General features: G+C 41.0%; 2 protein-coding genes across 4 annotated transcripts in view; one reads left to right on the top strand and one right to left on the bottom strand.

The window, feature by feature from the left end:
- LOC306769714 (transcription initiation factor TFIID subunit 4) overlaps positions 1-20,108 on the top strand; it is a gene marked incomplete at both ends in the record, with an annotated part of 95,984 nt that extends 75,876 nt beyond the window's left edge. The window contains one exon of the mRNA XM_079258409.1: positions 19,935-20,108. Within this exon, the coding sequence (XP_079114535.1) occupies positions 19,935-20,108 (174 nt within the window). The remainder of the gene's footprint in view (positions 1-19,934) is intronic.
- A 6,498-nt stretch (positions 20,109-26,606) lies between these two features.
- Positions 26,607-50,119, bottom strand: kctd15b (potassium channel tetramerization domain containing 15b; the record flags this gene model as incomplete). Of its 3 annotated transcripts, none has more annotated exons than XM_079246415.1 (5): positions 26,607-26,765; positions 35,390-35,695; positions 40,503-40,647; positions 46,511-46,686; positions 50,069-50,119. In XM_079246415.1, 5 exons carry the CDS (start codon positions 50,117-50,119, stop codon positions 26,607-26,609), a joined length of 837 nt encoding a protein of 278 aa, XP_079102541.1. The 3 variants fall into 3 exon arrangements, with proteins under 3 accessions (XP_079102541.1, XP_079102543.1, XP_079102542.1); XM_079246417.1 differs by lacking the exon at positions 50,069-50,119 and adding an exon at positions 49,038-49,103; XM_079246416.1 differs by lacking the exon at positions 50,069-50,119 and having other exon boundaries at positions 46,511-46,713.
- Positions 50,120-72,089: the final 21,970 nt, after the last annotated feature.

The following is a 72,089-nucleotide window of genomic DNA, read 5'->3' as shown; positions in this document are numbered from 1 at the left end:
TGAAAAAGACAGCTAACTAAACCATCTTCATTTAGTTGTTCATCAACATGTGGAGCTGTTAACCATATGGAGGCTCCTGTAAAATCCACTGGGTAAACTAATTCTTGATTAGCTGTTGCTTATATGTATTTATTTAACCATTAATCTGGATTAATTCAGGATAGGATCCAAAGTATGACTTTACAATGGCAGGATGTAATGAAGAATTAAAACCGCAAGCGGTGATATAGGCCCTCGCACCATGGCGCCGCTCGGCATAATGCCACCGCCTCCCCTGGCAACATCCTTCCCATGCCTCTCTCAACCTGAAGTGCAGCCAGACTGCACCTCAGGCCATTTAGGCCTTATGAAGAGTCAATTCCTGTCACCAAGGGGCGGGGCTAACTTATAATCTATTTATTGCCATGCACAAATGTGAAGGATATGACTGGCATCATCTGTAGCAAATTTGGTGCAGGTTGGTTGTTTTTTGTGGGAGTTATGTCAGTTTTCCTTTTCGTTGCATCACATCTGCTTTGCTGCCCCGCCTCTCCTAAATGATATCCCCTATTAAAAGAAATAGCACAACTTTTAATCACACATGTCTCTTGAGCATCCTGACTCATTTGGGTTAAAGTTAGATAAAATTCTTAGAAGGAACTTCTCAAAATGCATGACAAAGAAAATGACAGAAATGACCCCAAAAATGGCACCTTTTTCAAAATGGCCGACTTCCTGTTTTATTTAGCCCATATGTCCAAGAGACTTTTTTGAAGGAGCTGGAAGGGTCTACAAGTGTGCTGAATTTTATCCATGTCAGACAATGTAGTGGGCGGGGCTGATTGCATTGTAGATTTTGTTCATCATGGGACTGGCATCAAATGTGTCGATTCCTGTGCTGATATGTTGTTTTATGTGGGAGTTTTAGCAATAAGTCTTTGTTAATGAGACATAAAACTTTGAGGGCCCGCCCCTCCTAAACTAAATCTTCTATTAGAAGAAATAACACAACTTTAAATCAGACATGCCTCCTGAGCATCCTGTGCAAGTTGGGTGTCAGTTGGACAATATCCCTAGGAGGAGTTGTTTAAAATGTATGGCAAAGAAATGACCCCAAAAATGTCATCTTTTTCAAAATGGCCGACTTCCTGTATGATTTAGCCCATATGTCCAAGAGACTTTTTTGAAGGTACTGGCAGGTTCTCCAACTGTGCTGAATTTTATCCATGTCGGTCCATGTAGTGGGCGGGGCTGATTGATTGAAATTTTGTAGGGGGCGCTATGGAGACATGCTCCATTTATTCCATAACCTTTCAATGGGGCTTAGTTCAGGGCCTTACTGTCATCAGTCATGGCAAGTTTGGTGGCGGTCCAAGGTTCCATGGCTTGGTCACAGGTACTTCCTGTTTCATGGCGTTGGACCGCCATTCGCCATGTCCCGTTTAGCGTAGCGACTTGAGGTTTTTATTGTGGCATCATGAAAGGGTTTGACATGTTTTGGAGGAGTCTCAAGTGTTTGGGACAATTTGCTTAGAAGCATGACCCTCAAATGTGGAAAAAAACACTTCCTGTTGTAAGTGGGCGGGGCTTAGGTCTAGACCAGCAATGGTCACATTAATCTGTTCAGGACTGATCCCTTATTAATCCCTATAAGTTTTAGGGTGATCAGATCAAAATTGACAATTTTATAGTGATTTATGATGTCACGCCGCCGCATGGAACTTCGCCATGGCGTCACGGGCACGCCGTGCAGCGTAGAGTAACGTCCTTTACCAGATCTCTTCACCAACATGGGCCATGTGGTGTCCACCAAGCCAGAGTTATGGGTGTGTGAGCAAAAAACAACACTTTTGACCTCCAGGGGGCGTGGCTATTTCATAATCAAAATATTGACATATAGAACTCTGTAGGAGGGGACTGCCATCATATCTAGCAAATTTGGTGCAGAAATGTTGCTTTATGTGGGAGTTATATCCGTTTAATTTTTCATGGCGAGACATCAAACTTTGAGGCCCCGCCCCTCGTAAACTAAGTCTCCTATTAGAAGAAATAACACAACATTTAATCACACATGCCTCCTGAACATCCTGAGCAATTTGTGGCTCAGTGGGATAAAAGCTCTAGGACGAGTTCGTTAAAATGCGAGGTGCTAAAATGCCAAAATATTGACTTTGACCTAAAATGGCCGCCTTCCTGTCGACATTTCACCATGACATTAGGAGGATTTTTTCTTCGCCCTAGCATGTAGATCATGTGTATAAATTTTCATAAAGATTAACGACATGCAGTGGCGGGGCACCTAAAATAGGTGGCGCTCTCCTTCAGTTTCGCCCAAACATTCTGGAGCACCTCAAAATATCAAATTTTTCGTATTCCCTTGGGGGGGTACGCAAAATTTGGTGAGTTTTCGAGCACGTTCAGGCCTCCAAAAAAGCACGCGAAGTGTCCGGATAAAAATAATAATAATAAGAAACGCTGCAATTACAATAGGCCTTCGCACCGCCAAGGTGCTCGGGCCTAATAAACGCTGCAATTACAATAGGCCTTCGCACCGCCAAGGTGCTCGGGCCTAATAATAAACGCTGCAATTACAATAGGCCTTCGCACCGCCAAGGTGCTCGGGCCTAATAATAAACGCTGCAATTACAATAGGCCTTCGCACCGCCAAGGTGCTCGGGCCTAATAAGGATTTGTGTGTGTTGCCCTTCTCTACATGCTACATAAATGTGATTAAAGAGGGCACAGAAATGCTGCTATTGGTTCATAATGTCAAGAAGATTGTTCTGTTAGTTTGGCTTTACATCTCAAGGCAATTCAGTCAATCCAGTGAGGACACAAAGGAGTTAGAGTTGAATCTTCACAATGGTTACAGGGGTTCCTTGGCTGGTTGCCATAAGTTCTTAGAGCTTTAACACCGTGCACTTTGCCAGTTTTCCTTTCCCTAATAGAATACAGAGTGCTATTGTGCTCAGTGGTGGTTTATACTCTCTGCACTATAGGTTAAAGCATTTAAAATTGATTTATAGCATTAACATGAAGTAATAGATACGTTTGTTTATTTTTCACACAACAATTTTTTCCACTTTCCTCCTAACAGTGGAACGCCTTGTTCATGTATACGTCATTAATTTTGAAGATGAATATGTGATCCAAGATGTTGGAAAATGACACATTTTACTTAAAATCTGTTCAAACAAAATATGACATGCTGACACTAATGATTAAATGAGGATAATCAAAATGTGCACTTGAATTAGTTTAGTCATCGTTACTTGATTATCATTTCCAAGCTCTGCCTGATAGACCACTGAGGTAAAACCTGGAAAGAGTTTTTAAAGTTTTGAGAAGCCTACATGTTAGATATAATTACCGTAAAGTAAATCATGGAGAAAACTGCAAGTAACATCAGCTTGTTTATGGCAAGTAACTCTTTGGAGCTGCGGTTGGGCGTAGCAAATATATGCGTGTGCAATGCTACCATTAGCTTAACCCTTTCAACATTAGCAAGCTAACGTGTAGATGGTGACAGCTTTAGCTTGGCGAATGATTAAAGATTTCACCACCTTGGTTTTAAATAGTTAGCGTGCTGAAATAGCTAATTAGCAAATAAACACAGATAAAAGAAGTTAGCCTGTATTGGGTATTAGACCTTAAAAAAAATATTGCAGGCTTAGTAGTCAATAAGACAATGTAGCTAAAATGAAGTTATTGATTTGCTCCAATGATTTGGCTAGCAGCATTATTTTTCCTTTTTAAACCTTTTAACCTTCTACATTATAGTTGATAATGATGTCTTGGATATGAAAAAATAGAACTGCAAAAAATAATATAAGTTATGACTTGATTTAGGAGGGTTTCGGGATAGCTGGATGGTCTTTGTTCTCTGAGAGCAGGCGTGTGGCCGTCTTATTCAAACACCCTAATCTTCAATACAATTCAATGAAAACTCTGTTTGGTTCATGTGAAAATAACACACCACCTCTTTTCCACCGTGAACCCCCGACTGAGAATAATCAGAAATGATCACATAGCCTACATGTCTCTGTTTTTGATTAGCTGGTTTACGGTTTGGCCTTATCGGCTCATTACTCCAGTTATCTATAGCTGTTAAAGTTGTGTGAAGACTAGAAAGAAGCAGAAAACAATTATCTACAAGAATATACCTTCAGCCAATGATTTTACATGAATATGATACATCGTTTTAGCGACCCTTCGTTTCACATTGATTCCTCAAAATGACTTTACATTTATACATATGCATTAATATCCACAGGAATGTTAACACTGTAATCTTATTTAGATAAGAAGTGCCTATATATCCATATTCATGTTAAAGTAGTGATTCCCCTCATTTCTGCCTGTAAAACTTTGCCCTAAAATAATGGTTAAATATACAGTTTTGACAACAAAGTTGAGCCTCGGGCACTTAATAGATACTCATCTTAAAGAAATTAATTACCTCCCTTGTTAATCTTGATATAATTAAATTTCTGAAGAATGAAATTTGCTGCATTTTTTCCCCCCTCTGCTTTGCTGCTATGGAGGCGTAGCAATAATGGCAGGCTCTCTAGCTAGCCTGCTGGCCAGGGACGTGGGGACAGCCCAACATTGTGGGCCCCGTGCTGTACTATGCCGCACTGTGCAAACCCACTCTCCTCATCCTACGCCTTTCTCATAGGGGATAGGCAGAGAAGATGCCTCAATTGCTGCTCCTCCGTTCTGTAACTGCTTGTGTTTTTTCCATCCTGGAGGAGATGGATACATCGCCCCCCAATCTTTGATTCTTAGTGTGCGATAATGTTATCAAACGATTTGAGAATCTTGGAACGTAAAAAACTTCTAATGAAGTTGTCAACATGGAGCTTCTGAAACTTACAAGGTGAAACCCTGGAGAGACCAGAGACTTCTGTGTGTTATGGCTCACTTAAAAATCTCCCGTACCTATCTGTTGTTATTTATAGGAGCTCCTATGACGCTGGTGCACTTAACCCTTAATTGTCTTGTGTGGCACAGAACTGGTGGTACATGGCAGCTTTTCTTTGTTGCTGTGTATTTTAAGTTGGCTCTCCTTTGACTTTAACTTTTCTGTCAGCTTCATTGTCAGCTGTCAAGGTTTGATCCTGGGGGAAGAAAGAAGAAAAAGCTTGAAAAGATCTTAACATTAGAAGCTGGTAGGTAGGGGGGGGGGGGGCGGGGGGGGGGGGGGGGGGGGGGCGGGGGGGGGGGCAGAGGAATGCCAAGGATAGAGGAGGAGCAGTGGTAATATGTATGGAGTAGGCAAAATACTCCAGCTAGATGGCAGAAGTGCCAACATAGAGGGAAGTTTGAGCTTTGCAGAGTCTGATTCAGGACTTTTTGTCATGTAAGTATACATCCTGCATCCCGTAAGCAGCTCCTCAGTATTTAAAACTCAGCACTAAATAATTGAGCATCATTTTTACATTCACTGTCTTGTATCTGATTGCTACAATTAGTTATAAATAGATTTTATAGCCTTTTCAGTGTGCGTGATTCCCAGCTGCCATCATGCCACAGAAGCTGGAGATGAAGGGCCCGGTAAAAAAGCACATTAATTGTATGTTACTAAAGTCTTTTCATCCTCCATCTTCCCCACAGATATTCACTGAATATTTGAACTGTGATTTCTCCACAACTGCTCATCAGAATAACAGCATAGTTGACGGGTGTAGATTTAACTTCCAAGGAAGCCATTTACAAAAACAAAAACAAACAACAACAAAATCTTTTTATTTAATTTGTAGATAGTGTGGTTTTGTTGGAATACAACAAATATTATTATTAACAACCTAGTTTAATACTTGTAAATGAGATGAAATTGTAGTGAAATTGCTTCTCTGTGGTCTTTTTGGTTCTTTTGAGGTTAAACTGCGACGTGAGACATCATTGTTACTGTTGATCAGCAACCAGCGACAACAAATCGTATAGTTGATATCTGTAACTCCTAAAAGCTACTGCTGTTAAATGCCTCTATTATTGGACTCTGAGAGCTTTCCATTACAAACCCCAGAAGCTTCTTTTTTCTCTTAGTCTCCCATTGAGAGGGACCTTGTTTTTAGCTCTCTGTCACACAAGTTGCCCCAAAATCTGGACCAACCACCAGCTACTTAACATGACAGAGATGGCCTATGTAAATAAATACTGTATTTTATTCTGAGGGTCATTTATCTCTTTTTGTCTAAAATTTGTTGTGATATAGTTACCTCTATTTTTTCATACAACCAAAAAACAGAATATTGGAAATTAACTTAGAAATAGTGAGAGAGAACAAACAAGGCGATCCATTAGTGAGGATGGGTTATTGGCTGACTTGCCTCTTCTCATGGCGGCCCATTAAAAGTGGTAATGTCTGCCTGCAGCAGTGCCTGGGGAAGAAGAAGGAGGCCATGGAAGGCATATTTCACATGCATCAGACACTGGAATTAAATAGACCAATGTTCCCTAAAAAGACTGAAGTACATCTCTTTCTGATGTGCGTCCCGGGCAAAAATTCATTGATCTTAGAATGTCCCTTGGCAATTATAAAATATTAAATCCAAGTCGCACTTTTCGGCTCAGCTTAATTTTTTTTTCCTCGCTTTTCTCTGCTTTCCATTTGACCAATTTAGAAAAAAAAGTTAGAAATGTATGGCCATGGAAAAAAAAAAAAAAAGCTGATAATAAAGACTGTGCCCACTTTCAGATATCTTTTGTTATGTTTCCGTATTGTTTTTACAGAGCATCTCACATCATTAAATGAAACGAGGTCCCAGAAAAGCTGAGAGTGCTTGAAACAAGTCTTGTTACACCATCACAGCCATGTTAACCAGGACTGCTAAATTGAAGCACACGGGGGAGTGATATTGCCGTGACATCTTTATTTCTGAGTACAAAGTCTTCTGAGCTGCTGATGCCTGTTTCGGCACTCTGGGGATGACAAATATTTGTCAGCTGCTTTCCATTAGGTCTGTGGCCCCAGTGCTTGCCTCCCTGGCCCCTTGTCCCTCAGAGATTACAGAGGGGGTCTAACAGTTAATTGCTCAAATCATTAAATTTAACATATATCTCAATAAATATAATCAACCAGCTGTTTGACAAGGTACACAGTTCATTAAGTCCTCTTGCTTGTTTGTCGTTTCCCTAATTAAGATTTAGAATCGATCATTGAGTGTGTAATGTACGGTGTAGCTCAGCCTGCATAGGGAGTCTCTCTTCTCAAACGAAAAAGGAAAGCCATCCGCTTGCTAAAGCTTTACCATTTAGCACACTGACTGCAATGGGAATTAGACATCCTGTGCTAATTAGGGAGGCCAATTAACTGTGAAATTCAGGCGTTTTTGACAAATAATCTCAACAGAATTCAGACATCACCATACACACGGATGCTATCAGTTCTGAATGACGAGAGGATAAAAGCTGCAGCTCCTGTGCTGCTTTACATGCATGCCCGTTTAGCTGGAAATGTTGAGCGCTTCCTTCGGTGCTTTCTTTGTTACCATTGGCAAAGCAGTCTTACCTATTGTCTCTCAAAATAGGTTCGACAAAGAACCGGCAACACCAGGAAAACTCCATGTTTCTGTGGCTCTCATTCCTAATTTGATTCATGATCACATGTATTTTTTAGACTGCATAAATTATGTATTTGTTGGACTAATGAACGCCCTCCACTGATAGAACTTTGAGGGAGTTATGAATAGCAGGATGTGGCCTTTATCACCCGAATCCAGTGTTCTGATTGCATGTCATACTGGAGTTTTTCTGGCAGTTTAGAGCAACTTTTTAAGAACAGACCAAATGAAAACTTACACCTACTGTAGGGTGGCTGCTTTGCTGTGTGTTTGCGGATGCATTTATATCTTGGTGTGTGCTGTTATGCCTGTTGTCTGACTTGTAGACAAGCATAAAACAAGCCCCAGCTGTCTTTATTACCTGTTCGATCCATCCCAACTGCTTTGTTCCTGCAGTACATAGAAACACATTTACCCGCTCTTGCGTTGCCATTTTCTCTTCAGCTCGAATCTAATAGAAAGGCGCCATTACACCATGGAAGGTAATGGCTCTGGGTGTATGCTGAAGCTGTTTGGATATGAGGCAGCGCCAGAGGTGTGTTTGCAGGGCGCCGATGGGCAATATCCTGCAGCTGCCCGCCTCAGGTGCAGGAAGAATTGAGTACTTCCTTTTACAAGATGTGTAATTATTGTGGCAGACAATGGTGTAGATTTAAACCAAGTCAATATGTAGATAAGCACTTTATACACACACAGCTGCTTGGAAAAGGATGCTGTTGTATGTGGTATATTAAAGCAGGTTGCCAAATTGCTGTGCAGGTAGGAAAAAAGCCTTGTGGGTCCATGGAAAAGGAATCTGATGGGAGAAATGAGGCCTCTAGGAAGGTGCCAGCAAACATATAATGAGGAACTCTTTAACTGAATCCAAGTTTTGCTATACTGCCTGCCATTTTAACCCCCCCCCACAAACCATCCAGATTGATAATTGATGGCTTTTCAAATGACTTTTAGTTTGACATTAAACTGGCAATGAGCTCCGCTTATAATCAGAACTAGCAGAAGTCAGTATAACTGGGGCATTTAGATTAATTTTGCATTAAAATCATGAATGCCCAGACACTTGCAGACAGTTGTTTCTGAATAGCTGTGAATTTCATCCTTGCATCTTGGATGAAAAACAATGACACTGGGGGGTCACAAAATGTTCAGAAACTCCATTAGTCTTTTTTCGTGGGGTCTTTCTGGGCCATCTATATAAAACATGAAACTCTACCCTTTCCCCTGAAGAGCATAGATTTTAATCAGAACTGCTATTCAGGCAGCCTTGTTCCTGCCTCTCGTACTTAGCAGGCGCCACATTAGGTGCTCAGGGACCGGTGTCAGCGGCACTGGAACTGAGTCTGTGATGGCTAAATGATGTCAAAAACGGCCCCATTAACGTCAATTTCAGATCAAGGGCCAATACATAGTGTGAACCTCTGCAATAAATGCGCTTTCTAATCTCTCCGCCTGCGTGTCTACTGTGGCCCCGTGGTGCGTTCTTTTTCTTGTAAGTGAAATGTGTCACTGCTCATATGAGGATTTATGCAAAGACTGACAGCTCAGAATAGAGCGCATGTCTGCAGAGCAGTGGGATCCATCGTGCTGTCTGTTGGTGCCTTATCTCATCCTCAAGTCAGCGTTTGTTACTTTGCATGAGCCCAGTGCCATAGTATTTTACCAGCCCACTCTTTTCCCTAATTAGGCCATTAGCAGGATGCGTTCTCCTCATTGTGGTCATTTATGTTCGATTCCAGTCTGAACTGATAGGCTTTTGTTAACTGGTGGTTCCTACTTGAAGTGTTTCGCAAAGACATCAAAGGGTGGACCACAAGCCTCATTTGGCAACTTCTCCCAGCTATCCATCGGCTGAAAAACACCCCGGTGCCTCGATTATTAACTCCGTCACCACCCTCTCATTCAACTTGAATTAAAAATTAAAAACCAGCAGAAATGACAGTGCCACACCATTGAAAGTAAAGTGTGTAAAAACCAACAAGGGCTCATTAGCGAGTAGTTCTGAAGACAAGCATTCTGACTAGAGACTCATTACACTTCTCCTATTTTAACTCTAATTGGGTTCATTTTATATATGAAACGCCTTGAATATTTAATGCTGGAAAAGTTCTGCTTCTGATACTTTATATAGTCAAAGATACTTAGCCTGAGTTAATTGTCCAGGTTATCAGGCAAGCTGTTAGAAGCATCTCACCAACTCATGCTCCTCCTGACGACAACAGAGAGAAGAGACACTGAGTGGGTAGCTCCATGGATGATCATCTGGATTATGATCCACAGACAAAATGGGATTTGCTAATCTAATCAACAACCAGATTGTTTGGATTGTTGATATGTTAGCTGCTTTCTTGTTGGCGTATTGTTGTGACTGTAAACAATAAGGCTTTCCAAGTGTTTAATAGACTTTAATAGACAATATATAAACACAATCATAAACAGTGTTTCCGTCTTAGGTTACAAAGACCCACCTAATAAAGCCTTTGTAGTGTTTTACAAGTTGTTCAGCCGGCCAGGCTCAGCATTTTAATTAAACAGATTCAAAACAATGTTTTGGTTTCTTCCTATGGCTGCCTTCACACAATCTTTTGTTTCTCGCAGGTTGAAAGGAAAGAGAGAGAGGGGGAACAAAAGCAAGCTTGTGTTTCCAGGCAGGAAAGTTTGAAGTTCTTTGTTTGGAAGCAAGGTTCCGGGTGCAACACACTGTTTAGCTTGGTGACCCTGTGACTGTCTTCTGAGGAATTGTGTGAGCAGCCCCGCAGAACTGCGCTCCAGGGTCGGCTTTCATCTTAGCAGTAACCTGTGGACTTTGAAACTCAGGGCGATGGAATTGCAGCTTTGTCAGTACACTACTAATTAGAAAATTCCTAACCTCAAGCAAGATGTTTTAATTATGTGTTGTGTCAACGAGTTTGCAGATTTAATCCACCGTTGATACACACTCAAGTGTGCAAACTGTGTCGCACATTGTGGTAGATCAAGTGGAAGGAGCAGGGGTTTTTATTTTCATCTTTCTCATCCCTCTGCAACCTTAAGCCTTTCCAGCACCCTCTTCGTTACGAGCCGTCACATGCTTAAGTAGCCAAATTAGACGTGGAGTTAATGTGTTAGCTCATGAAAAAGCTGGTCTGATTCGCCTTGGTTTGTAGGAGACTGAACAATGTGACAGTATTGTGCTGGGTGTGAGCTCTCTGTTGCAGTGAGTCAGTGTGAGGGAAGGCAGGAAGGGGTTAAACAGAAATTGAGCGGGGATGCTGGGGGCAGCAGTGCTGCAGAACATAGCAGTGTTCGTGCGAAGGCAAGTCATTTCCCGAAACACTGCAGACACATGGCCTGCGGCGCTCTAAAACCTTTGGAGACCAAAATGGCTTGCAGGAGTTAGAAGTAATAAGGTGTTTTTTTGCCTTCTTTCTCCTTGACTGAAATTCTGCACGGTTGCTATGCATTGCCATGGAGCTGTGTAGCTGTTTTTATGGTTTATGTGGGTATTAAGATACTCTACCAGAGACCATTTTTGAGATTTGTTGTTGTTTAGTTGTGGAGCAAATGGAAGTAGTTTGTTTTGAAAGTAATTCTCTCATTTTTTTTTCTTTTTCCTTTTACAATGATCACTCAAATCCTTCAAACATATATGTGTATGTACCTACATACACACATATAGTGTTTGACATTTAATTCTTCTTGTCCTAACATAATGACAAATTAAGGAAAGCATGTTTGAGGAAAGAAAACGATGCTGCTTTTCTCACCTCTGTTTTTGAAAGCATAGTGACAGTGCCAGCCTCTTGTTTAGGGTTTTTCCCCTACAAAGGTAGAAACAAAGGCCATCTGTGTCAGTGTATGAGCACAAAGCCAACGTAGTAGTCCATTCTGACCTCTGTGATTATCGGCAGACTGAACCAAAACCCCTTTTCATCCTTTCCCCTGGTTCTGTTAATCTTGGCTGCCTTGTCTGCTTCAAAGAGAGGCTCCGGCATATAATCTGGGTATGTGCATCTGTGAATTATTATTCTAATTCTTTATACGTTTATTAGAGCTGAATAAACTCCACATCAAATACATCACTCGGGCAATGTCAGAAAGCCCGGGGCAAATCATTCGACATCTGTTAACTCTTTCAAAATGGCCTCATCCAGCATGTCTGTGGGCGTAGAGGAGCGAGAAAAAGGGAGAGGCGAGAGTGAGAGAGAAAGTCTCTGGTGCTGATTAATGGCGGCCGTAGGAGAGGCGTTTCAGGCCGAGTGTGGAGATGAAGCAGGCTGCACTCCCACGGCTGGGCTACACACTGTAAACACTGTGAAGGGACGAGGCAGCGTTCCTCGACTGAAATGCAGCATGGAGAAGAACATGTGGGAAAGCTTTGCTTCCTGGCACACAGTCAGTCAACCCAGGCAGCCAGTCCTCCAGTCAGTAAATGAGCCAGTCAGTCAGGCTCTCAGCCAGCCGTTCAAACAGATAGAAACAGTCTGTCAGCAAATCTGCAGGTCCTTCAAACATTATGGATGCTGGAGTGTCAGACACTTGGGTTGCCATGGTGAGAGGAGATCCATCAGGACTACCTGCTGCCGCTACATTGGGACCAAATACTGCCTGGCTTTCTGCCATGGAGGCCAGTATAAGACGGAAAGTTCATCACTATTTTAACAGTGGCTGTTGCTACTTTCCATCCTGGTTGTAACTTTTTTCAAAAACCACCACCTGGTTCAGCTTCTGCTTCACTCCTTTGTTTAGCTTGTCAACAGTCTGTCTCTGTTGTGCTATATATGTCCTCCTTGCCTGGAGCAGAGACATCAGACTTTAAACGGATTTTTCAGCATCAAAGTAGTAACAACAATAGAGTAATGTTGCATCACGAACAACTTATCTGTTTCTCAAACCAACACGGGGCTGGTCTCCATCGTCAAATACAAATGCTGAGCAATCCCTTTTCTCCCAACCGTTTTAGTTAACGCAATTTGTTGTCACATACCAGTACATACAGCACACACTCCTTCGCCACACATCCACCTCACCACTGCCTGATGTAAGGAGCAGAGTGCTGAGACAGCAGGTTGGACTGCGCAGGGCCAAGCAGCTCTGTGTGCCTGGCAAAGTGGGCCATTAACCCACCGCCCTAAGGTGTGACCTGGGCCAAATCCAATATTGGCTCCAGCATCAAGGCACAGGTGCCACTCAGGGTTCAAAGCCACAGATCAGCAAGAAACCCCACCACTGCTGCCCCCACTTTCCCTTTCTTAAACAATAAAGAAGTAAATGTAAATTCAGTCAGTAGACGCTTAAAGGCACAGCAGCTGCCCATGTACTATTGAAGAAAAGGAAGGATAAAAATGCTCATTTCAGCCCTTTTTTTTAGGGATGAATAATTGTTTTTATGGACCTCTGATTATCATAAACAATAAATGAATGTTCAACCATGTAACATAAGTCATTCCACTGAAATCCCCCCGCATCATGAACTCTGACTAATTATATTGACTGTGTAATGCCAGACTTTTTCATGTTTCTGGATAATGTTTAGAATTTGCCCAGTTTCTGAAATTTTGTAACAACTTGTCTTGGCTCCTCCCCCTCTGGTTTTGCTCCTTGCGTGATCCAAGGCTTTTTTATTCGCGACTTTTTCCACCAACAATTTTCTCTTTCTCAGCTGTTTAGTGGGAGGAGGCGAATAAACCGAGCCGGGTCGGGAAATCCTTCCTGCATTTTCTCAGCAATGTTTGTCTTCCGAGTTTCTTCTTCACTACTTTGTATTTTCATCCTAACACGCTATTTATATGCAGGGTGTGGAATCAGGTATGCACTGCGGGAGGGGGAAGAGGGGAGCCGGGAGAAGAAGCTAAAAAATATAAGAAATGGACAACTTCAATTTGGCCCGAATGTTTGAATTGGTCAGTTTTTTATAGATTTACAGCAAACTGAGGGGTTTAAGTATATTTCTTATTGTTCATTATTACAAAATGCATAAACTATTATCAGAACGAGGAACCACTTCACCCAGATTAAAAAAAAAGGCTGTAAGCAAGACTGCCCACCCCAGCTTTAAAGGCACTTTGGCCAGATTCATAGTCAGTCATAATCTTGTGCTTTTAAGAAAGAATTGCAAATATTTCTATTGATTTGTCTGATTGCAATGATACTGAATGGGTGAAAGGAATCTGTTTTATTCTGACTTATTGTAATTGTCAGCTTCACAGATCACAAAAGCTGTTTTTATGTGCAGATAAGGTGTATTAGCGTGCAGTAATGGTTCTGATGCAATAACCTACCATCATGTATGTCAGCAGCATGTTGTTGATCATTACAACTATTTAGCAAACCTTCATGCAGACCAGCTTTAAAACATCTCCTCTCCTTAGGTTCTGTCTTCTGCTGTGTTTTTTTTCTTTTCTTTCCGTGTCCCCCCCCCCCACTCAAAACAAGTCAAACGTCTGAAGAGATGTATTGAAGTATCCCTGTGCATTCTGTAGGACGGATATGTCATGTGACATAAAGCCTCCGAGCACCCATCACAGATAAAATGACAGATGCTGTTTTTTGCCTCATGGATCTTTCTTGGCCACGCTGATTCGGAGACTTTCATTTTTGCTCAGCCCCTCTGTCTCTTTGCTACTCTGCTCTTCTGTTAATTCTCTCCTTACGCGTTCTTTTTAACCACCACGACTTTACAAAGCCTGCAGTTTTGTGTTTTATTCAATGTCAAACACGATTACTGTGTAATTGCTGGCGACAAGGAGCGCGTAGTTATTGATGTCTCAACTGACACACTGCCCATTTCTCTTTCCACCACATAATTTCTGGCATGCACTGGTCAGGGGATCGGTCTCCATAGATACTGACAACTACGTACTATGTTTGGGGTTGTTGCTGCGCTTTGGGAGGACATGTAAAGAGAGAGGTAATGCTATGAGACCTCTCTGTCTGTACGCCGATCACTGAACGATATTGTCCCTGAAGGGAATGAAGCATTCTGGGAGCTAGAAAAACCTAAGGAGCAATATTTAGCTATATTTGCTGTCTTGAGCTTCCTCATCATCACCCACTGTGGTCACGGCACCACCCCAGCACCGACTGCAAGCCTGTGGCTACCACTGCCCATCTGTCTAGGTGGATGGATGGCTTTGATTGGTAAAGTCTGTGGCCCTGTCATCAACGTTGCTTGTGAGTGGCAGTAATTGGTATGGCAGTAGGCAGGCCTATCTTTCACTTGTGGTCAGCTATGATTGACCTGATTAGGCCTGGGTTGCTCCCCAGAGTGAGGGCTCTGGTGTGGCCCAGGGCATCAGTGAGCTGGCTGTATCCGTTTGCCCCTCAACCAGCAGCCAGAGATGATGTATATTGTTTGGGTAAGTTGGCAGGAGCTGTGGCCTGAGTTGCCTCCCTCATCCAGCGACAAGAGGTCAGAGAGTGTACTCATGGAAATTTGAGACAAGGCATCGTCATACAGTGTACACAAACCCAAGAATATGAGAAGGCGAGTGCTGGAGGGACTTTGGTTTGGCTCTTGTAAATTCAAACCCATCATATGTTTGCAATTATGTCCTGTCTGTACAATGTGTTTACAGAGTGGTGCAATCAATGTAATTGTGAGAGGGGTGTTCCTCACTGAGATGCCTGTCTTATTTCTCTCTGCCTGGGTTCAAGTGGGCACTTGCTGGATTTGTCTCCCAGTGTTTTTCATTTCCAAATGTAAATGCGTCTCTTGATTTGTATCAGCCTCTGTATACACTTTTTTTTTTTTTTTTTAAATCGTTCTCCTTTTTCCTGGATCAAACAAAAAACAACAAGGGCTCCATTTCAGAGTGGGACGTCGCCTCAGATCTATGTCAGCAGCTTTGTTTATTTAGAGAGAAAATCTGTTCATATTCCAGGCAATGTAAAGAGCCATAAAACACACTTAATTTAAAATGATGGTTTCCCAGGCTGCAGGGAGCATGTCACCAATGTTTGTCTCTGCCTCAGTTTCTCCACTTTAAAAAAAGTAAAACTAAAGGTTCTGCCTGCACCTGAAGATCTGGACATTATTAGTGCGTCCTTTTGATCTAATTTCTGCTTTGCAAGAAGGATTATTTTTCTTAATTGGAGGTGTATACATGCTTAGAGGCCACAACATTCCTTACTATTGATACTGTCAATGTGTTTGCCATTCAGCAAAGATTACCTCACTCTGTGAATTAGAAACAGTGTTTTGCTCACTTCTAAGCGCTCATATGTTTCACCACAGAAATTTATCTCTCTGACAGCAGCACAGAAACAAAGGTCTTTCTCTTCACTTTAGAAAAAGTAAGGAGGGATTCGCAGAAAGAGAAACTGTGAAATACATATATGCAAAAAAAAAGAATAGTGTTATTGAAGCCCGAATAACAAACCAGTCTTTTAATGTTTCTGAAGAAGAGCACAGTGTTATTTTGTAGTTCACACAAGAAGCACATGCAGGACAAAAGTCTATATTATTTGGTGAAATCAGAGCATTGAGGTTTTAAGGCATGGCTCTGTGTGTGTGTGTGTGTGTGTGTGTGTGTGTGTGTGTGTGTGTGTGTGTGTGTGTGTGTGTGTGTGTGTGTGTGTGGTTGGATGGGGGGGGTTAGGTTTTGAGTTAAGACATTGTGGGGTCACCAGCAGTTCTTATCATTGCTTCTCCAACATTAACTATTTCCCTGCAGGATTCCCACACATCTACAGAGTAGTATAGAAAAGAATCTAATATTGACATTTAGATGCTAATATGGAATCATGTTTGTCGTTCTCGTCATCTTAATTTATCATTTTAGCTGCTGATAGTTTGCACTTGACCAAATTACAATTAAAGTTAGTGGGAGTTTTAGTGTTTTAGGTGCTGAATCATGAACGAAAATACAGATAGTTTTGCTGGTTAAAAAGGTAAAGAAGTCATTTACTAGCTAAACTGCTGCAGAGGAGGGTTTCAAGGCGCTGGAGCCAGTCATGGATATTAGTGGGCAAGAAGCTATGTCTATCACACACCATCACACCAATTACATTACACCAATTACATCACACTACATAATTTAACACAAATGTCTTTAAACAGTAATAGCTTAAAAGTTACCTGATTTTACAAGTGATGTATTTTACAAAAATAGCAGAGGAAGATGAAAATAAGGGGTTGGAAGAAATGTTCACTGGTGTGACCTGCAACCCGAATGCTCCTGGATATCTGAAAAGCACTACTTCTCTTTATTCTGGGCCCTTTCTCAATGTGAAAAAGTTATTCTGGTAACCAGAAGCCGCACTACTAACTAAAATATTACAAAGAAAACTGTGATGGTGTGTTACCAATCTACCTGGCCCAGTCTCCACATCATTACAATGGTCATAGAAGATCTAAGTCACAAGCCTAAGAGCAGGAGTCACCAACTCTGGTCCTCAAGAGCTACTATCCAACAAGTTTTAGTGTTTCCCTGATACAACACACTTGATTCAAATGAAAAGATTCAAGATTTAAGATTCCTTTATTTTTCCCACAGCAGGGAAATTTACGGTGCAACAGCAGCAACAGAGAACCCACAGGAAAAATGGCGAGGCATAGAATAAATGAAGAGAAAATAATAAATACAGAATATGAAAATATATAAAGAATAAAAAAATTGTTTCAGCTGTAAGTATACCTGTACCTAGTACAGAGGCGTTTGCCTGAGAATATACATACCAGACATATATGATATTCCAGGTATGAATAGTGCAGAACAGAGAATAGATTTAAAATGTTTTTACACAGAGTCCAGTTATAAGTCAGTTCTCCAACTTCTCCAACATCTTTTCTATACTTGTCCGTTTATAAGCTGTTGATTTGGTCCAGGTGTGTTGCAGCAGGGAAACACTAAAACCTGCAGGGTGGTAGCTTGGGAACCACAGTTAGGGACTCCTGTCTTAGAGGCTCATCATGACCAAACTAACAAGTTGTCTCTACAAAGTGGGTGCGCTAAGTCCCAGAACACAGCTGCTGCTGAGTGAAGGAATGCCACGCCGTTTTATACTGGGAAGAAGGCGTCAGCAGCAGTGATTGGTCCAGATGGCAGTGAACCAGGAAGCAGGTGAAGCAGGTGTAGTGATGAGGAGCCAATCTCAGCCAGGCGGTGAACCAGGGTGATTTGCAGACAGGATGAGAGTGACACCTGTGACAGGTTTAAGCTGCACTTATTGCTAACCACCGCACCACTACGTAGTATCAAACCAGACCAATGTCATTTAGCTGTCAGACACTCATGTTGAATCTCATCCTAATGGTAGAATAAACTGTCATTTAAATGTGTGAGCAGGACATTTCTTTCTGTTTGTGTCCTTACATACAGCTTTCCATCACAACTAGAAATCTAAAACATCATCAGTTCAGTAAGATTTTTTCACTCACGCATGTGGAAATACTCTTCCGTCTTTAGCTCACCATCTGAGTTTGGTCTAACCTTAAGAGTAATGCTGAGAGGAGGTAGACAATGTTCTTTTGCCAACACATGTAACTACTGGAGTCCTGGGTTTTATTTATCTATGTATCTGTTAAAGAGTTGGTTGTCGGTAAGTGAAGTTTGATAATGTTGTCTCTGTTGTTCCACCTCATCTTTTCATACCACTAATCCAGTCTTCACTATCCACAGCCAAGCTAACTATATAAAAGATGTAGCTTGGGGACATCCACCCCTTGGTACAAAGAAGATAATATTGTCATCCATCAATCCTCTATGCCAGTTTATTCCAGAGTACGATCGCAGGAGATCTGGCTATCCCAGCTGCTGTCAGGCGAAAGGCAGGGTTCACCCAGGGCAGTCCATCACAGGGTCACACACAGAGACAAAACAAACCACTCACCCCTGGGAAAAATGTTAAAATAGCAAATCATATCAGACAAATAATTTTGGACTGTAAGATTAAGCAGCAGGACCCAGAGTGGATGCAGACTCCACTCAGAAAAGCCCCAGTTGAGGTTAGAACCAGGAACTGTTATGTTGGGAGGCAATGCTGCTCACCACCCCACCATCAGTGGCAACCAGACTGTGCCACTAAGTAGTTTAAATTTGATCTTTGACCCAGCAATAAAGCAACATTTTTAATAAAACTTGATTTATTTATTACTTTTTTAAGAAAATATGTCTTTCTAAATTCTCAGAGTTACAGATGTTGATTAGATCCCTGATGGACTGGGACTTTTACAGGATGTACCCTGCCTCTCCCCCAGTGATTGCTGAGATAGGCTTCAGCTTCCATGTGACCCTTATGGATGGATGGATGGATGGATATGATCCCATGTTTCTGGGTGCCAGTATAGCATTATGTGTGTACAGTCACCTGAAAAAGAAAGGACACCCTTTTCCATTTTAGGACAAACCTAAATATAAAGTAAATATATATTTAAGTAAATACATGAAAAACTCTACATAAATAACATTTTTTTAAAAAAGAGAAAAGAGGAAAAACTGATCCTAAACCAGCTTTAGCAGCAATAACTTGTCTGAATGATGCTGTTAGTCTGTCTCATCTTTGTGGAGGAACTTTGGCCACCTTCTTTACAACATTGCTTCAGCTCACGGAGGTTTGTAGATTAACATTCATGCATAGTTCTCTTTAAGTCCCACCTCAGCATTTACATTAGGTTGAGTCCAGACGTGATTGGTTACACCTTTTCATTCTTTTTGTTGTTGTTGTAAATGTGTTTTTGTACTTTTTTCTTACATGGCCAAGTTTTGGGTAAACTTGGACTCAACTGTAGCGTACTTTGGTGTGAAGAGGAGTTTGTGGTCCACTCAGTGACTGTAAGGTTCCCAGATGTATGCAAAACAAACCCAACTGATTGGCTCTCCACCAATGTGCTTGGCAGGCCAAGTAGCAGATATATGATTGCCTCTAGGTCCTCCATCTTGGTGTTGTTTGTCGCGCACAACACTGACGCCACAGCGGTTTTACACAAATCCTGCCCATTTTAGACCTAGTACTAAATTGCAATGGAAAAGAAACAGGACCAAGCTGAGACGAGTTGAGGCGAGTTAAACTGAGAAAAGCTGATACTAATGGAAAAGAGGCATATGGAGGTGGTTGTGCTTATATGCTGTATTTGGTTTTCATCCGATGTGGTGTATCTCCACTTTGACCTCATCGGTCCAAAGGACATTCCAGTAGATGTCTTGGATTGTTTTCAGATGCAACTTTGCAAACCTAAGCTATGTTTTTACAAATAGAAGAGCTTTTCTTATGCAGCCCTTTTAGGCAAACCCTACTTATTCTGACCTGCAACTTGTGTGTTTCTCTGAACATTGCTTCCCCAGTAACTTCAGTTTGGTGTGTTGCAGCAGGAAAACTTCTTAATGATTTTGAGATTCCTGCTGTAGTTCATGGCAATTATGGGAATAAAAATTGTACTCTCTCTTACCTTTGCACCTCTTTTCTTTTCCCCAGGTTTCCAGTGGCCCGGCGGGCTCCCCGGCCAGCTCCTCTGCCCCATCCACCTCATCTCGCCAGTACACACGGCAGCGCATCACTCGCGTCAACCTCAGGGACTTAATATTCTTCATGGAGCAGGACAAAGAGACCGCCCACTCCCTTCTTCTTTACCGTGCTCTACTCAAGTAGCCTCTGCTCTGCTCGGCGTCCACCTCAACCTCCTCCTCCGCCTCCTTCTTCCCAGCCACGTGCCTTCAGATCAGGTCTAATGTGTCAGCTCTGTGTATCCATATGTACTGTAGTGATGTTTGATGTAGCTTTTAATTAACAAGAAAGAGAGAGGGACTGAAAAAGTATAAAAATCAAACTGTTGTTCCATGTGCACTCTGTTTAGCTTCAAGGTGTGTAGATAGAACCTCAGTTCTAAGGCCATATCGTGCTCATTGTGTTGGATTTGTCAGATGAAGGATGTCCTTATATCACAGGTCTTGATTGCTGAGTAGCCAAGAAGCTTCTCCCAACACTTTGACATTGTAGGCAGAAGTTTCAACACATAAAGTAAGGATCACAGTTACTATATGAAATATATTCACACCTTGATGCAGTCTCCAGTATTCTCCACAAGCTGTTTGTTGAACTTAGTTCAGTGAATGTAGTTTTAGTTGAACTTGATCAATGAGACTTAACGAATTTCTTCACCGACACTTAGTGTTGAAACAGATTCCAAATAACAGCATCATCTTACATCCTCCCTATTGTACGTGTAAATAGTTCTTTTTGAATTATTTTACAGCATGTATATTTTTTATCACATGTAAGCTTTGTAAGAAAAGGAGGGATTCATGTGTCGATATATTGAAAGAACCTGATGTTTTGTAAACTCATGTACTTTCAAAGAGTCAAGTTTAAGCAGTTTTCTGTAGATTATTGTTATAAGGCAGATTCCCTTCTCGGTCCCTCCGCAAAGGTCACGAAACAAAACCAAGGCTGGCATGTGACACTCTCTTCTGATTGGTCACCCTTGTTGAGTAAGTCAGTATTTTTTTTCTTTTAAACAGACATAGTGTGAACATTGTTTATATAAGTGGTTGTTTGGAGTTTGTGTCCTGCAGTATCCCAACCACATGCCGCTTTGAAAAGGTAAGTTTTGTAAGTGAGGAGAGTTAAATCAGACATTCCTTTATCTTCCACCCTTATTGTTCTGTCTGGAAAGATGGTTGAAATAAGGGGGAAAAAAAAAACACTTTACCTAGTTGAGTGACTGCGACTTCCACCCAGATTCATAATGACTGAATAACAAAGGCAATTAATAAACAGTTGTGGTACACAGCACTTGTACTTTTTAGCTAAAAAAAAGAAGAAAAAAAAAAGGCAGTAAAGATTTGTGGAAACTATGAAAAGAAGCAGCTCGATTCCCACCAAAACTAATTCCTCTTCCCCCCATTTTATTCCAGTCTTTATGTGTATCGTCTTGGGCTCTATTTCGCCTTATTATTTTTCTTTCTTTTTTTTTCTTTTTCCAGTTTTTAAAAAATATTTTTAAAAGTCCTCATTGTATTATGTAACATTGTTCATCATGTGTTTTTTTTTTTTTGTTCTATTTAACGAGATTTCTTGGCCTCTATGCAGCTTTTCTCCTCATATTGAAATTTATTTAAATATGGATGGCATTTGAAACAATTGTTGTGCATTATATATGTTGACAGCACTTTTTTTTTTTAATATCTATTTTACGTGACAACTGAAAGCTGTCCATGTATAATAGAAAAATAAAAACTCTTTTACGATATTGCCAATTTCTGTCAAAAGAAACTTATTTTTCCCAATTAATATATTACTTTTTTGGGATTGGCTTTTATGCTTAACACATTTTCATAGATTTTATCTCCAAAAGACCATGTTTTTAGAAAGAAGCACAACAATAACTGTTACGGTTACTTCAAATGATTTTATTAATGGTTTCTATGGTTTCTGGTGGCTTCACAGGACATTTGTACTACTACTACTACTACAGCTTTTTAGCCAAAATATTATGACAATATTCCTGATGTAGAAACAGATGGGGGGAAGTAACACTTCAACATGAGGATGATTTGTAAATATTGTTTACAAAACTATGTGTTTATTAGAACCACGTTATTTTTGGTAAACTCTTGTACATATCTTGAAAATTTCCTGTTTGTGTGAAAGAAACAAGACTTACGTATTTGTACCTATTTTGTAAAGGAATAAATAAGCTGTTTACTAAACTGAGTCAACTGCAACTTTGTCCAGTTATTCTTGTGAAACAAAGAGCAAGTGAACAAGAAAAGGATCTAAACATGGAGTAAGAAAGAAAATGATAGTTTTAATTTAGTGTTTATGCAAGTAAAAGTTGTAGAAATGCTTTGGTTCCTAAAATGTATTAAAAATCAGAATGAATGGACTCCAAAGTTGTTTATAATGTATATTTAAGTATTTATGAGTACAGTTTGACACAACAAATGCCAAGATACCTGCTTGTTTTGACTATTTACAAGATTTTTTATACTACATCTTATCTTCATTTCAGTTTTGAGATTTGCTCCACCTATTTTTAGTGACTGACAGATCTGTACTGCAGGCTGCCCATTTAAGCTGCTGGACTTTGTTCGTTACGCTGCAGAGTACAGCAGAACAGTCAGGCCTGATGTTACTAAACCAAGCCTTGGAAAAAAGCGTCACGTAAATGTTGCTCCCAAAATTTTCCCCAAATGTCAAAGCTTCACTGATGTAAGTGTGCCGACAACAAGTAGATGATCCCTAGTCTGTGTAAGCAGGAAAACTCTACGTTTAAAAACTTGTCACAATGCAGAAAAGCTTCCCACTTTAAATCAGCCCATCATACAGAAGCTGAAACCCAGTGAAGATCTGTTTGTCTGTTTGGATCAATCCTCTGTTTTTCTGCAAGACATTTTTAACTAAAGTCTTCTAATTCATCCCGTTTCATTTCCATCTCAACATGTTCAGTACAAACAAAGTCCAGCCCTGCCGCTCAACTATGAAAAGGCCCCCCCACCCCCGCAGGTTTCTGCTGCTAATGAAGTGGAAGCGTTTTTTAAAAGACCAAACGTGTAACTGCAAAATATTGTGGTTTGAGAACACGTTGTTTTCTGCCAAGATTTTGACCTGAGACGACTTTCTCCCCACGATGAGGGCAGTGAAACCTACAGCTTACTGGTGAGATTGGTCAATTAAAGGACACAAAATTCATTGTAAATGTGACATGCTTGTATAAATCTTCAGCAAATAAGTCCTGTGTGCTGTTTTTTTGTTGTTTTCAAGAAGTGTGAAACAACATGAGCAGAGAGACACTTTCAGTTATACAGTACATCCTTTTATTATCGCAAATATGCAAGAAAAGTCAAATGGAGACACTGTAAATGAACACATGCCCTTTAATACCACAGTCTAATTGTTTTAAACACCTTAAATAATATACATTTGCACCTTATTATACCCTTTGAAATGTTTTAATCCATATGTACACGATGTAATGTTTGGAATTCCTTTAATTCTTTTTTGCGATAAGGACTACAAGGTCTCTTAAAAACATGAGGGTCCCATAAAACCCAGAGTCCTGATAATTCAATTTACAATAACTGTACAACTGACCCGCCTTAGAAGTGGAGTGAATGCCAGGTGAACTGGCTGAACACTGACCGGTACTTCATGTGAGAAGGGCGACGTGAGCGAACATGTCTGTGAAGTTTCCAGTCCTGTCATGTTTGTGTAGCTCTGCAGTAAACGTGTCATTTATACGCTGAGTCAAAAATGGCTTCCCAGGTTTGGTTTATTGCAGTCAGAAAAATCCAAGTCTGTGTTTTCCTTCTTTCTTGTTTAAATTTATAAGATTTAGCTGTCAGCATTATTATTTCACAAACGCATGACGGCTCAAAAGCCTCTAAACAGTTGTTAAAGGCTTGTTTTGTTTTTTTTTTATTTCAGAGTGGTACATTAGTAACAAACTGCCTGCACTGATCATTTTTACCTCTTTCCAGTCAGGTCGAAACCCAGACTACTTTTTTTTCCCCACCTGATAAGTCTGTTGGTTTCAGTAGCAGAGCCAAGTCGCCTGGCTGCAGTGCAGCATGCTCGTGTTTTGACTCATCAGTTTGTTTGGTTTGCTGCGGTGTGGCCCAGCGAGCTGTGGCGTAGAAGGGCTTTTGGAAAATGGGGCATGAAGGATGACACACAGCAGGGGGTGCAATCCGAGTTTCTACTGGCACCACTGAGCTGGGCGCCTTCAGGGAGGACTGGGCAGGAGGGGGTGGCGTGGAGCGCTGCGGAGAACCCAACATGCCTCGGCACATGAAAGGCCTGGTTGACCATTCCCTTTGAGGCGACTGGATGCAAAAGCGCAGGCCACTGGCAGGTCAGAACAAAGACGGGCTGATTGTGAGAAAGACCTCTACAAAAGACCACACCGGACTCGCAGCTGCACTTGCACCGAACCCGTCTTTACCCACTCACTGGTCTTGTTTAATCAGCCGCACTCAGAAGGAGCAGACTCCATTAGGCCAACGTGGTCGGAGCAGCCACAGCCTATGTTTAATGAACAACTAAAAACAATCCCAGTTTAACTCAAGCAGCTGCCAGCACCCACAAAGATCAGAATGGGCCTTTTCTTTTTTTTTCTTTTTTTTCCCCATCAGTCTTGTGGAATGGAAGAAACAGCATGTGTAAGTTACACACAAATATAAAGCATGAAAACTTGGCCTTTCTTGTTTCTGTCTTTGATCCAGAAATGTTGAGAATAAGACCAAAAGAATGAGAGCAGGACAGAGTAAATGCCGCCCACTCGCCTCTTTGTGAGCAACATGCTGATGCTGGGGATGCAGTTCACTTCAGCTTCTGCCACACATGTGCGTGCGTATGCGCGTGTGTGTGTGTGTGTGAAGAACCACTGAAATAATCTTTGCTTAGAAGTGACAATATTAAATCAGAGACTTTTTCTCTCGAACTTGGTCTGAAGGTACTTTGAGCTACTCTCAACAAAACTGTCAAGACTGGAGGCCCGGAGGATCAAATGCTGTTATCCTTCATACAGTTCACTTTTGAATAATGCATTGCTTCTTCGTTTTCTATAAACTGCACAAAGAACATCTTTATATTTTATTTTTTTTACAATCAACAAAACAGGCACCTTGTCTCCTTCGGTACCTAGAGTGTTTGTTGTGTTGGACTTTTTTTTCTGTTTTTTTTTTTTTTTTTTTCCTGTTTTCTCGAATACTTTAATCTCACAGTCACAGATTAACGGCTTGACTTGCAGCCGCTCCCTCGGTTCAAACAAGTGTTCAGAGGGAGCGGCGCAGGGCAGCTCTGTGGGAAATGTTTAAGTGCAAAGAAACATTTAGCATTTAAAGTACATCTCTTGCTGATCATGAGACATACTGGTAAACGTCAGTCCCCCCCCCCCCCCCCCCCCCCCCCCCCGAGAAGCTCGAGAAAACTGCAATATCCTTACAGCTTGTGCAAGTTTGTCCTTAATCTTAAATTTACAAACACCAGGGAACTTGCGCTGAATACAAGCAAATGTTGAGTGTGAGAATCCAATCAAAGATCCCAGATATGTTTAAGAGCTATTAAGCAGAAATTCTAGAGTACTTTTTTTCTTTCTTTTCCCCTGTTTTTATGTGCATCACATTTGACTAAAAACAATGTCAGAACATCCAGGTTTTCTTCCATTCCCGTTTGAACAATGGGACTTTTTCTGGCTCTGAACGCATTGCCAGTCAGATTGCTTTAGCCACATAGCCTGCAGACATCTGAGTTTTCTGCAGCTATTGCCAAGAAACACTCCCTCGCAAGCTCTCTAAGCCTAATGAATACAATGTTCATACATCCTTCATTTTGGAGAAAGGAAAGAAGAGACATTAAAAATAATCCTATTAATAATAATTGTTTACACCATGTCATGATAAAAACAGCAAAAAAGAGCAAGAAGAACATATTGTAGAAACAACAATGAAAAACAATCAGTTTGGCAAATTTTGCTTTGTCCAGCGAGGTCTGCAGCCAGGCCTGTGGCGTGACGGTGGTGGAGTCTTGGGTTTGGGGGCCTTTCAGCGGACTTACAAAATTAGATTATGTCCTTTTTCATGAAAACATCCTGTCAGCCAAAGCTTCCTTGGCCCAGAGCAGGTCACTCTTGTCACCAGCCAGAGGAGACGTGGGTCTCACAGACATAGATACACCACTAGAAGGATAAAAGCGGGGTGTGTGTGTGTGCATATGGATCGGGGTTCAAATGAGGGTGAATCCATCTAAAAGATTCAGGACACCTTTAAGTAGGTGTGGGAAAATCAGCCAGCCACTGTGCTATAAATGGTGAGCTGCTGTTGCATCCAGTTAAATTGTTTTCATGGCGGTCCCAGATTCCTCGGGCATTATTTGACAAAATCAAAAACATTTGCATTTGGGTTTTTTTTGTTGTTTTTTTCATTGTTTGGTTCTACATTCCCCTTCGAGTTCTGCAGAGCGGGCGAGGTTAACAGGCCTCTGCTAATACTTAGGTATGTTGAGGATTGTTGTGGTCCTGCTGGGGCACGGAGGAGGAGGAGGAGGAGGTGGAGGAGGAGGTGGTTGGGGTAGGCTGGTGTGGTGTCACAAGATGGAAGGAGTGTAGCAGGGTGTTGGGGGCGTTGCCAGTCACTCTCCCACATTGCTCTAGTCCAGCGGCTCCTGCTTTATCCTGATGGGCGTGTTGATGGAGAGACTCCGTCGGTCTTCACGACACAACACGTACTCGCTGAACTGGGACGAGTCCACGCCGCCGCCACATGACGCCGCCACACTGAAACCCTTCTGGAAAAGACGCTCCAGTACCTGTATAGAGGAGACGGGAAAGGGGGGCATTAATAACGAAATTTTATTATTAACTGGTATAAATTGATCTCACAAATCAGATACACTAGTTTCATTTTTATGCCAGTTTAAGAAAATTATGCCATTTTTACAGGTCAAATAAAAAAATTGACACCACCCTTATGTGTCTGTGTTAAATATAAAACTACTGCCAGCAATGCAACTTCTTTTTTTGGTTTTTTTTTTTTACATTTTCTGGCTGAATTTAAACCGCATCTCGACCATCATTGTGTCTTTAAACATTATTTTTTGTTTTTTTATCAAAAGACAGGAACAAAAACTTCAGGAGCAGTTTATCAGCAGTCATCCTTTATAAGAAGTTACAAACCTAATAAAGTTTGGGACACAAATTTTCATTAAACTAGTTGAATAAATGTGTAATATACCTTAATAATTATGCATATTATTGTATACAATGTTTTAACTAGTAGTTGTTAGGAGGTTTTACAGGAGATTTTTGATACAGTTAGACTGGTGACAGTCCCACTTTCAGACGGTGGTTTTTGGGTCACTGCTCTGCCTTTTGTTTTACTTTAAACCAGAATCAGCCCCATTGTGATGAATGGGGTTTAGCTGGACAGTCTGTATCTGAAGCCTGTACTTGTTGAAGGAAAAACAGACAGATTAGAAGGAAGAGGTTGAGAAAATTTTACCATAATGACTTCTGAGAAAGATTTATTGACTTCTTTTATAAGCTAAGTTAATGGTTTTTTAATGCTAGTCTACTGGAGCCAACTGGTTTTTAAACTCAGAACCAAGCAAACCTTAGAAAATAATCAAATTGTCTTCTCAGAGCCGTTTCCATATCCATCATTTATTTAAAGGAGTCAGTGGTGACTCCTCTTTGCTTAGTTTAATTTTGATAATATAAATTTTAGGTGGTTACTGAACTTACGGTCTTCCAGCAAGTCAACAAGTAAGAGCAGTTTTCAAAGTGCTGAACTTCCTCAGATATTCATCAGTCACAACATGCACCATGTGTCATTAACCCTCCTCCCCTCCATCCAATCACATGTAGCGATAAAAACCAGAGGGCACTCCCGACATCACACCACCTCTGCAATATTCATGCGGCTGGTGCTGGATTGGCCACTGAACTGAGGGCATGAGCTCAAAGGGATGTAGAAAGCGGAGAGTGAGTGGGGTGTGTTAAGGAGCTGAGCGGAGCTCAGCGTGGTGATTACTGGAGCTCCTAATTTGAGTAATGAGGCTGGGGTGAGAGAAGAAGTGAGGTCCGTAAGCGAAAGGGAGCGTGACGTGCAGGGAATGAGGATAAAGAGGGCGATATGGCAGATCTGTGAGAGGACAAAGTGTTAGAGCTGCAGGAGATGGGGAGGCATGTTAACCCTCCAGTCTGGGCACTGACATCCTCTAGTCCAAATAGAGATAGTCTCAGATATACAAACATGTGAACTCCAACATCGCTTTCTCTCTTCATTTGCTGTAATTCATGCGAGAGGCTGTTTTTTTTTTTTTTTTTTTGTGGAGGGGATATCTATCTAAATCTCAGTGAGAGCAGTGCCATGTATTTACTTATCCCCCCTTCTTTTTAATGTAGCGTGCCGTGCATGGAAATGAAAGGTCTCGCCAAAGGCTAACCCTTTCTGTCAGATACAGAGCCAGAGAGGTTCACAGAAAATAAAACGGTTTCTTCAGATGCCCGCACACGTGCGCACACTGACACGTAGACCAATCTTGAAGCTTGAAGGATGACCTCTCTAATTACAAGAGCGCGCGCTCCATCAGAGGCCGAGTGGGGTGTGAGGGCCTCCAAGTCAAAGGACTGCAGCCTTATGAAGACTAGCAGTTGACTCGGACACATGGACGAATGCAATCTCACAAGGACATCATGCAACAAACGCACAAAAACCTGTTGATCTGACCTGAAACACCTGCCCCCCCCCCCAAAAAAAAAGCGCAGTCACCTTCTGATTAAAATGAAAGTATGTACAGAGATGCTGCTTGTAAGCAGAGAGGACCGCATGGAAAAGTTAGGCCCCTCCCCTTTTTTGTCCTCTGGCCATACGGTAACAAACTCTAATTTGTGAGACAGAAGGGGCGGCAGACAGCTGATGGTGAAGATGGCTAATTAAGAGACCTGCCCAAGCATCAAACACTCCTAAATCCATGACAGACGACGGAGAAGCCTAACGATTATGGAAATGATATTACATACCCTTCTTTGATCATTGCATCACATTGCATTTCCCCCCCCCCCCATCATCTCTTAAGACATGTGGGACTCTGTCATGTTAAGCAATGAATTTGGTCACAGAGGAGAATAGCCTGATCAATAAAGATAGTCTGAAAACACTTTTATCATTAATGCACTGCAACACAAAAGACTTAAGGATATTATTATAGATGGTTGTAACTGACTCAAGGATACTGTAATGACTATAAGAGGCCATAAAATAATAATAATAATTTTAAAAAAACTTCCCGTTCAGTTTTGTCACAGTGAATTAGTGCCATGGGGGAATAAACAATACATGGAATAATTAAGCTGAATCCAAGCAAAAGCTTTCAATGTCCACAGGACAATGTCCTGAAATCAATCCCTGCTGACAACAGAAAGAAAGGCTCTTAAAAAGCTCAAACATGTCTGGTTGTTCAGTTCAGCACTACATGCTTGTGACCGCAGGCTTTCAGATCTCAGCTTATGTTGTACTTATGCAGATTTCTCTGCTTTCTTTCCTGCCTCGCTTGAATAAAACAATAAGAAAATATCCTAACGGTGAGTTAGATGGGAGTAGCCTGACTGGTCGAGTCTCTTTTTGTGTAAGATCATTTCCATGTAATGTAATTACAGCCCAGACGTTTCTGTTCTTTTCCCTCTTGTGGCATCTGCTTAGGCAACCATCCTTCCTGATCTGCAGCAACCAAACAATGTCACAATCATTGTTCTCAAAACCAGAAATCAGAATCAAACGGAGCAAACGATGTCACTGCAGCAAAGTTTGCTGGTACTTCTGTCTATTCTGAACTTCATCACTTCTGCCCCTGAGAGCAAAGCTGCTCCTCATCCTCTCCATTCCCAGTGATCCTTGCGTGTTTGAAACACAATCAACCATTTTCTCAGCTTCACACACAGACATCTTTCAAACGGACATATGCTATTCTACGATGGGAAGAGCTGCCACTCAGCTTGGGGTTGCCATGGGGATGAGGATGGGATAATATTAGCCTCGTTGTAGCAAAGAGGCCAACGTACAAATCAAAGTGGTTGAGTTTCAGGGTTGGAAACCGGAGCACGATCTAATATTGATGCCCACCCGAGTGCACACACACACACACACACACACACACTCCTCGCACCTCTCAGGAGGAGCTGGAAGACACTGGCTCCTCATGGCGCAAGTCTCAGAACTGTCACGTATGACGAGCTGAAACGTGATGGGCGCCACACATCGCTTTTATTTAACAATGCATGGTGTTGACGAGGAGCGCGAAGTGCAGCCTCTGCATCTCATCGTCAGCTTATCACAAGCATCTGGCATTAAGTAGCCGTGAAGCTCCAAACTCTTTGTAATCCTCCAAGCTTTCTGATAGCTCTTTCAGGACTACAAGCGATAAAAACTGCACTGAATGTGGAGTATTTCCTAACAGTGCTCATAGGAAATGAGCTTTTAGAGAGAACTGAGTTCATCACTGGAAATGGACACTTGAATCTTTCGGCACCCCTGCAGTCTTACAAGAATAAAGCATCCCACCTCGACCCGCTGGAATGCCAAAGGGTTAAAGTTTATTTTGACTTTTAGTTCAGGTCAATTTTGTGGCAAAGCAAAAGTAAAGGGTGGGAACACGAATCCATATCGATCTGAACAGGGAGGTGTTCTGGGTGCTGGTTCTGGGTTTGTCCTCAAAGCTTCAAGTAGTTGTCACTCAACAAAGAGACATTTGCACATGACAGTCCCTCCCAACATGACTCACCCCGTAACATTTTCTGTTTCACTTTAAGTCACTTTTTTTGTCTTTATGACACAAACATTATGATGTAACTGTTAGTTTACCTTCATCATCCTCTTTTGGCTGCTTTACATTTATACCCGGGGTGAAAGGCGGGGTACATCCTGGACAGCTCGCCAGTCCCTCGCGGGGCCACACAGAGACAAACAACCACTCACCCTCACATTTATTCTTCTGGGCAATTTAGAGTAACCATTTAACCTAACATGAATGTCTTTGGACGGTGGGAGAACCCACACAACATGCAAACTCCAGAAAGGCCACTGTGTAAACCTCGCCCCACCTGAGGATCAAACCAGTGACTTTCTTGCTGTAAGGCCACAGTGCCAACCACTATGCCAGCGTGCAGCCCATTCATACAACATTTTCTAAGAATATTTCAAACATGATCCAGTTCAAGATCAAGGGTTTAATTAAGTCACTGATTTCCAGCATTACAAAGCTTGTTTTCTCATTTTTATGCTCAGTTATCAGAAACGGATGAAATCTGCTGAGATAGACTGGCATACTGTCCAGTTTGTACCCTGCCTCTCTCCCAGTTATTACTGGGATAGGCTCCAGCTTCCCACAACCCACAATTAGACTAAGTGGTGAGGAAAATGAATAAATGAATGAATGAGCGAATGAATGAATGAATTTGTTTAATTATTTTCCTCCAACTATGAAATGATCCTTCTTCTCCAGCTGTTTTTTCCTTCAGATGTCAGTTTCAGAAACATCGACCGAGCCGGACAGCATCCAGCAGCACCGACGGCCGACAGCTGTTAGCAGGAAAACTGTCCTGTTTTTGTCCTCCCTACACTACTCCCTAATCTGCGTCCGGCTGAGCCTGATGTTTGTGTTCTAACTGAGCCACACAGGGAGTTCAGAGACCCCTAAAGTGGAACGGTGTTAAAGTCTTATTCTGCCACTCAGACCACAAAGGAGCTGAGGTGTTTGTGTGGCCTTGTCTTCCCTGACAGGCCGCGCTCTCTTTTCTCAGCCGGCTCAGGAGTGATGGAGTGGCAGTGTGACATGTAAGAGAGTGTTGCTGCGTGTTGCGTTCCCAGCCCGGGCAGCAGGGGGACAGGAGGCCCCTCTACACGACCACGTTCCGCTGTCACATTGATGAAGGACGGATTGGCTCTGGTCTGATCTGAGTGCTTCATCATGGTGATGTATGGAGCAGCAGGCTCAGCTCCAGTGCTGGGACATGTGTGTGTACACCTCTGTGACTGTTTGGCTAAATGTTTTCCCTCCGTTCAGAGCCCCTGCTCCTCTCTGTGTCTCTGCGCCGGATCTACATCACAATGCAGCTGGTTTGCATTATGGAGAATCACCTGCCACACCGGAGTTGCTATTCTTACTCTCTCATATATAAATACAAAAGGAAAGAACAAAAGGGAGTTTCATTTAGAAGAAATACCATGATATGGCTTGCCTTTTTCATTTTATTATATCTGTAGACTGATGGACAAAGATAGTTTTTACATTTCTTACTAATAAAAATAGAGGAGTGAATGATGGGATAAAAAAAACAAAAAAACAAAACAAAACACAATGTGTGTATTTTGTGAGAAATGTTGAGTATCACAAGGTCTAGCGGTTTCAAGGCCGAAGCGAGACAGCAACAGCACCATAGCTTCAATACTGTAATAAACTGGAGTTTATGTTGAAATAGCATACATCCATCTGTTACCTCTCAAAAATGAGCCCAGTCTCACAGTATTGCATCTGCCCCACCATAACCCACCCTCCGCCCCAGCCCCGTCCACTTTCTCCCTTATCGTCCTCCGTGGGCAGGGTGTGGTTGTGTATGTGTGATCCCCCTGGGTAAGGGTCTAGGCCTGAAATCAGATCAGTTGCTCATTGTCTCCAAGGTAAGACGAGAATTATTTTTCTAACCTTCTCATACCTTCACGCAACAATGAGAGAGGACAGAATGAGCAACTTGTTTAGAAAAATCTCCCCTTTCAACAAAAAAGAAAAAAAAACACCTCCATCTGCTCCTCGCGTCCTCATCTACATCGACTCAATGAGCCGGACCCCCTCTCTGCCGCGCATACATATGTACAGTATACGTGTGTACGAGTGTTTGTCTTCTGATGGACAAAAAAACAAAAAGAAGACGACACCACAAGTAACACAAAGAAAGGCCATAATGTGAGACAAGGTTGGGTGAGGGGGGTGTGGGGGTGTGTGGGGGGGGGGGGGGGGGGGGGGGGGGTGGCATTGCTTACAGGAAACCTTGAAGATCCAGCTCTTCTTGCTGGTGGCATTTTGTCTGAAAACAGGATTTTTAGCTCACCTCGCCTTCAGAGAGGCAGCCTATTAAAGAAACCCGAAACAATAAAGACTCCTTTCAGGTTGTGTTAGTCAGATGAGCTCACATCCTGTAACCAGTCTCACTGGTAAACAGAGTGGGAAAATGTTGTGTTAGTTGATGTGGCCAATTAATTATATTGTAAGTCATTTAAAAATCTATAAAAGAAGTATAAACTGGTTTAGGCTGTTTGAGAAATTGTAAGTATGGTATTAAAAAATGCAATACGTGTATTTCAAACGCCTTGAGCGGTGTTATATTGGAGTCTTTTTTAAAAAGGAGCTGTGTCTTAAAAAGGAGTAAAGCGTAAATTATGCATATCATTTCCCCCCCCTTTCCATTCCTCTTCTTCATTTTTTTCTTCTTCGCAGGAAAACATGGCCGCAGTCCACACATGCTTTGTCCCGCACGCTCGGCTCACCTCCCTGGAGGTGGTCTCTCACTGTGGCAAAAAAAGGAATAGGGGGGGAGTTGGAGGTGTCAGAGCGCACGAGCCTGCCTGGGAGAGGCTCTCTCAGGGTGCTGGAGGGGTGAAGGCTCCTCTATGTGTTAGTCTGCTCATGGCTGTAGGCGCTCGAGTGTGTTATATTGAGCCTGTGGTGTGAGACTGTTAGGTTTCGCCTCATTCTCTCTTTTTCAGACCTTGCAGGGTAACATAGCTGTAAAACTCGTTTTCTGAAGTTTTCCTCACATCTCGACGGCAGGGTTAGCTCGGCTTTAACAAAGGAGGCTGCTGACCTTCAACAGGCAGATTTTCTTTTTTTTTTTTTTAAAGTAATTGAGATGATACCAAATACTACATCCATATAAGTACTGTGTACTTGTGGGATAACAACAAAATAGAAGAGCCTCCTTCAGGTCATTGTTTGACAAAAAGAAAAAGAAAAAAAACACACATTTTGTACAGCAGTACACTCTCCAGATAAGCTATCATTGTTGTTTCCCTATTTTACTATTTCAAAATGCTTTAAAAAGAGTTACAAACAATGCCAGTTGCACCAGAGCATCTCTTCTCTTTCAGCAGATGCTATTCAGAGACAGCAAAGTGCAGCTTCCCACGGCCCATTAAAGCCCTGAATGTACACTACAAATGCCAGCAAGGTGTTATAAAAGTAGTGAAGTGTAGTGGTGAATAAAGGTTGACTTTATCATGAGAAACATTCACTGAATGAATAAAAGTAAAAAGAAAAAAAAGCCAAATGTAACCAGAAATATGATGCCAAACTAAAGCATCAAGCTAAAATGTGCAAAAAGAGTTAAACTTTAAACATGGCAACAGTTTGCAGCTTAGCCTGTTTTTCTGCACAAGGAAGATGTACTTTGTATAAATGTGTTTACACTTATCTGAACCAGCAGGAGTTACTACTACCCAAGTTAAAGGCAATTCCCAGTTTGTGCATCTAATCACCCACTTGACCTCTGTGATGTAAATGTTGCAATCCTCACAAATCTTCAGGTCTCTCAGGTCCCCTCTGCAGCTGACCGTGCAGGCTTTTGTATTTGTAACAGTCAGTATGAGTACATGGACTATAAAGGCACTTGGATTCATTTCCATTTAGAAAACGGCATCGCAAGGCAAAGAAGCTGAGAAGCAGAACAACACAAGGGTTTTTTGTTTTTTTTTTAAAAAAAAAAGGTTTTGCAGGTGAATTTGTGCTATCCCTGCCTCTACAATGTTCTGTAAACCTGCCTCATGTCTACGCATGTAGAGCTGATCCATAAGGTAGCATGCATAAGCACACATGTGGTTCTGCAGCAGAAATAGGTCTGCACACTCACACAGAGCCACAAATACACCCAAACTCACTTTTAGGCTACACTGCTGTTCTATTGATGCTTTGTTGCTAGTAGGAAGCTAATTAGTTGAAATTTTTGTTAGTTTATCTAAAGATTCTTTATTATTCTTTATGTTTTAAGTTCCAGGAAATGATGTCATATCCACAACCAGGTCCTCTGAGTTTTGCTGAGTTTAATTTTAATCCAAAAATCTCTCTGAAGAGGGCATTTCTCTAAGTTTATATCCAGCTTTAAATTACTCACATAATGCAGTTATTCTTCCATATTAACATGGTGATGATAAAAAAAAAACTGAATGTCTAAACTGGACTTGGCTCAGTCTTATTAGGAAACAATATATAAATCATATCAGGGCATAATGGGGACTTACTGTCTGACTCGTAAAATGCTGGTAACACAGTAGTTGACAATGTTTTTGCTACATGTAAAAAAAAAAAGCATCAAATGAACCAGAGAGATTTGGCATTTTACTGTTTATCTCCATATAAAACAAAAGAGGTGTGTTCTGGTGTTTTACCTGGACTGAGTTGAGCCTACAGTAGCCATTAAGAGGGAAGCGGATGACATGCGTTGGGTCCTGGTTCCAGCCAGCATTGACTGAGTTACACATAACATCTCCAGTCTCAGGGAAGATCTCTTCTATGAGCACCTTCTCCCCACTCAGGGCGATCCTCTCGCCAAGGTCGGGCGTGACTCGGACCACGAGGCAGTCACAGGGCTGTGCCATCCGTCGTTGCTCCCGCTCCTGCTTCCAGCGCTCCAGCTCCTTGATCATGGGCGTCAGCTGGTAATAGCGCGCCTCCTCGTACAGCAGGTGGAAGTCCTGTGCAGGCAAATGAGCACGGAGATGAGAGCGGGGAGTTACAGTCCTCTTGGCTATATGTGTGACTAACACACCGTTGTCTTTCGCTACATTACATCTCTTCACCAAGGTCACAGAGACAAAATCCAGCACACATGTGGTACTGTGCAATATTAAGATGTCAGTTGAAGGGATATTTGTGTGTGACTTCCCTACAGCAACTAATGATAAAGTATCCTTGAGCTAGACACTTCTCTAATTACTCCCAGAGAGCTTTTGTGGCTGCATCAGTATACTTTGACCCTTCAACAGTAGTGAAACAACAACTGTGCAGCACAGGTATGTATAGCAGAACCGATTCCTGACTACACGGCTCGATCCGTTTAAAGTTATATATTTTTTCCACTTTTAGAGAGAATTTAGATGTTTGTATACCTGTCATTTTATATCAGTGCTATAGTAAACAAACCTAATCTGCCCAATCCCCTTTCTCCCTTTGGTCGTGCTCCTCCATTTTGACAGGGATGAAATTAAGACCCCTTTTCTCTTAACTAAAGACCAGTCAATGGCTAGATAATTCCAGTTTATTAATCCCTAAAATAAAAAAGGGGAGAATGGAAGGATTGGGCCTAAGTGAGCAAAAATGAAGGCACTGCATCGTTTGTCCCATTAAACAATATACTTTGACATAAAACCAGCAACGTAAGAGTTAAATTTTCTGCTCTCATGGAAACTTAATCTGGGTGCAAATCAGGTGTGACGTTAAAGTACATCTTCTGCAGAGAAGAAAAAATAAACTAAGATCAGTGATGGCGTCCGACCAGCAGGATAACGCTCTCAATAAACAAAGCATAGCCATGCTGCAGCTTTCCTCCACAGTAGCTCTTGGCAGAGCCATGCTAGCCTTTAGCATCTTTTAGTGAGCTGACTCCAGAAAGGCCGTCAGTATGGCTCCAGTGAGCTGGGATTGTGCATTCCTGTGTGCAGACAGTCTGCAGCAGATTGCCTGCCTCTCCCTCCTGGGCAGGGCTTGCTGGGGGCCATTTGCCCCTGCGCTCTTGCCTCTAATTTCCCAGAAGACCAGATGGCACCATCCTTCACCGCTACCATAGAAAATACGGAGAGGCGGAGGTTCGCTACTCAAGGCAGACGGGAGGTAAGAGAAAGATATGTGCAAGTGAACATGAGGACAATCATCAGCCACGGAAGTTGTTAATGTATTCCTCATATGGAGGGATTTTTATGCTAATCGGGCTTGTGGCCCAGTGTTAAGCTCCTATTAGAACAAGATCTAATTAGGTTACAACTAAATACCGCAAATCTTTTTTTTACTAAACAATTAGTAATTAATATATGTGTTGCGATTAAAGTAAAAAAAAAAAAAAAAAAAAAAGAAGAATGACAGCTTAATTCATTCATTGGTCATGAACTATCATCACTGTCATCTGGGATTTTTTCTTACATGCAAAACTAAAGCAAACATATCGTCTGTTTAGTCATTTAATTCATCCATAAAGATAGAGAGTTATGCACATCAGAGTTTAAAAAAAAATCTATAAAAAATGAGACAATGTGAATATTTGTTTTGGTTAAATCATATTTGACATTTATGAGCCGGCATCATTGGTGGCTATGGGTGTTCGATCCTGCTGCTGGTCTGAAGAGGAGTTTTCCCCCCCTTCCCTTCTTCGTACCACTGCCGGGCTCAGAAACACAGGATGGCAGCAAACAGCATATTCATTAAGCGTGCTGCTTCTGTCAGACTCTTTAGCCTTGAAAACCTCCCGCACTGCTTTACCCCTTCATCTAAACTGCGCCTTCATCTGAGGCATATGAACGACACCCGAAATACAGCTCCATCTGGACGCGGTGTTGACGCAACACATCTTAAGCTGATGGTCTAATATTTAGGGTTCTAGAATGCAAAAGAGGAGGGCGGAGGTCTCCTCCACCCCCCTTCTCTCTCCCTTTCTCCATGTCTTTTTTTCTTCCGGCCTTCTTGCTGCAGCTGACAAAACTCATAGCGAGATGCCCCCCTTCAGGCAGCTCTCTGTATCAAAGTGTAGCTCCTCAGCCTTCACAGGTCTGAAGCCATGGATGGATATGTTTTTAACAGGGGTCTGTCTGCGAGGCACTTTAGTCATCCTGAGCAGCACAGAAAACAACAGAGTAATCCTAAGCACTAAGGTGAGGATGAGAGGCAGACGGGGGAAGGGGGGGGGGGCAAGAGCTCCGTCCTGGTTGCTGAAGCTGCTGCTACTGCTGCCAGCTCTACGAGACAATTCATCCCCCAGTCCCGTGTCCAGACAGCCCGTTTGAGCTTCAAAATAATGATCCGACCTGACTGCCCCACGGCAAAGCAACATTTCAGGGAAGGACAAGGGGAGGGAGAGACAGTGAAAGACAAGAAAAGAGAGGAAAATGATGGAAAGTGTCACTATGTAGGAGTTAGAGGACTAATAAAGACCTGCCGTGTGTTTTTGGACCAAAAACGAGTAAAAAAAAAAAAAACCACACGAGCAGGAAATGGCAGCTTGTTGATTAAACAAACTGCTGAAAAAAAGTCTAAGCAACTCTCCACGAATGCAAAGCAGTCAAAAAAAGAAACAAAAACATCAGATCCTTCCCATACGTACAGGAAGGGTGTGAAAAAGTGTGAGCCTGATTTTAAAAAAAAACAAAAAAAAAAACACTAATTCTTACTGGTTTAAACTCAATATGACTGAGCATTGCTTACACTTTAGTGATTAATTGTAGTTTGAATAATGAGACAAGGGCGGATATTAATGGTGAATATTTTGTTCCACTGATGCAGGCTGAAAAAAATTCTTTTCCTATTCTGCTCAGACTTTCACATTGATTTAGCAAAACACACAGTGCCGTGGCTGCCAGCAGCAGAACAGACCCAGGCCTCGGGCGACGGCAAGCCTGATTGTGTTCAGATAAGGACATGCTCAATTCTGCCTCGCACTATTTGCATTTTTTTTCCTCTGGCTTCACGCAAATTGAAAGGTATGCAGATCCACACAGGCTTACGCGAGCGGGTCGTAATGAGTTGAAACAATGAGGTTCTCTTCAGCCGTGGAGCCTGATTGGACTGTCAAGACTTCACAGGGAGCAGGATGGGGTTGAAGGCATGAACGCAAAAAGGAAAAACTAATCGGGTCTGAGTCAGACAATCATTTGCCAAAATATGCAGGGCTTTCATGTCATGTTCTGTTGTGTGAGGTTTGGCTCTTGTTCTGACTATCTGTGGAGCTCAGAGGGCTTGCCCCCGGCTCTGAGTGGCTTTGCCTCGCCTTGTTACCTTGCAGGGAATGATGAACAAGCGCCAGCCCAATGAAAAGGTCACACAAGCTAAGGTGGAGAAAAAGTAAAAAAGTAAAATACACCTAGGAAGCAGTATCAATGAAAAAAAAAAAACCTTGACGAGGAGCTGGAGGCAGAGTACATAATCATTCTAACTAAGCCATTTATAATGTGTACACTGTTTAGTGGGACTAATTTCCTTGTAGTGCCAGAAATACATATATTACAGTGGATTAAACATATAATCCACTATGATACAAGGAATTATCACCAAACTCTTGGTCTGGAAGCCATTTTTACTATCGTTCAGCTTGCTGTTTTGTGTTTAACTATTCGGGTTCACTCTCACAATTCTCATCAGCCTAATTTTCAGCAACAGCAGTCAGCTGTTTTCAGAGAAAAAGTTATGATGTGCCAACCATAGGCTTCCTGGCCAGAAGCAAACAGCAAGCAGACACAGTTAGATCCAAGCTGGTGACCACAGTTAAGCATTTAGCAGCTAGAAAGAGAAATATCTTAACTACATGGGATGAACGTTGGGCAAATGGGCAGCTAAACACATAGTCTGATAAATTCTAGTGTTCCTCCAGATGTACAATTTACTAAACTATTCTCTGTATTTAAGCTTCAGTAGCTGCTGGTGCGTGCGTGCACACACAAAATAAACCATATCAAAAAATGCAAAACACCAATATTTGTCACACTACATACAACAACAGAACAGGAAACTCGCTTGCACAGATAAGAAATCTACATATGCAAAACATTACTTGCTATCAAACTTGACGGTCTCTCTTTTGTTGTTGCAAACATATGCTTCCAGTTGGTTCATAAAGCCCTAGATTGATAAGGGACAATGACATACTGTGCACATGTATTCTTAGAATTGACTAGCTTAGATGCTAAAACAAGAGCCAAGTGTGTGTGTGCAGCCTATTTAGCCTAGCATGGGCACATTTAGTGGTTCACAAGGAGAACCGATTTACTATTTCACTACAAGGCCCTGACTTGGAGTGAGACCTTGTCAGCACTGGAGCTGGTCATCAGAACGTGGAGGCGTAGAGGGGATTTCACCTGGACTCACCTCTTTACAAACTACTCTGGATGAAAAACAACAGCTCAGGGCTCTGGCACACAACATCAGGCCATGCTCCAGTTAGCCACTTAGCATTTAGCTGTCCCCTCCACCACTGTGTACTCCAGCAGAGTCATGTTTAATTTGGTCTCCATAGTTTTCTCATTAGTGCTCATGCTTGTTATACTGGAAACTGATGTGTTAAATAGAAAAGCATATTATATATCAAGAACTAGGAGCTTTGTTCAGATATATGGTCTTTTTCTTCATTCAGCCCATGAAAACACAGATAAGCATGAACAAATACAATTATGTTATATATATAACATCTCAGTGTGGCTATGCTACATAGAGTGCATTTTCAGGATGTTCTTTGAACAGTGGAAGTCAACAGTGCAGACAGATCAGCAGAGTACAGTGTGTGTCATGGTGTGGGTTTTATACCTTGAAGTCATCTGGAAGGAGCAATTTGCTGGTCCTCAGGAAACTGAGAATGTAGCGGAATATCTCGCCGTCCCGATCTATGAAGTAGTGCTGCTTCAAGCTGTCCAACACGATGGGCTCTGTGCCATTGAACAGGCGACTGATTCTGAAAATGGAAACACACACACACACACAAAACACACAAACACACACACAGGCAGCCGCACACACAAACACAACCACATAATGGAATGAGCCAGCTCCCTTCAAATGCATGAAACAATTACCCTCCATTTATTTTTCAATTTTATTAGCACTAAGCTTGAAATGCATTAGCATCCCAGGTTGAAACAAGGGGCTTAAGGCACAGTTCCCCTATTCCAGACTTGTTTGAAGTGTCCCTTCTGCGGAGAGATTACAACAACACACACACGCTCCCTGCTTGTACTTACAGAAATTAATGGCATGAATGTAGCATTACAGCTCTATTATCCCATCTGTCAGAGGAGTGGAAATGAAACAGAGGTAGGAAATGGAGAAAGGCCACATGTTAATGTGAGGGGAACATGTGGAAAAAGATATTTTACTGTTACAGGTTAACCTACTTATGAATTTTTGAGGAATTCAGAAAGCAGTACATGGTTGGATAATCTCCTCCACGCGCTGCGTTTTGTTCATACGAGATCTCAAAACATAATTCAGCTAATTTAGTGTCAGGATTCTTTGATGATGATAAGATGAATAAGTGACTCCGTGTAAAGAAGCAGTATATTCTTCTGAATGCTTTGAAGCATCCTTGGAAATAAGTGTGACACAGGCTCCAGTGCTGCTCCACTGTCATCACACTGTTTAGGCTGAATTAAACACGCCTGCTGCACAGCCAATCCAAGTGTACGTCTTAAGGTTTCATTTCGAGGCAGATCTGCTGCACGATCAAAGAGAAAATCACGGCAAAGATAATAAAACAATTACATGACTTAATATTAAATAACATTTCCCTTTTAAAATCACAACCATTAACTTTAAAGAAGTCATTAAATAAAGGCTTTCAAGTTTTCACCTAATATTGACAAAACTTGGGTGTATTATTAATAAGACACTTGTTGCTGCCTAGTGTCGCACAGTTAACCCTTTCCACCGGTGTGCTGAAAGATTGAGAGCTCTCTGGATGTTGGCTACGGGGGGCTCATCAAGGCAAAGAGTGGAAACTGCCATTATCTTTAATCTTTCATCACACCATGTTGGCGTCTTGCCTCAAGATACCCTTGGACAGATATTCATTTCCTTTCGTCTCTGTGTGGGTTTCCTACAGCTTACCTGCAGGTGCCCCCCCCCGCCCCGCTTCTCACTGGCCTGATAATCACATCTGAGCTCCTCCACTTTGTCTGTTTGTTCATTTCCAAACCCCAAGCTTTGATGATTCAAAATAATTTCTCAGTGTTTGTGAAATATCGAGGGCGAGGTTAAGAACAAACCGCTAAACTTCCCCCGATGCTTAATGTGCAGTCGTCGTTATTTGGACTGATAACACGCATTCACGCCGTCCTCCGTGGCGTGAATAAGCCATACAACTGATTTACTCCAGAATAAAAACATAAAGCACGTAACCACTTTTATTAATTCACCGCACATTTGCAGTCTGTCTCGCTGAGAAACAGCTCTTGGCAGGCTGCTGTGTTGCTGTTATTATCATTTTGAGGTAATCAGCATTGAAATCGCAATAACAGCTTCTAGGTTGGCTGACAAAGTTGTGTGACAAAGAAAATCATAAAACCTATTTGCAAACACACACCGACCAAAGACAGCGCCGCCTGAACACCGGCACTGTCAAACTCTATTACAAGACGGTGGAAGGGAACCAAGCGGGAATGCCAATGAACCGACGGCACAGCTGACTTCACCCACTAACTCATTTTAGTGAATTTGCAACAAGCTTGTATTTAATGGTTGTATCTTCTGACCCTGGTGTGCCGGCGCAACATGCTGAAGCTATCAAGTCAAATTGGCCCCGTCTCTGTTCTTTGACTTGACTGTGTGAAGAAGCAAAGAGGCTTCTCCCTCCCTTTTCTGCCATCCTTTCTCTCGTTCACCCTCTCTCTCTCTCTCTCTCTCTCTCTGCATATCTGTCTTTCTTTCTTCCTTTCTCTCCCTCTGTCTCCATCCCTCTCCCTTACTCGCTTTCTCTCTGGAAATCGATGCAAAATGCTTTATAAAAAACCAATACTCATCTCCTCGTTTCGCCCGAGGTATTCCTTTCTCATATGGTCTTGCAATTCTTCCAGCTAGAATTTCACCATACCCCTCCAGGCTAACTCTGTTTTTCATCTCCACTTTTTTAAAAAGCAATTAAAATGCTGCCTGTTTTTCTTTTTCTTTGCCTTTCCTCCACTCCCTTCTCACTCCCCTCTCCCTCTTCTCTGTTGGTCTCCTCATTTTCCCCCTTTCTGTTAAATCCCTGAATTGGAGGGAGGGGGTTGTTATTAACAGGTAGGTAAAGAGGAAAAAAAAAAGATGTGGGGGTAGGGTGGGAGCTGCTGGGGGGGGGGGGGGTGCTTGCATAGAGAAATTAAGAGACAAGATAGACAAACAAAAAAGGCCGGACAGAAAAAAAGAGATTGATGGGAGATGGGAAAAGACAAAGACTGGAGAAAAAGCTGAAAACAGAAGAAAAGCAGAGAAGAGAGGGAAACAAAGAGAAAGCAGAGACGGATGGAGTGGGAGAGAAGAAGGTTGAATAGAAATATAAAACTTACACGAAGAGAAAAAGTCAGGGAGAAAAGAAAAAAGGGAGGTGGTGGGTGTAGGAGGTTATCAAGGGCAGGAACAGCTCAGATCTCCCACCCAGTGGTGGCATGTGAGGCCAGTAAGTGGGCAAAATCTGGCAGTATCCTCACATCCGAAGCTGCCAGAGGCGAAGAGCTGCCAGGGTTGTGTGCATTCAGGAGTTTCTGAAAGGCGACCTAACACAGGTAATCGCTGATTCTACCAGAAAGATGCTCTATGTAAACGGCACAGCTAATGGACACCTAACGAAGGCACCTGGCAGCTTCCCGAAGAGTCAGACAAATAAGGCCTCAGATCTCCGCCGAGCCTGTCAGCGTCACACCAAAGGCTGCCCACGTTGGCTTCTGACCAGCAGACTGCTACTGTCCCTGCCTCTGATTTGCTGACTCCTGCTGTAAGCAACAGCATTTTTTTTTGTTGGAAAAATAAGATGAGAACCTTCCAGTCAAGTTAGGTTTAGCTCCTAATGCCTTTTTCACATTTACGTGTCAATACAATCAGCAACATAACAAAACACTTCCACCCTCTCTGGGATTGACCTTTTGATTTTTGATTTTCACTCCGTGCGTCTCGGTGCCCCGTCTTTGCCCAATAACATGCATCCCTAACAACAACTGCATTCTATCAAATCACTGCAGATGCAATTTCCACCTTTCTTATTATTTTTTACTTTGCATCTTTCTCAGTTAATCCAGCGCAGAAGTGAGCTACTGGTTGCAGACTACAGAGCCGGCGCAGATCTTTCATCTGTGGTCACAAAAGGCTCGTCCTCACAGAGAAAAATGTCCAGTGGTCCTTTGAAAATAGTTCCCTTGTCTCTGGAACATTTCCCCCTAATTTCCTCAGCTTCTGTTCAAGTGACTGCTGAGACTGTCCTCTTTGAGAGCTACACAGAGTGCACATCAATGTTTCATGACCCCTGTCCCTTAATATGGCCCACACAGAGGAAGATGAATAACCAGACATTAGTTACTAGACTAACTTTCTCTTGGCACGCTGCATTATTTAGGGGCCAATCTATTAAAAGTAATCAGTGACTTCAAACTCTTTAGCCCCGCTCGTTCACTTGTCACGTTTTCAGCTTTGCCCGTGTGCCCCTGCTCAACCGGACGTGGCTGAATGCAGCACACATGGTTATGCCAGTGTAATTGTTTTGCTTTCTGCTGTCAGCCATTATCCTAATTCACACAAAAAGGCCCCTCCTTCCACTGGCTTCAGTGGAAAGTGGAGCCCTGAGGGCAGCTGTACGCTGAGGAGGCTGGGAGAGTGAGAGAAACATTGTGTGTGTGTGTGTGTGTGTGTGTGTGAGATCCAGAGTGAGAAAGAAACAGTAAGAGACAGATAGAAAGAGAGAGAGAGAGCAAGAGCAAGAGAGCATGTGTGAAAAAGAGAGAAAGAGAGGAGAGCACTCCAACCAACTCACACTGATATCCAGGCTTTGCTCGCACTGTAAAAACACTGTTTAGATGCTCCGACATGGCTGTGTGCTACATTTGCTCGGCGCCCTATGTTCCCCTCTGAATAACTTCTTTGTAAAGAATAAAGCTAAACCAAAGCTTAAAGAAAATTAAAAACGGAAAACAGTCGTAAAAAAATACAAACAGCAAATTTGTACCTTTAAAGTAATTCAGTGAATAAAACATCTAGAAAAACTGAAACAGTGGACATGATCTTAATTAGGAAAGCAACATTAAAACCCTAGTCTGGGTTGAGCTTCATTTTTTCTCATGACATGCAACACTGGTATAAAAGGGAAAGCTGTCAGGGATTTCCTGTCAGCGGACTCTATGAATATCAAGATTTTATTACCAAGGGATTACATGGATTGTTTCCTGTAGCCAATTTGGCAGATTTTCTGGCGTATGTTTACCTTGGCCCACATGGGATTCAGCTGATGCAGAACTCAAGGCGCTATAATGTAATGAATGACACTGTGTATTTAGGAAAAAAAGAGAAAAAAGCAGAGCCCTAAACCATAAGAGGAAAAACAATCTGAAGGGATGTAGATATTTTTGCAATAGTTTTGTTTGCTTTCTGTGCCACCTGTGGTGGTGCCAATGTATTTGTAGATGGAGGGAAAAAAAACAGTGGACAAACAATCTGGAAGGAACTCTTACATAATCAGAATAAGTAGAAATGCATTAATAACATGTTTGTGAGTGCGATAGCATAATCATAAGCAAGAAGTCCCTTTCCTGTCCGCACATAATTTCACAGAACAGAAAGTCACTGTTGCAGCTGTGAACCTTTTAAAGTTTCACTGCGATGCATAATCCATAGTTGGAGTTTCTGTTGCAATCAAATGAAAGTGAGAGTGTGAGGTGGGCCGGTGTAAGGGGGTGGAAAAATGATTATACTGATTACATACTGTGTTTTAGCACAAACAGTGGCAGTAAAAATGACACCACCACTAGAAAAAGCTGCTCCTAAGAAAGTCAATATGTAACACGCCGATTAGATTCATTCAGATCTGAAGCTGCCCCAGATCAGCTGTGATGACAGTCTTTCGGACATTTACATCATTGTTTTTCCTCCAAGGATTCCTCACAACACCCTGAACTGACTAAAGTTAAAAAAAAAAAAGACGAAGAAGAATGGGAAGACAAAGAAGAAAAGAGCTGTGAAAAGCAGGCAGTAGTGCTGAGAATCCACACAAACACTGCTACTGTCATCAGCAGGGAAACATGTGAAACGTACTGTACAGCAGCTGAACACTCAATCACAGCCATGAGGAGGGAGATGAAGCTAGATAGTTCCCAAACAATTAAAATAATCACCGTTAAAGTAAACAAAAAAAACATCATTTTCAAGCTTGGGGATTTTTTTCGAGGGTGGGAAATATGACCATGGTTTAAAAAGACATCCCAGTGATGTCACTAGAAAAGTTTCAGAGCAGCTGTCCCAGTCAGGCACAAGCCTCAACATCCCAAATCCAGGTAGACTTAATTCAGACAAAACACCGGTCAAATAATGAAATAATTCATTCCCTGGTTAAAATCCAACATTTTTATTTTAAATAGTCATTTAAATCTACCTGATAATCAGGAAATTATCATATAATTATTCCAATATGAGGCTGGGATTAATCTCACATATAAAAAGAAAGCTACAAGATTAATATAATAATCATCATCAAAACGTCAACATTTTATCATTATTATCATTAATAAATAATAATGAATAAATAAAATAAATGAATATAGAAAGACAGCGTGAACAGTTTAGAGACATCTAAACCGTCTTACCTTGAGTCAGGGTATTTGGTGAGGGTCGCCAGGCTGCTGGTGTACATGTGGCCCCCGACATCGATGTGCACCGGAGCGTTCGCCTTGGTCAGCTGAGCCGGCAGAGGGATCCCCTGAGCGGCCAGAGGAGAGACCGGGGACCGGGTCAGAGACAGCCGTGACATGCTTCTTCCCTCCTGAAAGCAAGTGTACAGGAAAGCCATGGGAATATGGGTACAGGAGGGGGAAGAAAGATCCTACTCAGAGAAGCAGATAGTATCCTTTCTGAATGCTATCAGATCACTTCCATGTCTGTCTGGTCGCATATTTAGCCTGGAAATTATTGCCACCGCTCTAATTAAGCATGTTTGCATCTTTTCATGCAACACCGTAGGCGAGGATAGAAGGATGCTTATTAGAGAACAGAGCTGGGAGAGAGATAGACAGATAGAAAGAGAGAGAGAGAGAGAGAGAGAGAGAGAAAGAGAGTGAGAGAGGTGGGGTGGGGGGGTTGGGGTTAGATGCTAGGTGTCAGCCTCCAGGGGGATAAAATAAACTGCTGCTGCAATATTCTAATTAAAGGTCGCCTTATGTTAGACGTGATGCGCGCAGACACACCAACCACCCAATCTAAGAGCAAAGAAAACGCGGCGGGAGGGGAGGGCGCAACTTTTCCTCCACTACACACTCACATACTTTTTAACACACAGTAAACAGATTAAGGTGATCGCTTGTCATGTGACTCCACATGCGCCGCTTACTGGCACCAAACATGCGTAAAAACGCACCAAACGTCTGTTCAAAGAGTGCAGCATGGACTGTCCGTACTGACTGGCCTGACCATGAAGTGTCCTGTTGCATTTATGGGTCACAGACAGGAGAGCAGCGTTTCAAATGACATCACAAAAGCGCAGAAACCGGGTTTGGGGCTTTGGTTTGTTGAGGGCGTAGAGGTAAAACTCCAAAGTCTGAGCAGAGCTGAATTTGATTAACCGATTAAATGTTTCAGAAAATATTTTGAATTCACGTGGATAAGACTTCGTTTTGCCTCAAGAGGCGCAGAACGGGCGTTCAGAGCTAACCTGGTGCGTAATTTGTTCGCCAGCAGCGGCAGGTAAACCACCTAAACCTCAGTGTGGCCACAGTTTAATGTGACCTCAGTGCTCCTGCTCTGTCTTAGAAAGCACACTCACACTAAAATGAGTCATCAAGCAGGAAATATTGTGAGTGTGGTTGGGGGTTTTTGTGTGGATTTCTTTTAAAATAATCTTTGTTTTTATATTTTCCGTGTGATTACAGACTGATGGTCATATAACTTGCATCTTCCAGTGTATACCTTCAGGCTTTTTCACTGAAATAAAGACCATTCATCCATACAAATATTTCAATAGAGCTTGTGTCTTTAATAGAATAAAAACTCAATTTGCAGAGCGTTGTGGAGTTGGTGTTGCATACACCTTTTTTGCCAAACTGTGACTACAATTCTGAAAGTCCAGCTCCTCCCTGCGGCTCTGGAAGCGCCACTGGGCAAAAAGTGAGAGTGTATAGCAGGTTTTTCCCATGGTGTCGCCCTGCTTAAAGAGGTATCGTTTTCCTTTAATACGATTATAGGCAGACAGGATTACATTTCAAATCCCAGGAAACGAAAGAAAGAAAAAAGAACGAGAAAACTTGGAAAGACTGGAAAGTTTTGGCCACACACACGCGGGCCTGTCCCACCACCGGTGTCTCTGTGCCCGACCAACACACCCAGCCAGTTCAGCAATGGACAATGGATATATGAACGTGAATGAACCAAAAAGACACTAATAGACTAGTTATTCCGTAACTTACAAAGATATTCTATTAGACTTCTAAGCACATCTGTGCTTTAGTCATTGTTTCGTTTATATCTGCCCCCCCTGCAACACAAGAGGAAACACACACATGCAGAGAAACACACCAGCAGCCACACAAAACATGACAAATTCCGCCACAAAATCACAGCAGGTACACAGGCATCAACTTTCTCCTCAGATCTGCTGTCTGCCTCCCCTCCTCGTTGACCTCTGGCTTGCTCACACACCGGAACTGATCTTCCACCTAATGACTGACACACACACACACACACACACCACCCTGATGACCCAAACATTCAGTAGACGTAAAGAGAGAAAAGAGGAACTAAAAGAAAAGAAGACACGCTTGGAAAATAAACTGTTCGACACATCCCACTCCCACGAACATCGCAAGGCTGCGCTCTGCCTTTAATCTACCAAATACTCAACATGGCGTCTTTTTCCTGCTGTACAATTAAAAGCAGAACCTCGACACGTGTAAATCACTGGCTTGTTAAATCAAATCCAAACGCGGAACTTAGAGTCTGATAAAATGGTATTTAAAAAAAAAAAAAAAAAAAGAAGAAGAAGAAGATGTGTAGTACAGCTGAGGTCCTATGTGAGGTCGTCCACATAGTTTTGTTCGGCTAACCTTCTTGAAAAAACTGCGCGGACTAATCCCGCACTTTGCGTTAAATAGTGGATTTTAGAAGAAGAAATCATCGCCCTACCGTTTCAAACATCGTAGGGAGTCCAAAGGAAATCCGCGCCGGCGGTCAGTCCAGCTGCTGTCCGCGTAACCCCCCTGAATAATTTCTCCAAATGCCCCCCCTGAGTTTCTGTCAAAACTACACTGCCATCCGGCTCCAGCACGAACCTACGCCGCCGCACGGAAAACGCCAAGTCTTTCCTCCGTATCCCACACAGAAGTGCCTTTTCTTTTCTTTTTTTTAAAGACACTACAGGCTGTGGCCGGAGTCGACTGCTTGCGATGAGTCTCTGTGGCTTTAAAGGCTCTATTGCGAGGCTGACTCGACCTGTCCTCACCAAGCTTCTTTGTACTAAAGCGCGCAGGAAGCGTCCTTACCTTGAACATAGATGAGATGATCTCCTTCCCCTTCTCTGCTCTTATTTGGACACGCGTAAAATGTGCGCTCTTGTTGGGATCCCTGCTTCGTATTTCTGCCTCTTGTCTGTCTTTTTGCCTAAATGAAACTGCCCCTGTGGTTTGTTATGAGAGGAAGAAAGCCAATAATCCTTCTCTAAATAACAGAGCGGAGCTAAAAAAGAAAATTCTTGCTCCGGGCTGCCCAAGCGCCTCTGGGCCAAGGATTAGGCTACAATTAGCTCAACTCCACTCTCTCGCCTTGGCAATTTTTTCTCAAGGAAGAGAACGTGATACCCCTCTGTTCCTGAAATTATTACAACACAGATATAATAAGTTATCTTGAATTTTTACGGAGAAAAAGTAGTCCGTTGCTCCTAACGGTGTGAAGTTGTGATTTAGAGGTGGTGGGGGGGCAGGAAACCCAACATGCAAGTGTCAGTCGCTCAGTAGATTCAGATTTAGATTTAGCAGATTTTAATCATTGTCATTTCGTCTGATGTAATAGTTCCCCAGGCAGTCCAGCTATTAGGAATCCATTTCCATCTCCATCTCCAGCCTGAATGTAAAGTTTAAAGCCAGGCGGGCAGCCATGGTCCTCCACTCAGCCAACATACAGTAAAAGCGGAATAACTTGTTGATAAAGTCTCAGTAAAAGAAAAAAAATATGTTAAAATGAAGAGATATCCTTGAACCAATATCTTTCATGCGGTGATTTCCCCCCCCCCCCCTCCGTGTCCCCGCTCTCCCTTTCTCTCCCTCTCTTTCTCTCTCTTGCCTTAATGTCTGGAGTTGTAACGCCAAATTTCCTGCAGGCCATTAAAATCAGATGACGTCTATGGACATGCATGCATGCTGCTGCAGAAAGCGCCCTCACAACCTGCCTGCAGCCAAATGCGCCATTTCAATTATAGCGCAGGGCTTAGATGGAGATATCTGCACAGAACAACCCCCCCTCCTCCTCTTCCTCCTCCTCCTCCTCCTCACTCCCCGGTAAAAGCAGGCAGCCTCCAGACTTTTTTCTTGTTCCTTCTTTTCTTTCTCTCTCTTTTGGAAAAAAAAAAGAGGATTGCGGCTGATTATTGTTATTTTCCAACACTGGCTGACACAATACGGGACACGAGGCGCTGAAGTGTTTGCGCCACTTTCGCGCAGAAGGGAGAGAGGAGTCAAGCAGGTGCTGACACCAAGGAGACCATTGTTTATTTATTTGCATGTTTGTTTATTTGCGGGTAAATAAGTGTGAATAATTGATGCAACATTGAGCCCAGTAATTACCCTCCACCAGCATCGTGAGAGAGCTGGAACATTTGTTTCTTGATATTTGGCGCCAACCAGTGTAGGAACTTGTTATTGGTCCACAGGATTTCCACGAATGTGACACCAGTTTAGAAACATCTTCGCAGTTTTATCCAAAAGGGAAAAAAAACAAGCATTTTAAATTAAATTAATGAGTTAATTTCAGTTTTTTCTTCTTTCGTTGCTCCAGTCTTTTTCACAGCTTTTTTTTTTCTTCTTCAGATATTCAGGAGACTTTTTGGGATCACAGTGCAGCTACTTTTGAGCATAAAGTTGTAATAAAATGAGGCAATTAAATAGTATTTGCTGCATGGTGAAGTTTGACAGCAGAGCTGATGGGAGTGTGAGGATGCAGAGCTGCTTGAAGCCGAGTTTTTGTAATTAGAGAGGCCTCATAGCGCTCCCATCTTCCCCTCTGGCACAGATTTTGTTGTTTCCAGAGGTACAAACTGGAGGGGGAAACTGAAATTTTTTTTTCTCATTAAAGGAAACAAGCCTGGAGTTAGTTCAATTACATGAAGTATGCAGGGATGTTGTAAATTTAAAGATTTAAATAGCTTACAAAGTGGCCCCGGGCCCCATCAGTTAATTTCCTTAATTTATGGATTTTTATCGGTGTCTGTGTGGAAGAAGTAGGTCATCTTGAGTATTTGCACGCAGCTTTGAGGTTCAGTGAGGAATCCAAACATCTGCCCTCCTGACCAGCACGTCAGCAGGTGCAAGGCCACGGCGCCAACTCCGCAAAACTGCGGCAGAAATAAACAGATATTCTCTGTGTTGCCAGGGATCAGGAATGTTAATCTGATTGTATTATTTGACCTAGGTAATGAGATTATTGATGTTTGGTCTCCGTGTTGCAGGCTCAGAGAGAGATAACAGCTCTGTTCTAGTTTCCTTTAAAGGACCATTCCGCTAAATGTTTGCCTTCCCAAAATTACTGGGGTCAAATTAATATTGATTTTTTTTTTTTAGCGTAACTTTGAATTAAGATGTTCAAGCTGCAACAAGATGCCGCATTCATGAGTGAACATTTTCAGTCTCCGTCTGACATCATATGCTAATGAAGTGCATGAATTAATGCATGACCCTGCAAGAATGATAACTTTGCCTCTGGGTTGAAAAGCAGGTGCCATTAGTGGTGTTGCAGAGGACAATACTGCGCCTCTCTCTGCTTCCAGCTTACTCCTCCCAGCAAAAAAAAAAAAAAAAAAAGATGAAGAATGATTTTTTTTTAAAGCTTTCCTACTTTATATCAATCAAACTTTTAACAGCATGTAGTTTGCTTAATGCCCCAGAGGATAAACAGTGTTATGTACTGCCTAAACTGATGGAGAATATTTTCCTGCCACTTTCAAGATTACAAGGTAATCTTTGAGCGAAACACACATAAATTTATCTGTTTTACTTAGAGACCTCCACTGAAGTGCACTCGTGCCTTTTCTTGTGTGGGCTACACATATGGCTGGACCACAGGGTGATGAGACAGTACCATCTGTGGGTTGGAAGCAACGCTGTGCATCAAAAGTCCTGGTGAAGGATCATCGTTCCACATATTGATGCACTTTGTGGTTATTTGACCTATCTGGCACTGAGCTGGTAGCACACTGTTTATGCACAGGGTTAAAGGTAAATGCCCACATGTTCAAAACATATTTATTCAGCAGTTCTTTTGGTGGCCAGAATTCATACATTTTTGTATATTATTTTTATCATTCTTCAGTCCTTCAAGGCATCTGGCCAAAGGATGTCTTTTTTAAGAACCACACAGCCCAAGTCTCCCACGTACTGTACGCGCTGAGGTGAAAACAGTAGGTACATTACAGTCACATCCGCCCCTCTAAATGCGAGCATTTGCAAGAATCTCTTTCAAGCATTTCGCATCAGATCAACTCTTCTACTTTCCCCTCTGGCATGTGGAGAAAGTTTGAAAAGAACATTCAGAACTCGCTTTTAGTAATCTGCATGCCTTGTGGAGCCCGGTTGCTGTCAATCGCTCCGTTCTTCCAGCCATTTGACATTCTGCTTGATGTAGGTGTGTGTCTGAGGTGCAGCAGCGACACTTATTGTTCATTATTTCAGATAGAGTGAAAGAGAGAGAGAGAGAAAGATGGGGTAATAGGGTGTCAGTTTATTAATAGAATATATGGGTTGTGTTGCACACAAACACCTAACAAGCAGAGTGCAGAATTCCCTCATGCTTAAGGCCGGCAATTAAGTTTCCCAAAAAGCTGAGCACTAAAGAAGTGTTTACTCTCTGCGCATCATCTGAGAGTCGCTGTTATGAGTAAATTCCACTTGTACAGGTAAAACTACAATGACCCTGATGCTGTCATGTTGTGGTTTTTGGTCTAATCAGGACGTTCATGTGATACGTTGGGACGTTTGTCACATTTTAACCAGCTGGGAGACAGCGCCTCCAACATTACAGAAGCTGCACCTTGAAAAAGGAGTTTACAGTACAGTAGTGGATCTGACTCAGGTACAATGATGAGTTCACCACAAATCAGAGGGACACGTGTTACTTTCAGCCTTAGCGACGATCATTTCACTTTCTTAGTAGGCAATATTCTTTGTGAGTCAACATTTTACAAAGAAACATCAAATTTACCATCGATGAAACTTTGAGCCCCCCCCCCTGCAGTGTGGCTTTTGTCATAAATGTCACCAGATCAGCAAATATGTTTTTAACAGGAGGAAATATTTTACTTTTAAGTAACTTGTCTCTACGTAAGTGGTCTAGTCTTTTGCACTTTTTACAAACCAACAAAGCTCACCTGAAAAAAAAAAAAAAAAAAAGTGGCACAAATGCATTTTTTCCTCCATCTTGCTTTGTTCATCACCCATCCTCTCAGACAGACCTGACTCCTTTTTGGGCGGATCCAATCCTACTGATCTTACTCTACTTTATTTTTCTTATCTTAGGTATCATCAGAAACTGTGCCAGTCTTCCAGATTGGTCTAAAGAATCTCTTCTGCTGCCATCAAGTGGTCTGAAGCTCTAATCACAGAATATACAAGCTGCGACGATTTCCTTGACACCTGTGAAGAGCAGCTGGAGCATTTTCCATAAGGATTGCAGGAAATTTATCGTACATCTAATGGATTCATATTTGCGAGTGCGATGTCACATCACAGGGGGAAAATTCTAAGGAAAAATATCACGAAGTTCAGTTTTCTCACTGAAATCTGAAGCCTTTGTCGGAGGGGAAGAGGTGATAATGTGGCTTTGTTTTGCGTCATCTGTCGTATTTGTCACCAACTTTCTTCTCTTCAAAGTGTAATCCTCTCTGAAGTTCTTTTTTAAAAAAAAAAAGAGAGAGAGAAATCTTCTGAAATGTGTTATTCTGCTTCTGGCTCCATAGAATCCAGCATCATCCCTTGAATGTGTGAACAGAGGAAAAATGATCTTTTGCTTTTGTTGCTGCTACTGTTTGGTTAGCAGTAACAACGTGAACAGTGTGATGCCTCCAATCACATCTGGTATGCATCACGTACCATTCCTCCCTGCACAATACCCCTTGAGGGGAAGTCCCTGGCACTGCAGAGCATCCACAGTCCTCATTAGAGTGCATGTGTCATGATGGCATCAACCCGCAGCCTTGACTTATGCTTTATATTTACAAGCATCCATCACAACGCTGTCATCAGAGCGGTCAGAAAACATGGATTTAGTCATGAATGGTTGAAGCTGATGTTTGTAAGTCATGGTACGTGCAGCCTCCTGAGGGCCTTTTTCTGTCTGCAGCCATGTTGTTGGGTCTCGTAATGGCCTGAGACTTAAACTGGAGTCCCTGTCCTTTTGTTGTGCGCTGAGCTCCCTAACAGCTCAGAGGAGGGACAGGGTTTGATGTGTCTTCTGAAGGCCGCTGCTTTGTCAACACTGAGGCCCCTGCACTGACACTATGGAAGCTGAACGCCTTAGGGTGACAGGGGAGGGGAGTGGTGGGGTTGGGGTGGGAGGGAAGGGTGGGTCACTGCAAAAGAGAGTGACAGACAGAGGAAGAGAGAGGGAAGAGAGGCAAAGGGGGAAGGGTGCCTGCTAGTGCGGCCAGCGCCTGAGGCTAGAGCAGAGTGCTCTGTGCAGCAGACTGCCTGATAGGGACTGAGGCTGCTGGCTGATGACATTTTATGGTCACAACATGCAATCCTACCAACTTTAGTTGGTGAAAATCCAGTTTTTATACACTGAAGAAGTGTTTTTTTTTTGTTGCAGCCGAACAAAGAATGGCGCAGTTTTGTGTGTCATTGAGTCCTTTGAGTTCTTGTACAATAAACACAACAGTGGGAGGTAAAATGTTCTCTCAAATTAAAAACACATGTTGACATTGTACACTACTTTCTATTCTGTAAATTTTTATCTGAAAGAGTTTCAAATGTCTGTGTGTATTTATTTAATGTGTTTATTTAATTTGCACTGTCTTGTTGGATGCAGATTATTATGGTTTCTGTCATGTGATTGACAGTGACTAAAGTAAAGTGTGCATAATATTTACACAAGCACATTGGTTTAGATACTTGTTCTTTGCACCAGAAATTTTTTTCAATCCATTTGTGATTCACAAGTTATAAGCTTGCCTAGCGTTAGAAAGCCTGAGATATTGTTCAGTGCTTGAAGAGCTACATCTATGCAGCAGCTCCCAGAGCGAAGAGGGCAAACGCAAAGGCAGACTTCTGCTTTCCTGAGGATTTAACATAAAGTTACAGCAGGACTTAAAAGTGTTTGATACCTACATCATTTTCTTTCGTTCTCAATAAATATGATCTAAAACATTAACAGATTTCCACATAAAGTAGATAATCAGAACACATTTAGACAAATCAGACCAATTAACCACATAGGAGTACTGTAAATATGTGATCATTTTCAATAGTAGTAAAGTTTTTCCTTTAAGTCTGTTCCTTCATACAGAGTAACCTCAGTTCTGAGATGCTGAGAGATTTGCTTTTAAGAACGGCTCCCTTTCCTTCTACAACATTTCATTTAGTTTAAGGTCAACTCTTTGACCATAATAAACCTTAACATTATTCTACTGAAACCATTCGCTGGTAGAATAACTATTATTGCTGAACTACTGCAAACAGCATGACCTGCTTTTTCCTTTAGATTCATAGACAAGAACACTGACTTATTCTTTCTGAATGCACAGATCTATTTCTTAATTTGCTGTTAAAAGCTGGAGCAAATCATCCTGGCCCATCAGGCCCAAACCCTGATGCCACCACTACCATGTTTATGTATATTGAATGCTTTCCTTTATTTAATCCCTTTCACGTGAACCAAAACATTTGATTTTGGTCGTATTTTTCTGTGCTGACTTAAGCAATCAGCAGAGGAGGAGTAATACTCTGAACCTTACCTAACCTCGGTACCAAAATAGTTAAATAGAAGTTATTCTGGGTTGTATTGCTACCTTACAGGCCGCTAAGTTGTTTATGGGTCCACCGTTTCTAAGGAGGATCTCATATTTTAATATAGTGTGCACACCTTACATGTCCTTACGCATGCTTGTGTACAGTACATGTTCACAAGTGTGAGTACGAACCTTTAAGGTACAAGTACACTATCATACATTTTCTTGGAGCTTTTCTGGAGAACTCCAGCTGTGCTTGTGTTGTGGTTTCTGAGGTTGGGGGATGGAGCACCGCTCTGCAGCTTTGCAGTTCCCTCACAGCCCAAGGACAAGCCTGGGGAGTTATGAGGGGAGGAAGAGGAGAGGTTTGAGAGAGGAGGGTGTCAAGTGTTTGGTTGAAGGGAATTTAATACAGGAGAAAATAAAAACAACAAAAATGTTACTTTCATAGGAACACCTGATAGTTAAAGTTTACACATTTTTGACACTCGTCATATTTTTATTTTATCAATTAGCTACCTAATAAATCTGTTTTTATTTATTTATTTATTTATTTTTCAATATTGTTTTGTTGTTACGTTTAGAGCTTTCAAACCTGCAGGCGTCGTCGTGTTTTACAGTGCTGCTGCTCAGCTAAGGCGCTAACATAGTACCAAGGTATTGATGAATGCAATATTATCTACAATCTCAAACATCAATCAGTCTAAAGGAGCAGAGTATTTACAATGTGCTAACATCTAATTGGTTTGATTTAACTTTCAAGTCAGGGTGACGTTGTTATGAAAATGTCATATTAACCCTGTTTAAAACATCTGACCATCCACCAACAAACACTGCAGATACAAAAATAATCGCAGCTAACATGTTTTTGTCTGTTGCATAGAGTGTTTGAACAGAATTTTAAGGCTTGTTTACCTGGGATTTATCTGGCTTGTTCAGTGATTTACAGTCTGAATGGTGTGCCATCCTCCAGGGAGCTAGGCAGGGCAGAGGCTGAGGCTAGCCAGAGGCGCTCTTTGCTCCCAGGCTTCCCTGATCCAGGCTGAGAAGCTAAGCAGAGCCCCACAGACATCCTCTTTGTGATAAGTGCTCCTAAGTACAGCTGGGTTTTTAATATGGCTCAGTCATGTCTGGGGTCTCAATGTTGCTTTGTCCTCTGTTTTAGCCCTGACCTTATTCGACTGGTTTATCCTTTTGATACATTAACTCTCTGTGGTGAAGCCAGTGTAGATGACCAGCAAGGCAAAAGACTGATGGAAACTAGGCAACAAATCATCCAATTAAAACAACTATATAGACTGTTTGCTCGTGTAAATGAATACAGCCTGTTGGGGCATTCTGTAAAGTACTGCCCACACGTTTTGACTTCAGAGCGGCTGCCATTCTCAATTCTTTTGCTTAAGAAAGCGTGAAATTCTCATAAAAGGGCAGACGGTATGTTTGGATGGTATAAAATATGCAGCACTTTCTGTCATTGATACATTCATGATGTGTGAGCAAAATCTGCATATGACAACGGGTCTTTTACTTCTGACTTACACGATGTCAGTAACGCAAAAGTAATCCAGCAAAATACCTCAATGATTTTTTTTTACACATCAGATGAGATGAGTTGATCTTTTATGTGTCCAACAACTGTTCAGTCCACAGAACTTTATAAAAAAAAGGCACTCAGAGTACCAGAGTGTGTGTCTGTGCATATGTTCGTTGTATTTGCAAAAGTGCTTTTGTGTGTATTTGGGATTTTAAGCATATTGTAAGGTATATCTAGGGGATGTCAGGGCCTTTCTTGTGTGATATTGTTTAAAGTGTATTGTGGGTGTTATTGATTGTAGTTTTTCCTGCTTTAACATATTTTGGTGACAACAGCCTTAGACAATGATCCAGTGTGTTCATATTTATATTTTGTTCATTAACTTGCATCATTTTGTCCAAATAAAATATTGAATAAATAACATCTAAATTATGAATCTTTTCAATTTGGTTTAAGTTACAACATTACTTGGTATAGGTCTCAAAATAATGGACATAGTAAAATACATTCTTTTTACAATGTCAGCACATGAGGGCTATCTCTCTCTAGGCTGGAAACCAGTCCAGATTTCATCCTCTTCCTTTGTAGCAGCTGGAATAGGTTCCAGCAACCCTGCATCTCAATAAGCAGATATAAATGATGGATGTTGCAGCCAATCAGTTTCTCTACCGTCTCAATAAATATCCAAATGTTCGCAGTCTGACACTTAAAATGTTTTTGGCTCCACCAAAACACTGTAGGGATGAATCAGTAAAAACCATTCAGATAAGGTTTGCAGAACCATATACAACAGGAGCTAAAACGGTTTATTATTGTGACACCTGCAGTAAAACCAACACTTGGCTACCAGTACAGGACTCAGGTTCGAACCCGTGTTTCAGCCATTAATGGATAGCGTAGAGCAAGATTAAATCTCTGATCACGGCTGTCTAATAGGTCTCACCTTAATTCAGCTTTGCACTTCTGTCACAAGAGCAGACTACATTTAAAAAGAAAAAAGCTGTGATAATCTGCCCCTTCACAACAAATCCAGCACTAGAAAGCTGATAAACTAAGCTGGTAAAATTAGTTGAGTTGTAAGAAGCTAATTTGCTTTAAGAAGCAGCCAAGAGTTTTTTTTCACTTATTTTGTTTTGTTTTCTTGTTAAGAATCTCCCTCTAAACATGCGTTTTTACTTTTACTGTAATATGAAAGTTTCCCGCTTTAGAAAAGTGAGAATCCATCATCAGAGTCTAATGAATAACACCACACTGTGCTCTGCACCGGAATGAACTGCTGCGAATCTGTGTGGTGCACCTGCCTTCTGCCAGGCAACCACAGCGCCGCAGCCACACCAGCCAGCCTTCAGGCACTCCTAGATAACTCCTGTCTGATTAGCTCCTTAGGAGGACATTGTTCCAAAAGCAATTCACTAGACTCCCAGTATTAATTTAGTCCCAAGAGAGAGACCCATCCATCCTAGGTAGGACGGGCTGTGCTCAGGGCCTACCCTACAGCCTGCTAATAGCACGGCACCTCCTGGCCTGTCACTATAAGTGATAGTCTCTGCAAGTTTGTTGCCTGGTTGTGTGCTCTCCCATCAGGCAGTGTGCCTCCCTCTCTCCACTTCCCTCCTTCCTTCTCTCCCTCTCTATCAGCAGTGGTTTAGGGCAGGTGTCTCCTCTGTCACTTCCATCACTCATGCTGCTTGACGAAGGGAAGACACAGCTCAGAACGTGATGGGAGTAGGGGTGATTCATTGAAAGCCACCCTCCCTCCTTTCAAGGGAGCAAAAGAGAAAAACAGTGGCTGACTTATTTTTTACGAGCTTGTGGAAGCTGCCATTCACTAAATAAATAAACAAAACAGAAAAAGTAAAGGGGGAAATGTTTAAAATTTTGTTAAATCTTAAAGAATTACACTGTAAAAACTTAATAGTTAAATCAACTTAAAATTAACCAAAGTTTGTTCAGCTTGGAAATTTTGAGTCAGACTTCCTCTTTACAATAAAGATTCTGAGCAATTGTGACTTAATTTAATATGAAGTCCAAATCCAAGACCATGGTCCTCAGCTGTGCAGGGATGGAGCTTCCTGTTCAGGATGGGTATAAGATCCTGCCCAAGTAGAGGAGTATCTTGTTCAACAGTATGGGAAGGATAGAGCGGGAGATCACCAGGCGTATTGGTGCAGTGTCAGCTGTGATGCGGCGTTGCACTGTTTTGTCATGGTAAAAAAACACAGTTGACCCCAAAAGACCAGAAATAAGTTTCTTTCACAGAACAGAAAGATCTTTTAGAGCTGGAATATACTTGCAATGTTTTGTGTAGATATTATGGCTGCCACACGTTCCTAGCATTCATTTGAGACGTATGCCATTCGCCTTAATGGGAAGTAACGTGTCACATGTGTGAGTTTCCATGTTGAAGTAGGCGAATTACATCTTGAAATAATGCCACAGCTGCTGGAAATTTGAATTACAACTTGAATTCAGAACAGTAGTCTATGTAATTAATGGTTTTTTAAACCTCTGCCTTTTGGTGACGATAACATGAAGATGTGTGTCTTGTCGCGCTCATGGGACCAGACTGAAGGCTGCTTTCAAGTTCACCAGTAACTAATTTTTCTAGTATATGAAGCTCACAATATTGTTGTTTATCATCATTAAAACACAGTTTAAAAATGAGGAGATTCAGGTTTCATTGGACATCTATATTATTATTTGTTGTTTACATTCATATTTTTGTTATTATGTTTGATATTTTTCTATGCTTGTCTTTATAGCCTGGAAATCTTGAACTTTAAAGAGCATTTTTGGGGGATTTATGCATGCAAAGCGGGACCAGCTGATCTGTCCTTTCGTTTAGCAAGAGATTGATGTTCAACAATTTAAGAGCAAAGACACAAACAGTTCTGCAGTAGTTAATTAAACTGATGGAGGGTTTACATGACAAAAAAAAAAACTTCTCAAGTACAACTTAAGAACAAATTTATGAAGATTTGTATGAAGATGTTGTTGAACGAGCCAACTAAAACAAGGTAAATCATAAATTGCCCCACTGTAGTTTTTTTTTTTTTAAATTTAAAAAAAAAAAAAAAAAAGAAAAAAAAAAAAAAGAAAACTTGTTTTCTGGGAGACAAATTGGCTCAAGTATTCAAACCTTGATATGACGAGTCATGTTTTCTGATTATTTGTACAGCCAAGAAAGTTGGCAGCACTGCTTTTATTATTGGAATGCTGTGCTCAATGTTGGACAGCATTACTGGGAACTAATGAAAAACTCAGCAGCAAAACTAACACAACTCTGTTCTTATGCCATCAAATGAAATGAAAACCTTTCTTTAGGTTTTTGATGACAGTCCCTTTAAGCTGGTTTGACATTACAAGATCCTCCAGCTGAAGGTGTAGAACAGGCCAGAGAGGTTTGCTGATCTCCAGCCTGTTTCTAATGCTCTTATCGCAGTGCTCTGCCTCCCTCCTCTTGCCCAACAACATCAATGCCGAGATGTTTCCCTCAACTCTCAATGTGTTATTGTTCATCTACAATATGCTGCTGCAAAGTCTTGTGGGACATAAAGGAAAAATGCACTTTTGATCAGCTCAGATGTTTCAGCCATTTCCCATCATTTGGGTACATCTGGGCCCAAGGTTAAAGAAGCAGTCAGCTTGCAGCAGCATGTGTGACCTCATTATAGAACCTGTTTATTGATTCCAGTTCATCAAAGCTGCGGTATTATTTTTGTCCATTTCAGCATGTATCCTAATCAGAGGACTTATGGATGTTTCAGTGCAAAAACACCAATTAAACAACAAAAAAACATACAAACAAAATAAAAAACCCAAACTGGCAGGTACTGACTGGCAGAAAATTGGACAGTAAAGTGATCATTGTGATGCCACACATACCTCCATGTTTCTGAATGTACTGAAATTTGGCTTTGTAGCATGTGAGGTGCAGTACTGCCACCATGTGGTTATGCACCTCATGTATCTGGATAAAAATAATTCAGAGCAAGGCGCCTGGCCTGTTCAGTCTCCAGTAACAACTTAAATTGACTTTTTAAATTTTTTCTTTTTATTAAACAGATTTGTCTCAAAGAACTTTCTGAAAACACTAGAAAAAAAAAGTTCTGTTGTATATAAATTCCTGTTTGTGTAAATGAAGCTGAGACAGTTCAGATGTTTGAATGTTGGACAAATGGAAACCATGAATGAAAACCAGTTGCTGCTGAAGCAAACAAGGACAAACTGGACTCATTTTATTACTTCAAAGCTGCTCTCATGATGTCATCTTTTCCTCCATCCACCCATAAATCCATGTTTTCAGAATAAGCAGTTCATGATGAAAGAACTAAGTTTTGGATTTAAACGAGGAAAACTGGGAATGCACATTTCTTCAATAGAGATTAGAGGTTTTTCTTCCAGAAAATAATTTCCCACTTGTCATTTTGCTTTGTTTATGACCTTGAAAGAAATCCTTAGCTTTATTGGGAAAGGTGCTGGGAGCGTCGCTGCAACACATATCCAAATCAAATATTTTCAATGAAACGGTTGAAAGCTGAGATGGCATACGTGCAAATCAGAAAAGTTTTGTAATTCTCTTTTCAAGGAAATTTTCTCTTCTAAATATTCCAGATGAATTGTGGAACCCAACTCCTTAAATTGGTTATGTTGGATTAATATGTGGGAGATTTTGCAGAGGCACTAACACTGTTGTTACCACAGTGGGAGTGTGTGGGAGCAGCTGGGTGTGTGTGCCACTGCAGCACACATTTGCCTGTTTGTGTGACAGAGCGCTGTCGTCAGAGGATCAGCAGGAACCTGTCATCCACCATGTTAATGCTGGCTCCAAGGCAAACATGAAGATTAACGGAGGAACTTATAATAATAATACTTGAAAAATGGAGCAAAGTCTCTTTTTTTTACAGTCCTCCCAACCAACGCGAGGTTGTTTATCACTTTGGGAAGATGTTTGGTTGCCTCTCTTGTACGTCTGCTCAGGGCCCTTAAGCTGATTTAGCTACACAAGCATGCTCTCTTCAAAGCATGTCAAGATTTTCCATGCACACTAATGAGGTAAATGGATGGCTTTTGTTTTCTCCACAGTTTTAACTTCCCCCAAAGTGCTCTCATGACTTATACAAGAGCTGTTGCGGAAATCAGCCTTGAGCATTTAATCAAATTTCAAACTCTACAGAGTGATCAATTTGTGCTGCAATATTCATCTGCCACACAAACACATGCGAGACATCACATTCACACAGACACAAACGCACGTACCAGCCTTAGAACAAAAGAAATGTGGCTGATGTATGCTCTAAACAATGTTCTCTTAAAATGAAAAGTACTGGATGACAAAGAAGCTACTGTGACAGTATCTTTTGATGATCTAATCAGGGTAAAAGAGAATCATGAGAATGTTCGTGCATTCCGGCACCATAAGGTATGTGTTCTGCTTCCTCACTGTCCATTTATAAAACTAAACCAAAAAACCCATTTTCATTCCTTGGCTTTTAGCCCAGTGTGAGACTGCTTCTGGTTAGTGGGCCATAGTTTATCATTATTATTATTATTACTATTTATTCATTTTGTTTTTATTGTTTTAATTTCTTATTCCTTGTTTGATCAATTGTTTTGTTGTGTTATTTATCTCTCTTTCAACTGTTTTGTTCTGTTGTTGTGAACGTCACTTTGTTCAAACTCTGGTTATTTCAAAGAGCTTTATAAATAAAATTGAGTTGAATATTCTGAACTAATTAAAGGAGGGAAATGAGACAAATTATTTCCCTTTACAGCAGACACTCACGGAGGAATAATAACACCAATTTCAAAGCAGTTCAGTCTTGGAATGAAAAGTTTTACTTGTAGAGATTAAATGTGCATTGACAGTTATTTCCAAAGTAGTTTTGTGAGATAATATGAGTGTTCTCACCTTCAGGGAAAACAAAATTACTTTAATCTGTGCGCACAACATAAATCAATGCATTATTACTTTATAGCTTTCAGTCACTTCAATAAAGTCCTGTGTTTGTGCGATTATTAATCAGCAAAGCTGATGAAACATTTGTCTGGAACTTCAAACACTTGAATATTTGTTTCATGAATATTTGAAAAAAAAAACAAAACAACCTATATAAATCATTCTATTTTATTCCCATCTATCTATCTATCTATCTATCTATCTATCTATCTATCTATCTATCTATCTATCTATCTATCTATCTATCTATCTATCTATCTATCTATCTGTCTGTCTGTCTGTCTGTCTGTCTGTCTATCTATCTAACTATCTATCTATCTATCTATCTATCTATCTATCTATCTGTCTGTCTGTCTGTCTGTCTGTCTGTCTGTCTATCTATCTATCTATCTATCTATCTATCTATCTATCTATCTATCTGTCTGTCTGTCTGTCTGTCTGTCTGTCTGTCTGTCTGTCTGTCTATCTATCTAACTATCTATCTATCTATCTATCTATCTATCTATCTATCTATCTATCTATCTATCTATCTATCTATCTATCTGTCTGTCTGTCTGTCTGTCTGTCTGTCTGTCTATCTAACTATCTATCTATCTATCTATCTATCTATCTATCTATTTATCTATCTGTCTGTCTGTCTGTCTGTCTGTCTGTCTATCTATCTAACTATCTATCTATCTATCTATCTATCTATCTATCTATCTGTCTGTCTGTCTGTCTGTCTGTCTGTCTATCTATCTATCTATCTATCTATCTATCTATCTATCTATCTGTCTGTCTGTCTGTCTGTCTGTCTGTCTGTCTGTCTATCTATCTATCTATCTATCTATCTATCTATCTATCTATCTATCTATCTATCTATCTATCTATCTATCTATCTAAGTTAATATGGATGAATATTTTGCTCACCAACAACCTCTGAATGTTTATAACATGGATCTTTCATGTTGGATTACATGTTGAATTCTGAGTGACATTTTTTGTTAATTTCTGTATTGTTTTTAATTAATAAGGAAATGAGAAGAAAGAAATCAAAGACAGGCGATACCTGGTAATCCTCTGCCCTGACCCTTTGTTTGTTTCTGTTTGCTTTTTCTGTGTTTTAATGCATGTAAAATCATACAGTTGTTCTTGCTTTTTTTAAAACTGTGCAGCCAGTTGATCCTTAATAATACATATATGTTTTTGCTATCTTTGGTCCTCACATTTACCTTAAATAAAAGACATTGTTGCAGTTTTTTTCTCATTTGCTGTGACACATTTCTCACCACAGAATTAACATTTGCACAATAGTTTGTGTGTTTCTTAAAGCAATTTGTACAAAATGCAGAACCAAGTGGATACCCTGCAGGAGCATCTCACTTGCTAAAAATAGACAACTCATTTCTCAAAAGCAAGTATTTATGTCAATGAAACTGTCAGAGCCATCAAAATAAGAAGTCCTGTCACCACTGAGTACTAACAAGGTACTCAAATGGCTTAAGTCATGTTTTCAGAGTGACAGTTTCACCTGTAAGTGTTTTTCAATCCAAAACAGTCAGAGCTTGGAGACACTACCTGAAAATGCCCGATACAGCCAACACACTGTATGCAAAACCATTTAAAAACTACAGTAAAGATTCATGTGACTGTTGTTATAGAGTAACACAATACAGAATACATTTGATTAATTTTACTTCATGCAATCTGCCATCTTATTGTAATGTATTCACAGCATTATGCACAACTTTTTCCTCCTCCTTCACATAACAATTCACTTATCATTCTGACACACAATTCCAACTCAGCTGGTTTTTGGCATTTTGGTGATTACATTTTATAATCAATTTAATCTATGTAATTGGTAAAAGTTTGAAAGGATTTGGCTTCATCATAATTTCCAGGTCTCTTAGCAACATATAATAATAGAAATATTTTTTATGATGTAAATGTGATCATGATGTGTTATCATGGACTACTCATTGTGCAAAATGTAGTGTTCAGACTGAGATTCTACAGTATGAACACTACATTTTGCAGCTGGACAGCTTATAGATGCCTTTTTTTTTTTTTTTTTTTTTTTCAGATTGACCAAATGGTAAATGGTTGATAACAATATTACCCCACAAGGAATTGTTGACAGTATGGCAATGGTGCATGGAGGTGTAGAGACTCTAGTGGAGCTTTAAGAATTAAAACACAGCTGTGATGATGCTCATTCAACATTTTCTTCATGTGCAACATTTCAGATTTTCCTTTTGTACAGCTTACAAGCGGCTGTGCATCTTTGTTGTGTTCAAAACAAAATATAATATATTCTTTAGCAATATATTCCCTCATCGCTTCAATTGCCACATTGGTCATTACTAGAATTAGTCATCGGGCAGTGCTTTGTGTTACAAAGATGCCTTTTGCCACATAGTAATACAATGTTCATGAAACATTTTATAAACAACAATGCACTATCCTCAATTAAAATTTGTTGGAATAATAAATATGTGGAGGGTGTAGTTTTATCCTCAAATGTACAAAATAATGCAGAAATGTTGTCCAATACATTTCTAAACATATGTGTTTGATCTTTCATGGTAATTATAATTGTTTAAGCTAAATACTTCCTATGAGTGAGTAACCCAAGGTCTATTTATTTAAATATATATATGATCTAGAGCATTTCTCACAAGTTCACACTCCTTAGAGAAAAACACTCATGCCCCTTTCCTACACACTTCTTTTCAGTTCTGCGTATTGTAAAATATTCTGTTTAATTATGTTCATTTAAATGAACATAATTTAATTTAATTTAATTTTAAACGTATAAATTAAAATATAAAAATTCCTTTCATAGACTTATATATTCTATCTTTCACTTAATAGCAAGCTGGAATAGGCTCCAGCCCCCCTCCCTATAAGCCTGTTTTGCAACAAGTGGATATAGATAATGGGGCACTAAGATGACTAGTTTAGACTAGCTTTTTGTATTCATTTATAGAAAATCTGAAAGGTTAGTAATTACTAACTGGGTCTAACCCTGTAAGCAAGTAGGGTATGCCCTAGACAGGCTGCCAGTTCATCACACAGTCAACGCCCTTGCTCATTACTCACTTCTAGGAAGAATTTAGAGTGAAAAATTAATCTAACATACATGTCTCAGTGTGACTGTTGCAGAAAGCAAGAGTACCTGGCGAGAAACCACGCCATATCGTTTTTATATGGCCTCTATTATTTATTTATTGAGTTATTCAAAGTTAAAATGTTGATTATATTACTTAAAATGTAACTTCTGTCCCCCCACTTCTGCTGTTGTATAATACTTACCTCATTAGTTGATTCACCAAGTTTTAGAAACAACATTGAGACAAAATAACACACAAGCAAAATACAAAAAAGAAAGTGAACACATTGAAAATGCTAAAAGACAATTTATTAGTAGACACTTGTCAGCCAGAAATAACCACCTGAAAAATGTCTTCCTGAAATACACCATTTGATTGGCAGTGAAAAATAAGGCAAAGGGCTTAAGATCATCTTTTTTACACTTTTGCACCAACAGTAAGTTATACATTCACTTGTTAACTGTAATTATGCTTTTGATAAATTTGTTGCAGACACCCACATATCAAGAAAGGTTCATTGACTGAAGGGCAGGAAGGGATAGAGAAAGAAAATAAAACTCATCATAATGCAACATCATAGTACTGTTTTGGCTAAAGCTTAGCTAAACCTAACCTAACCCAATCACAACCTAAACAAAACTTTGATTTTTTGGAATTGCGAAAGCCAGCCTTATACTCACAAAAAGTTCATACAATTACCATCACCATGAAAGGATAAAAGCAACAAAATGATCAAATTTCCCATAAATTGATTATAGAGTGTATACTGTATATTAACTGTAGATTGGCACATACACTTCTTTACAAATCATGTCATCAACATAACATGTTTTAATGAGCTGCAAAGCATTGCTGAATAGTAACTGCTACTTTACAGGAGATGAGCCAAAGTTTCATATTCTCCCCATCATCAAAATGAATCAAATCCCACTTTGGTGTCTTAATAAGAAGAGCTTGTTACATTTTTAGTAAGCTAGTGAGCATTTTGTTCAAGTATTTAGTCAGAGTCTCCACACTACACAAATCGCTTGTCGTATGTGAACGGTACGCTCCAATTGATGACCAAAGGAAATAAAATCTGACTTTCATTTCGCGGGACCTTGGCCTTGAACGACGACTCAGTGGACTGAGGATTTACAGTATACCATTAGTCTGATTAGTGCTTTTACTTATTTTTATCTCATATTGAAACTGTGCCTGAGATCATTAGACACAGTTTAATGGAATTAATTGAATCAATCAATAAATTAATAATGACTGATTGCTTAGGCCATATGAAATGTAAGTATATGTGCAGTTTAGTGCCCATTCCTGTGTTATGACTTGAAAGCTTGATGGTGTATTGGACATAAAGCAGTCCTCTAAGTAATGGTCCACTCAGGACACTGTAGCTGTGGTGTGCTCTAACAGTGTGTGCCCATACGTTATGTTTAGAGAAGAAACAAGAAGAAAGATTGTTAAACATTTAAAAAGCTTGTTAAATACCACACACACACACACACACACACACACACACACACACACACACACACACACACACACACGTACATACACACAAGGTGTTATGAGCTAAAACTGTCATTAGCTATAGGTGGAATGATGCTAATGAATGTAGAATCTATTGTTCTATCAAGAGTCCATAAACATCATGGATATGTAATCAAAGAGCTGATTTCCAAAATGTATATATCCATTTTCATTGAATGGAGATTTAAATTTCCCCATAATCATCTGTCATTTTAATCGACCCTAAATCCTTGTGCTTTCCTGGTTTTCTGCTGTTGGATATTTTGTTTTGGAAATAAACCCTTCAGTGACGCAACACTACACTGGTATTACTGAGAAAGGGATAAATGACATCAAAAAGGAGTTAAACATACTTTCACCAAGAAGCACTAAATATATATATGTATGTATATATATATTTTTATATATATATGTATATTTTAGAAATACATAGAAAAATATATAGCCATCTGAATGCCCATTATACAGTTCTACACAGTAGAGTCAGAAAAGAAGCCTGTACAGTGGTATAGAATAAAGGTGACACATAAGCAAGAGCCGCTGTCAAGGTGAGATCTTTAAACCAAAGATGTTCACAAACTGTTTAACATGGTGGATGGTGAAGTTTCAGTCCAGTCTATTCTTTTTCCCAGATGTAACATCCAGTGATGCATTTAAAAAAAAAAAAAAAAGAAAACATGGTCAAAATCAAATTTGAAACATCCATTTTTTTCTATATTTTGTTTTTGTTTTTAGTCTTTTGACTCGTTCCTTTTTTCTTCCAACAGACGCTGGATGACTGGGAAGTCTGCAACACTAAAAGGTATTAACAGATACAGACAGCAACACTTTGTGCCCTGCGAGTACCAGGATGAACCTACACTCAACAGCCCAAGAAAATACCTCCAATCACGGAGGACCCACAGCACAAGTATGTGTTAGACAGCACAAACCTACTGTATACCTGACAATGTTAGAAGTATAAAAATGCTACAATAAGTGCACAAAGTTTTTGAGTGGGCAGCACTTTACACATCTTCAAGATTTTATACTATTTATAGACTTTTATTTAGTTATGTTTTATATTTAATAAAGTCATTCACATGAACTATCTGTATTAGTGTACACTGATACGTAGAGGTATGCGGATCCCTAGCCTTCTGCAAGTCAAAGAGTAAATCGAAAAATTTCAAATGATAAAACAAGCTGTTCTTTTAAAAATCAAAATGAGGTCAACACGATCAAAGGTACCTATTTATGAATACCAGTTGGCAAGTTTTAAATGTAGGTGAAAGAGCCCTGGTATACAGAAACACTTCCAAATTTAGCAATGTGATTGAATATCTTGTTTCCTTGAATTTTAGGATAAAAAAGGATACCTAATCAAACAGAATATAAACTATTTTTTGTTCAGCGTTATCTCAAACTGAATGTATTTGGGTTAAACGTAAAGAAAAACAGGGAGTTTCTTTTCTGTATCTGTTCAAAAGCTTGTGTGTGTACGTGAGCAGACGTACTTATGTTAAGATTACTCTCATGGTAGAGATGCAGGTGCAGTGGAATGGGACTGAATCAAATGTTATGACAGGAGTCAATCAATATAAATCTTTAAAAGGCTTAGAGTAGTTAAACATCATATAGTCCATATAGTAGAAGTCATATACTCGCTGTCTTTCCAACATGCTGAGTCGTGAAAAGTATTTTTCTGCCATGTCCATAGAGGTTCGCTTGTCTCTTGGGTTCCTGTCTTTAAAACTGGGTAGTGTGAAGCTAGATGGTGCCCCAATCAGTCGCAGGAGAAAGTTGGACTCTTCTTCCATGTTCTCAAACTTGCCAATCAAGTCATAGTCGATGAGACAAGGGTGGCAGAGCTGGTTTACCTGCTCCCAGTGGATGTCCATACCCACGGGTCGGTGAACGTCTAACAGGTATTGGATGAATTCCTTAAACGTGACCCCACTGCCTGTCTTCAGGGCTTTTGCCGATGGGTTCATCCTGTATTTGGATATGATGGCAGTCCCAAACACGGAGTGGTAGTATTCATTGGGGTTCTCAAACTTGTCCCTGAAAGCTGATACAACTCTCTCAAAGGGCTCACGGACAAACAAGATTTTTTTGTATGTTTCCAGACGGTGCTTGATTTGATTTTGGTTAAAGCTATCAAGGGTCTTTATGTATCCCCCAAAGTGGACAGCATCATGTTTAATGCTTTGAGCATTGGAGGCCTGGCCTGCCAGCATCATTAGGGTCCTCTTCCAGTTAGAGCAACCTGCCTTTGGCACCTGGCAGTACAATAACTTGTATTTGTCCTCTACATAGAGGAATTTTACATGATTACGTGTGATCGTCTTTGAGATGTTGCTTTTGTATTTAGCGCAATTCTCCTTCATTAGCTGCTTACGTGCATCAAGGATACTAGAAAGCTTTGTCCAGCTTTCTTGGGGAGCAGAGCCAGAGGCACTGGAAAAGGAAAATGAGGATAGAGAAGGAACTGAAGATGAGGAGAAAGCAGAGGAATCAGAGGGTGAGGATAAGGAAGCATTGTTGTGAAGGTTGAGAGGGCTTGTTTTGAGTAGTTTGCGTTGTCTTTTGGTGACTTGGACGGAACCAATAACAGGCTCTGGAGGCAGACTGGTGGGCTTTTGTCGGCTTTTTTCAAAGTGTGGAAACTGCATTGGAGGAATCGGGCTGGACAGGATGCTTTCTGCAGCTTGGAGACCCTGATCAGTGTCAGATTTTTGCCTCTCGTGGTCCCGAGTAGAGAGAGTCTGTAAGACAGTGAGAAAACAAAGTCAAAACAGGTTCAGTGAATAACATGAACATGCATTTAGGAACATAGAGTTCATACTTTACTGATGAGGTAAATCTAAGCTTCATTGCCAGTAAAAAAAACAAAAATACCATTGACCCATGTGTCAGTCACAAAGTGGCCACTTGATGGTGCTGTTTCACCACAACTTAAACAAAGGTTTAACCATCAGAAGCGAATGTCAGACTGCCCAGTGCCATCCATGACCTATCAATAAACTGAGCTGTAGTGTCATATAAATGTCTTATAAACACATAATGGAGAATCTAAATTAGAATCATCTACTGCCTGATTACCATCAGACGATGCCCGCAGTCATCACACATTCTGACATTTTATTTCAATTAAATACTCTAATGGTGTCATAAAGCCAATGGACTGAATGTATAATTTTAATTTTACAACGGACAAGGTGATGGGGCCATCATGAATCTTGAGCCCCTCCTCACTGACTTAAAAGGCCATATTCTTTCATCTGCAAGGACATCTAGAGGGAAGAAAAAACAGAATCTTGCCTTTTTATCTGTTTAATGTGCAAGATTAGTCCAAACCTGAACACCAAACATTTAATTTAGTGCTGTAAATGTCTCACTGGTGCTAATAAACACAAGAGAGAGAGGACAGCTGAAAGAGCAAAGTACATTAAACTTTGTTTTTTAAGTGTCTGCATGTAAATCATACTTTTCTCTCGCTTCATTTGTTTGAACTTTGTGTGTGTTGCGCCCGTGGGATCAAATTTGCAGGGGGTACATTAATCTTTTATTTGTTTATTTTAATCTTTTGACTTTTAATTTAATCATTTTTCATTCCAGTTTTTACCTTTATGAGTAACAGGATTAATAATATGTGTACATAAAATGCAAAACATAAAGCTTTGTTGATACAAAGTGGCAAAAAAAATGAAGTAGTCATGATTTCTTGTTGAGGCAAGACTTGTGAAGTGCAAGAAGTCACAAAACAGCTTCTTCTGAATTAATGTGACATTTGTTTATGAATGCTCTCCAGCTCAGGAAAACACACTGATGTCAGAAATCACTGAGACAATGAAAGAGTGATGACTAAATGTGGGAAGCGGTTATTCATCTTGGTTATCATCTGAGTCTGAGTACGATTCCTGGATCTGAG

This window comes from Telmatherina bonti, assembly GCF_933228915.1.
Source record: "Telmatherina bonti genome assembly, chromosome: 1".
Lineage (NCBI taxonomy): Eukaryota > Metazoa > Chordata > Actinopteri > Atheriniformes > Telmatherinidae > Telmatherina > Telmatherina bonti.
The sequence above is the reverse complement of the archived record's forward strand: the minus strand, read 5'-3'. Positions and strand labels throughout refer to the sequence as shown.